We start from the raw sequence: 72,089 nt of genomic DNA on the forward strand, positions 1-72,089 counted from the left end.
GCTCTTTGCGGACAGAATCTTCTCAACCACCGTACCCATCAAGGTACGTTGTTCCCCCGAGATAGATTCTTTTCACAACATATCCCTCAAGATATCCGGCGCCGCCGGGTCTCCGGAAGCCACTGAAGGAGCACGACCATCCCTTGAAGGAACCCGTTCACCCGTCTCCAGAATCATCCTTGGCTGAAAACCAGATAGTCCGGGGCCTTCATTATCGGCCCCCGAATCCCGAACGATTGGAGGTCCACCTTCGGGTACTGCCTCCTTCATCCCCTGCACCGCTTGTTGATCAAGAATAACCCTCCGAGATGACACTTCGGAGTCGTCCGCCTTATTGGGCAAGGAGGTCGGAGGAGGCGTCTCGCTTTCCATCATCACTGGCAGGAGATCTCCCGAAGAAGAGGATTGCCCAGAAAAACTCTGTGCCGGACTGTAAAAACACACAGGCATGTTACGTATCTCTTCGGTAACAGGAAAGAAGTGGGATGCTATCAAAGCACCCCAGATTCACTTACGGTTTGGTTGAGGGCTTGTCCTCAAGACGGAGCTGTTCACTAGCGTCGCCTTCCAGTCCTGAGACGCTCGACGGTAGCATCTTGCCTCTCTTGGGAGACCGCCCCTCCCAATCTTCGGAGGCGGCCCTTTTCTTCCTGAAGGGAGAAGGGATACTGGCTTCTTGATAACCCACAAGTATAGGGGATCGCAACAGTTTTCGAGGGTAGAGTATTCAACCCAAATTTATTGATTCGACACAAGGGGAGTCAAAGAATATTCTCAAGTATTAGCAGTTGATATGTCAATTCAACCACACCTGGATAACTTAATATCTGCAGCAAAGTATTTAGTAGCAAAGTAGTATGGAAGTAGCGGTAACGGTAGCAAAAGTAATATTTTTGGGTTTTGTAGTGATTGTAACAGTAGCAACGGAGAAGTAAATAAGCGAAGAACAATATGTAAAAAGCTCGTAGGCATTGGATCGGTGATGGAGAATTATGCCGAATGCGGTTCATCATGTAACAGTCATAACATAGGGTGACACAGAACTAGCTCCAATTCATCAATATAATGTAGGCATATATTCCGAATATAGTCATGCGTGGTTATGGAAAAGAACTTGCATGACATATTTTGTCCTACCCTCCCGTTGCAGCGGGGTCCTAATGGAAACTAAGGGATATTAAGGCCTCCTTTTAATAGAGTACCGGACCAAAGCATTAACACATAGTGAATACATGAACTCCTCAAACTACGGTCATCCCCGGGAGTGGTCCCGATTATTGTCACTTCGGGGTTGCCGGATCATAACACATAGTAGGTGACTATAGACTTGCAAGATACGATCAAGAACTCACATATATTCATGAAAACATAATAGTTTCAGATCTGAAATCATGGCACTCGGGCCCTAGTGACAAGCATTAAGCATAGCAAAGTCATAGCAACATCAATCTCAGAACATAATGGATACTAGGGATCAAACCCTAACAAAATTAACTTGATTACATGATAAATCTCATCCAACCCATCACCGTCCAGCAAGCCTACGATGAATTACTCACGCATGGCGGTGAGCATCATGCAATTGGTGATGGAGGATGGTTGATGATGACGATGGCGACGGATTCCCCTCTCCGGAGCCCCGAACGGACTCCAGATCAGCCCTCCCGAGAGAGATTAGGGCTTGGTGGCGGCTCCGTATCGTCAAACGCGATGAATCCTTCTCCCTGATTTTTCTCCCCGAACACGAATATATAGAGTTGGAGTTGAGGTCGGTGGAGCTCCAGGGGGCCCACGAGGCAGGTGGCGCGCCCTGGGGGGGCAGGCGTGCCTCCCACCCTCGTGGACAGGGTGTGGGCCCCCTGGCCTTGATTCTTTCGCCAATATTTTTTATTATTTCCAAAAATAATCTCCGTGAAGTTTCAGGTCATTCCGATAACTTTTGTTTCTGCACAAAGATAACACCATGCCAATTCTGCTGAAAACAGCGTCAGTCTGGGTTAGTTCCATTCAAATCATGCAAGTTAGAGTCCAAAACAAGGGCAAAAGTGTTTGGAAAAGTAGATACGATGGAGACGTATCACTTCTCTTTCGCATTCGTCTTCGGGCGAGGAAATGTTGATTTCTCCAGACTCAATATCTAATTTACCTCCGGAACGAAGGTCACCCCGAGTCTTCTCACTCTCCACCTTGCCTTCCCCTACCGGCGCCTGATGCGATGCCGGTGCCAACATCCTTGTTAACAAGGGGTCCGCTGAGTCTTCGGGAAGTGGTGCCGGACACCTAATCCGTTCCGCTTTCTTTATCCAGCCCTGGAAGAAGATGGTTTGCTCAGTGTCTTACCACAGAATGTCTGATTCTGAGGTGTTCGGCGGACCAGTACTTACCGGGGTGTCCGGATGGTTACACTCTAGGCCAGTGTCTTCGGTGGTGTCCGGCCATTGTTTTCGTCTCCCGAAGAATAATTTCCACATTCCTTCATGCATAGTGCCGAAGAAGTGCTGAAGAGTCCGTGGCCCTTCTGGGTTAAACTCCCACAGGCGGAGAGGCCGTCGCTGGCACGGCAGGGTCCGGCGGACCAGCATTACCTGAGTAACGTTGACAATATTGATATCCTTCTCAATAAGGCTTCGGATGCGACTTTGCAGAGTCCGCCCCCCGTCAATTGATCCCCAGTCCAACCCCTTATTATTCGACGATGCATGCTGAATTGGGGAGCTGTATCGAAACGCAGGCGCAGCTGCCCACTTGGAACCGCGGGGCTCGGTGATATAAAACCACTCCTGCTGCCATAAGTCGGAAGATTCTTTGAAAGATCCTTTTAGCCAGACAGCGCTGGCAAGCTTGCTCACTAAGGCACCACCGCACTCGGCCTACTCCCCCTCTATCATTTGCGGTTTCACATTGAAGGTCTTGAGCCACAAGCCAAAGTGTGGGGGAGTTTGGAGGAAGGCTTCGCACGTGACGATAAACGCCGAGATGAGAAGAACAGAGTTCGGGGCGAGATCGTGAAAATCCAATCCGTAATAGAACATGAGCCCCCGGACGAAGGGATTGAGGGCGAACCCTAATCCTTGGAGGAAGTGGGAAACGAACACGACCCTCTCACCAGAACTAGGGGTAGGGATAACCTGCCCCTCCACGGGAAGCCGATGGAGGATTTCTGTGGTCAGGTATCTTGCCGCCCGAAGCTTTGCGATATCCTCCTCTGTGACAGAAGAAGCCACCCACCGGCCTTGACGGCTGGATCCGGACATGACTGAGGCTTACGGAGGGTGAAACCTGGGTGTTGGAACTCAAGGTAGTAAGAGTCGAGGAAGAAGCAAGCGTGGAGAGGAAGGGCGGGTCTATGCCCCTTTATAAAGGCCGAGAATATCGAACGCCTCCTCCCGGGCCTTAAAATTTGCCTATTCCCAAGGAGTTGTACCCTAAGGACGGTTGGGTTACCCACGTCCGTGTCGATAAAAGAATCCCTTAATAAGGGGACACGATCTCTGCTTGGATAAGACGTGTCAACGACAACCATGTTTCGGAACATGGGGCCGCGGGCGAAACAACGATTCGAAATTACGACCGGACAGATATGACGTCATCAGCAGATTGGACTCGCGGAGTATTATATTCTCTCTACGATGGTGTGTGGTGTGTGACAGGTCCGGATACAATCATCGCGTCTGAAGACTACCTTGGAGTTCAGAAAGAAGGGAACCCGCCTTGCAATGCCGAAGACAAATCTGAGCGCCAGACTCCTCGTCATTGAAGCCAGGTTCAGGGGCTACCGAGGGAGTCCTGGACTAAGGGGTCCTCGGGCGTCCGGCCTGTTAGCCATGGGACGGACTGATGGGTTGTGAAGATGCGAAGACCGAAGACTGAACCCGTGTTCGGATGGGACTCTCCTTGGCGTGGAAGGCAAGCTTGGCGACTGAATATGTAGATTCTTTTCCTTTGTAACCGACCCTGTGTAACCCTAGATCCTCCCGGTGTCTATATAAACCGGAGGACTTAGTCCGGAAAGGACAGATACTCATTACAATAGTCATACAGGCTAGACTTCTAGGGTTTAGCCATTACGATCTCGTGGTAGATCAACTCTTGTAATACTCATATTCATCAAGATCAATCAAGCAGGAAGTAGGGTATTACCTCCATAGAGAGGGCCCGAACCTGGGTAAACATCGTGTCCCCTGTCTCCTGTTACCATCGACCTTAGACGCACAGTTCGGGACCCCCTACCAGAGATCCGCCGGTTTTGATACCGACAGGGGGGAGGGGGAGTGCACCGTGGTCCCAGCGTCCCTGGTCTCCCCACCGCCGGCATGCATCGGCTCGTCCGGACGCTGGCGCGAGGGTCCCTTCGGGAACGGCTCATCTTTGTTCGCGAAGCTGACAAGGCTTCGGATGGTGGCTCTCCACTCGTCGAGCTTCTCCGCAGCAGGGGGGAAGTTGAGGAGCAGCTGCACGCGCACCAGTGCTTCTGCTGGCGTAGGCGGCGGCGAGACCTGCGTAGACCGTGACGCGCTCTGGCTTCTAACCGGGTTAGAAGGGGCTCTGCCGCGGTCTCGCGGTCACCCGCCGCCCGCACCGGCGTCTGAGCACGCACGCCGGCCTGGTTCGTCCTGCGAGTGGCGCACAGGGCTCTTTCCGCGGCGGTGCCTGAGGGCTCCGGCATCGTGGTGTTGCTCATCGTGCGCGGCGGAAGGGCGCAACGCGGGCACCAACTAGTGTGCGGTAGAGGCCGCTGCGCCACCCGTGGGTAGCACAGCTCCGCCTCCGGACCCAGCGGCGTGTGGCTCGTCGTCTCGGATCCAGACGACACCGCTCGCCTGGCTCTGATCGCCAGAATGTCGTGGATGCTCACGGGGCATGTCCCCAGCCCCATCCGTGGGCACCCGGTCGCCTGCTCACGCTGGCGCAGACGGGCCAGCCCCGGACGAGCCGATCGCTATGATCCCCTTTTTCTTGGGGGCCATGGTGATGATCAAGTTGGTGTGCTAACCTTCAAACTGGATTTTCACAGCCTGCGCCCCCTACCTGGCGCGCCAAAGATGTCGGGGAAAACGAAACCTACGGGGTCACTGGAATCCCTTCTACGGGCGGGAGCGAGGCTATGGAGAGAGCGGGATTGAGAGATCAACGCGGGGGGGGGGGGGGATTATCCAGGTTCGGGCCGCAAGTGATGCGTAATACCCTACTCCTGCTGGTTTCTGTTTATCTAGTGTTCTTGGACTAGCTACAAGGTGTGCAGGATCCAAAAAGTCCAAATCCCCCTCCAGTACGCCGCGGGCCTCCTTTTATAGACAAAGGGGCTGCCACAGTGGCACATAGGAGGTGGAAAGGTATACAGTGCACAAGCTTATCGCCTGTCATTACGGGACAGAACGCATTAAATGCGCTCCTTAGGTGTCCCCTTGCTTTATCGGGGGTGGTAACAAGGCCCGTCCCATCCGTCGCCACTCCGTCTTGCTTCGACACGTGTCCGGGCCAACGAGGCGTGTAGCGCCATGTAGGCTGGCAGGCTGCTGAGTTGGCATGGTGGTAGGGTCTTCACGAAGATCTGCATGCCACCACGCAGGTGCTTGCTGAGTTGGCCTAGAGGCCGCACGTCGCCATGCAGGTGTTCACCTAATTGGTGGGCTGGCAGCTGCATGGGAACGGCGGTGGAATCTTGGCAGATGTGGGCCTGGCTGCGGCCCTGCGGATGTCTTTGGCAAGGGTCTTGCCGGGGCCCCGGCAAGGGTATTGCCGCGGCATCTCGGTTGTCCCCGGCAAGGATCTTGTCGGGGGTCTCATGGGTTTCCTCGGCAAGGATCTTGCCGAGGATCATCGTCTTCTATTTCTTTGTCTAGCCTTGTATGCTTCTGGTCTTCACAAAGATCTGCATGCCACCATGAAGGCACCTCCCGAGCCTTGGTTCCAATGTGGTTGATGGTGTTGGAACTCTTGGGCTCAAGGGCGGCGGCTCCGCTGGTGTCGGGCAAGTTTCCCCGGCAAGTCTCTTGCTCGGGCTGTGGGGGCCGCCCCAGCCAGGGCATTGCCGGGGAAGTCCACCTCACCCCTCTGCTCTTTGTGTTTCTGTCTTGGCGTTGCTCTGGTTGTCTTGTGGTTTTGCTCCTTCTGCCCCGCCAAGGGTGGCCAGGGGCGTGGGGCTGCGACTGTTCGCGCACAGGTAAAGGGGTGTAAAAAGGGACCCCTATTTTTGTACACCGACATCTACCTGTTGTTCCAAGTAAATTTGTATGTGCCAAACTCTAAACCTTCAAATGAAATTCTGTTTTGTATGCTCGAATAGCTCATGTATCAACTAGGGGTGTCTGTATCTTCCATGCTAGGTGGGTTATTCTCAAGAGGAGTGGACTCCGCTCCTCACTCACGAGAAAATGGCTGGTCACCGGGATGCCCAGTCCCATGCTCAAACCGAATCAAAATAATTGCAAACAAAACTCCGCCAGGACTGTTGTTAGTTGGAGGCACCCGTTGTTTCGGGCAATCCATGGATTGATGCTTGTTGGTGGTGGGGGAGTATAAACTTTACCATTCTGTTTGGGAACCGCCTATAATGTGTGTAGCATGGAAGATATTGAGATCTCTCGGTTGTTATGTTGACAATGAAAGTATGCCAATCAAAATATTATTTATCTCTATTTCAAAAATCAAGCTCTGGCACCTCTACAAATCCCTTCTTCCCTATGCGAAGGGCCTATCAATTTACTTTTATGTTGAGTCATCACCCTCTTATTAAAAAGCACCAGTTGGAGAGCACTGATGTCATTTGCATCCATTACTATTAATTTATATTTAATATGAATGGATCTGTTTTACCATGAATTACAATGTCCAGTCAGTCCTTGATCTTCAGAGGTGCTCTGCATTTATGTTTTGTGGTCTCAGAAAGGGCTAGCGAGATACCATCTTGTTATATCATATTATGATTGTTTTGAGAAAGTGTTGTCATCCGAGATTTACTATTATTGCTCGCTAGTTGATTATGCCATTGATATGAGTAAATATGAGACCTAAGTGTTATTGTGAATATGGTTAGTTCATAATATTTGTTGAAAACTTGAATGCTGGCTTTACATATTTACAACAACAAGAGCAAACAGAGTTTGTAAAAGTTTTTCTTTATCACTTTCAGTTTATCAACTGAATTGCTTAAGGACAAGCAAAGGTTTAAGCTTGGGGGAGTTGATACGTCTCCATCGTATCTACTTTTCCAAACACTTTTGCCCTTGTTTTGGACTCTAACTTGCATGATTTGAATGGAACTAACCCGGACTGACGTTGTTTTCAGCAGAATTGCCATGGTGTTATTTTTGTGCAAAAATAAAAGTTCTCGGAATGACCTGAAACTTCACGGAGAATATTTTTGGAATTTATAAAAAATACTGGCAAAAGAATCAAGACCAGGGGGCCCACACCCTGTCCACGAGGGTGGGGGTCGCGCCCCCTGCCTCGTGGGCCCCCTGGTGCTCCACCGACCTCAACTCCAACTCTATATATTCATGTTCGGGGAGAAAAAAATCAGAGAGAAGGATTCATCGCGTTTTACGATACGGAGCCGCCGCCAAGCCCTAATCTCTCTCGGGAGGGCTGATCTGTAGTCCGTTCGAGGCTCCGGAGAGGGGAATCTGTCGCCATCGTCATCATCAACCTTCCTCCATCACCAATTTCATGATGCTCACCGCCGTGCGTGAGTAATTCCATCGTAGGCTTGCTGGACGGTGATGGGTTGGATGAGATTTATCATGTAATCGAGTTAGTTTTGTTAGGGTTTGATCCCTAGTATCCATTATGTTCTGAGATTGATGTTGCTATGACTTTGCTATGCTTAATGCTTGTCAATAGGGCCCGAGTGCCATGATTTCAGATCTGAACCTATTATGTTTTCATGAATATATGTGAGTTCTTGATCCTATCTTGCAAGTCCATAGTCACCTACTATGTGTTATGATCCGGTAACCCCGAAGTGACAATAATCGAGACCACTCCCGGTGATGACCGTAGTTTGAGGAGTTCATGTATTCATTAAGTGTTAATGCTTTGTTCCGGTACTCTATTAAAAGGAGGCCTTAATATCCCTTAGTTTCCAATAGGACCCCGCTGCCACGGGAGGGTAGGACAAAAGATGTCATGCAAGTTCTTTTCCATAAGCACGTATGACTATATTCGGAATACATGCCTACATTACATTGATGAACTGGAGCTAGTTCTGTGTCACCCTATGTTCTAATTGTTGCATGAAGAATCGCATCCGACATAATTATCCATCACTGATCCAGTGCCTACGAGCTTTTCACATATTGATCTTTGCTTAGTTACTTTTCCGTTGCCACTATTACAATTACTACAAAGTTGCTACTGTTACTTTTGCCACCGTTACCGTTACTTCCATACTACTTTGCTGCAGATATTAAGTTATCCAGGTGTGGTTGAATTGACAACTCAATTGCTAATACTTGAGAATATTCTTTGGCTCCCCTTGTGTCGAATCAATAAATTTGGGTTGAATACTCTACCCTCGAAAACTGTTGCGATCCCCTATACTTGTGGGTTATCACTGTCCTATTGTGCCCTCCGTGTCGCGCAAGCGTGAGGGATTCCCGCTGTAGGGTGTTGTAATACGTTCATGATTCGCTTATAGTGGGTTGCTTGAGTGACAGAAGCATAAAACCGAGTAAGGGGGTTGTTGCGTATGGGATAAAGGGGACTTGATATGTTAATGCTATGGTTGGGTTTTACCTTAATGATATTTAGTAGTTGCGGATGCTTGCTAGAGTTCCAATCATAAGTGCATATGATCCAAGAAGAGAAAGTATGCTAGCTTATGCCTCTCCCTCATATGAAATTGCAATGACGACTACCGGTCTTGTTAACAATTGCCTAGGATAATTCCGCACATCGACCCATCATTATTCCACACTCACTATTTATAATATTAAGTAATATATTCTAACTTTATGATAACAGCACCTACTTTTATATTTTAGCTCTCCGATGCCATGCAAAGTTATCCTCTTCATACCCACAACATAGTTTTCTTTCTTGTTTCTAGTTGGAAGCAAACGTTCGGTGTACGTAGAGTCGTATCAGTGGCAGATAGGACTTGAGAGAATATTGATCTTACCTTTAGCTCCTTGTGGGTTCGACGCTCCATACTTATCACTTCCACCTTTGGGAATTGCTACGATGATTCCCTGCACTTAGGGATTATCAGGGTCCACTACTGGTGCTTGAGTTGTCGAAGCAACCGTTGGGGGCGGTGTTGGTACTGCAGCTGGGACTGCGACCGTCGTAGTAATATCTGGTCCAGGCGGTTTGTGGCCAAAATCTAGGCCAAGAGAGCAAGATGGTGGGGTGAAATCCCAGTAGGCCCTCTCAGCAACAACATCTTCTACATCTGCATTACTGGTGAATTCTTGGGGGGCGGCTTGGTCATCCCCAGCTTGAGCTTCAACAAAGAATGCATCTTCAGTTTCAACTGGTTCTGCCACATTGGATTGGGCAGAGTCAACTTGAGCTTGAACAACACATCATATTTTGACAGGAGCTTGGGCATCTTCAGCTACGGCAGCGCTCATTGGAGGAGCAATTCCTTGAGCTTGGTCAGCAGAAGTTTCAACTACGGCAGCGCTCATTGGAGGAGCAATTCCTTGATCTTGATCAGCAGAAGTTTCAGCTACGGCAGCGCTCATTGGAGGAGCAATTCCTTGAGCTTGATCAGCAGAAGTTTCAGCTTTAGTGCCAATAACAACATTGGCAATCTCTTCTACCACTTGAGTAATAGTGGCTGCTGCCGCGAGCTCTTCCACAGCTCCAAAACTAGCATCTGGTGAATTCCTCACAAGGGCATTATCTTGCGCAACGGCCATTGGAGAAGTGACTGTCGGTGTCAAAACCGGCGGATCTCGGGTAGGGGGTCCCGAACTATGCGTCTAAGGCAGATGGTAACAGGAGGCGGGGGACACAATGTTTACCCAGGTTCGGGCCCTCTCGATGGAGGTAATACCCTACTTCCTGCTTGATTGATCTTGATGATATGAGTATTACAAGAGTTGATCTACCACGAGATCGTAGAGGCTAAACCCTAGAAGCTAGCCTATGATTATGATTGTTCTTGTCCTACGGACTAAATCCTCCGGTTTATATAGACACCGGAGGGGGCTAGGGTTACACAGAGTCGGTTACAAGGGAGGAGATCTACATATCCGAATTGCCAAGCTTGCCTTCCACGCCAAGGAGTGTCCCATCCGGACACGGGACGAAGTCTTCAATCTTATATCTTCATAGTCCAACAGTCCGGCCAAAGTATATAGTCCGGTAGTCCGAGGACCCCCTAATCCAGGACTCCCTCAGTAGCCCCTGAACCAGGCTTCAATGACGATGAGTCCGGCGTGCGGATTGTCTTCGGCATTGCAAGGCGGGTTCCTCCTCCGAATACTCCATAGAAGAATTTGAACACTAGGATCGTGTCCGGCTCTGCAAAACAAATTCCACATACCACCGTAGAGAGTATAATATTTCCACAAATCTAATATGCTGACAACTTTTCATCGCGTGACGTTTTGCCATGGTCCGGTCATGACGAACCATTTTTCCCAGCCTGCCACTACACGTGTTGCGAGGCGGTTTTATTGGCACGTCTTGTCGAAGCAAAGATCGTGTTCCTCTTATCACGGGATTCTCATCAATACGGGTGTGGGTAACCCAACTGCGCCATTAATCACGGCGCTTGGGGAATAAGCGAGTTTACCAGGCAGGTGAGGAGGCGCACAGTTTCCTCCGCCCTTATAAAGGGACAAGACTTCTCTTTTTCACCCACGCCTTCTTCTTCCCAGCCCATCCATTCTCGCGCACTCGAGCTCCAGCGCCCAAGTTCGCATTTTCTCCGCAAAACCACTCCAAACATGTCCGGAGCGGGAGGCAAGTGGATGGTCTCCTCCGTTACGGAGGGGGACATTACGAAGCTCCAGGAAGCCGGATACCTAGCCGCAGATATCGCGCACCGGCTCCCAGACGCGGGGCAGACCGTCCCTACTCCAGAACCTCACGAGAGGGTCGTATTCCTTACCCACTTCGTCCGCGGACTGGGATTTCCCCTCCACCCATTCGTCCGCGGGCTCATGTTTTACTATGGGCTAGATTTCCATGATCTGGCCCCCAATTTCATCCTCAACATCTCGGCGTTTATCGTCATGTGCGAGGCCTTCCTTCGCATTAAGCCCCACTTCGGCCTATGGCTGAAGACCTTCAATGTGAAACCAAAGGTGGTGGTCGGACAGCAGGCGGAGTGCGGAGGCGCCATGGTGGGCAGAATGCCCAACATCACCTGGCTCGAAGGCTCCTATGTGGAGACCGTGAAGGGGTGGCAATCGGGGTGGTTCTACATCACCGATCCGCGCGACACCAACTGGGTGGCGGCCCCCGAATTTCGATCCGGCATCCCCATGCGGCTCACCTCCTGGAAAGAGAAGGGCTGTCCTGGGGTTCGTCGGTGGAGCTGACTGGACTACAAAAATGTGTCAAGAATATGATAAGCAAGAAAATCAAGCTAGTCAACGTGGTCCAGGTCATGCTCTTCCGCCGAATCCTCCCGTGTCAAAGACGGGCATTCAATATGTGGGAGTTTGACCCGGCCGAGCACCAGATGCTGCGAGAGCTTTTTGGCACGACGCACAAGGACGTCTGGAAGGTGTTGTTCAAGGGCGCCGAGGTACCTCCTTCCCTTACCGAGGATCGCGGACTCAGCGCAAAGCGCCCTGCCAATCCGGTAAGTCTTTTATATCTCATAAGATGTTTCTTTTCCCCGTATAATCATGCGTGGGATCTAAGCCTCCACGCCAATTAACAGGACTGGGTAGTGACAGCGGAGCAGATCGATTGTCCAGCCCCCCTGCCCGAAGATCCAGCAGATGCTCTCCTAACGCAGATGCTGGTCAACGCCTTATGAGGCGCCGGAGAAGAAGGCCACGGGGACTAGGAAAGGTCTCCGGCGCAAGGTTATATCGGACTCATCGTCCGAAAACACCGAGGCCCACTCCTCCCACGAAGACGAGGAGGAGGAAGAGGAAAGTTCTCCCCCCCAGCCGGGGGGATAGGAAAAGGAAGGCCGCCACATCAGGGGAGGCCGAAGGGTCCAGGAAGGGAAGGACCCTCCTTCCGGACTGCTCCACGACGGCCGCTTCCAGCGACGAGGAGTGGTTACCCAGGGACAAGCCCCTGGCGAAGTCGTGAGTATCTGGATTCCATAATAGTTCTTGGTATGTTTTATTTTATTGCTTCTTATCGCGCCGAACATGATTATGCAGTCCATCCCGAGCCCATATCGACGTATCTTCTTCGGATGATTCTTTGGGCCCGTTGGATATGAACAACGATTCACTCCCGACCGCCTCCTCCCCCGCCCTACGGACGATGCCGAGGTGTTGTCTCAAAGGGCACTGAACCAAGGGGAGATAGTTTCGGAGGCGCCCCAAGGTGACATTCCAGGCGCTGGGCGCACGAGGGGCAAGACTCCCCTAGGCCCTAACGCCGGGGGCAGCAAGTCTAGCCCCCAGCCAAATACTGCGCCGGAACCTCCAGTGGTTCCGGATTCTGTCAGGCAACCCCTCGCTAAGGGGGGCAAGCCGTCTGTGCCGATGGCCTCTGTCCATCCAGAGGCATCGGACAACTTGCTGGAAGCGCTTCGTGGCGCTTCCATTGACGAAGAGCATCGTACTATTATGAGTGCAGTGGTCAAGAAGGTTCAGTCCGCCAAGAGCGAACTGACTGAAGCCTGTGCCAGCCTCCTAACAGGCTTTGAGGTAAGTAATCAAATTATAAGAAAATGTTACAGCATAGACAGTAGCCCCTGATGCTCTGTTTGGCGTTCGCGAAGAAAGGCCGAATAGAGGATCAACTAATAATCACAGGAGTCTAATCAGAATGTGTCTATGTGAATAAGCAGGCTTCACTGCTGGCCGCTGCCGCTCGTACTGCGGAGGTCGCCGCACTGAAGCGGGACCTTGAGCGGTCCAAGGGAGAGCTCGGCCTTACCAAGAGGCAGCTCGAAGAGAACAAAGGTAAGTGATACCCCGTCTGTTTATTGATAAAGAAAAATGTGGTTGTTGAATAATAGGATCGTCATGAATTTTGCTAGGGGCCACGACCGAAGTGGCGGCCCTAAAGAAGGCGCTGTCCCAGGCCGAAGACAAAGCGGCCAAGGAGCGCATCAAGCGAGAGAAGCAAGAGGCCCGAGTCGGCGAGGTGCAGCAAGAGCTCCAGGCTTTCGTCAAGAAATACGAGTCCTTGGAGCGTGACTCTAAGACGCAAGGGTCCGAGCTTGCGAAGGCCCTCGAAAACTCACAACATGCCAAGGCCGAAGCACAAAAGGCCCTCCAGGAGATTCAGGCGGTTAAGAATATAGCGGCGGGTAAGGCATTCATTATGCAAAGCAAGCATGTGAAGGAAACTTTCCTTTTACTTACCCGAGTTCGGAGCTCTCCAGGAGCGTTCGCAGATCTACCCCGCAGTGTGTCGGATGCCGCGGAGTTCTACCGGGCCGAGGAGGGAAGCTCGACGGAGAAGTTGTTCTGGTCTCAGTATACTGGGACCGAACATCCGATGCCCTTGAGTGACCAGTTGAAGCAACTGGTCGAGCTTCACAAGGCGGCCGAACAGGCCATGAAGGGTCTTATAGTCCGGATGTGGCCTGGCGAGCCCCTGCCTAGTAGCTACTTTGGTCTGGTAAGGCGGCTTGTGAATGCCTGTCCACGGTTTGAAGTCATAAAGTGGTCCGTCTGCATTGAGGGTGCACGCATGGCCTTTGCCCGGGCGAAAGTGTACTGGGCGAAGTTGGACTCCGAAAAGCTGGTGAAGGAAGGGCCGCCGGAGGGCAAGGAGCATCGCCACCCCGAAAAGTATTATGACAGTGTCCTGAAGGGTGCTCGCCTTGTGGCGGAGAAATGTGCTAAGGATGTAATATTTGAATGAATGTACTCATGTGATCCTGTAATATGAAACGAGTTCATCTGCGCTATGCAACGCTTGTTAATTTAAAATATTACCTTCTGTGCGGCCGTTTATAAAATCTGAGAGTTGGCCAGTCAACGGCTTCTGCCCCCATGTAACTAGTACTGAGGTGTTCGGGATAAACCTGATCACTCTTTATCCCAATTTTGGGTCCTTCGAAGGAGGTGTTCAGCACAATGAACCAGGCAATCGTACTATAAAGCTTTATCACTCTCACTTAGCCATAGAAGTCTATAATTTTAAATTTTGGCGAAGCCCCTAGTATTCGGAAGGCTAAATTTGGGGCGCTATATACGCCTAAATCGGACAAGGCCGACTCCTCGCCCGAAGCGGAAGAAGTCTTGAAGGACTTGAGACCTCTCGAACAGCGACCAGCTCTCGCCGCATCATGACAGTCAGTTTTCGGCTTTCTCTACTGAGGTGCTCGTCCGGAAGAACCGGGACACAATCGCAGTAGTTCTCCCAGTGCTACCTTAGCCGATATAGCGGAACGTAAGGTACCAAAACATTGGAGCCGGGCAAACCCAACTATTGACCCAAGACATGATTCGGAGCTGATGCATATAATGCTATAAGTTCGGGGTGCCGCACTGTCGAAAGTGTTCGGACTTTTCATGCCGTGTTATGGGGTACACTGAAGCCCCTGGCGCACTCGTCGTACCAAAATGTACGGGTGCAATTTGTCGTAAATAAGCAGACAATGGAAAAAAGGAAGTGCAATAATAGGCTAACGCTATGCATTGTTATTTAAATAATACGTCAAAGCATATGGATACAAGTAGTGCAATAAGCAAAAAATAGGACTATTTGACATGTCCTATCCAAGGGCAAGCTGCGTATGGGTATGTAAAACAGGTATATCGATCGTTATCAGAGACCACCTGGGGATTCCCTTGTACGTCAGAGCGTCTGGCTTCCTTGGTATTTCCTTCCCGTAATGGGTCCAATGATCAGGCTGTCAGAAAGAGCTTCCAGAGAGTGGGGTCCTAAAAGAGAGAAAATGATAAAGATGTACGGGCCCTGAGGCGGTTTATCCGCATTGTGGGCCGTGCCTCCGCTTGTGCCCATGGTATATTGAGTGCGTAATTATATGTACGCGCGGCAGAAATTTCGCCGCTTGACTGGGACTAGGACGGAGGCCGAATTGCTAGGAGAGCTCTGAAAGTGCCTGGCGATCCTATGCAGGGTACTCCGGATTCGCTTGAAGGTGTCCGGTGGCTTCTTCGCCGAATTGGCGGTTGTCCTCAGAAGGCTGCTTTGTACTTCCGCTGCGAGGGCCGCAGTGTGCTCCTCTGTGCGGAGCGAGCGTTCTGTGTTTCCATTAACTGTTATAACCCCGCGGGGTCCTGGCATTTTGAGCTTGAGGTATGCATAATGCGGTACTGCATTGAATCTAGCAAATGCGGTTCGTCCGAGTAGTGCGTAATAGCCACTACGGAAGGGGACGATATCGAAGATTAATTCCTCGCTTCGGAAGTTGTCCGGAGATCCGAAGACCACTTCTAGTGTGATTGAGCCCGTGCAACAGGCCTCTACACCTGGTATGACACCTTTGAAGGTGGTTTTTGTGGCTTTGATCCTTGAGGGGTCTATACCCATTTTGCGCACTGTATCCTAATAGAGCAGGTTCAGGCTGCTGCCATCGTCCATAAGGACTCGAGTGAGGTGAAATCCGTCAATGATGGGATCAAGGACCAATGCGGTAGAACCGCCATGACGGATACTAGTGGGATGGTCCCTGCGATCGAAAGTGATCGGACAAGAGGACCATGGGTTGAACTTTGGGGCGACTGGATCCATCGCATAGACGTCCCTTAGTGCACGTTTCCGTTCTCGCTTGGCAATATGGGTTGCGTATATCATGTTCACCGTTTTCACTTGTGGAGGAAACTTCTTCTGTCCTCCTGTGTTCGGCGGCCGGGGCTCCTCCTCGTCGTCTCTATGCAGCCCCTTTTCCTTGTTTTCGGCATTCAACTTGCCACCCTGCTTGAACACCCAGCATTCTCTGTTGGTGTGATTGGCTGGCTTATCGGGGGTGCCGTGAATTTGACACGAGTGATCGAGTATGCGGTCCAAACTGGACGGGCTCGGATTGCTTCTTTTGAACGGCTTTTTCCGTTGACCGGATTTAGAGCCACTGAATCCGGCATTGACTGCCGTGTCTGCGGCGTTGGCGCCGTTGTTGCGGCGCTTGTGTCTGTTGTGACGTGGTCTGCCGTTGCTATCTTTGGCATATGAATCGCCAGGATTTCATGACGTGTTGTTGCTGCGAGCCAGCCAGCTGTCCTCGCCCGCGCAAAAGCGGGCCATGAGTGTTGTGAGGGCTGCCATAGACTTCGGCTTCTCTTGGCCGAGGTGCCGGGCGAGCCACTCGTCACGGATGTTATGCTTGAATGCCGCTAAGGCCTCGGCATCCGGACAGTCGACAATTTGGTTCTTTTTAGTTAGGAACCGGGTCCAGAATTTCCTGGCCGACTCCCCTGGCTGCTGGGTTATGTGACTCAAGTCATCAGCATCCGGTGGTCGCACATAAGTGCCCTGGAAGTTGTCAAGGAATGCGTCTTCCAGATTCTCCCAACTGCCAATGGAGTTTCCTGGCAAGCTATTCAGCCAATGTCGAGCCAGTCCTTTGAGTTTTAGTGGGAGGTACTTGATGGCATGTAGATCGTCACCGCGGGCCATGTGGATGTGGAGGAGGAAATCTTCAATTCATACCGCGGGGTCTGTTGTACCGTCATATGATTCAATGTTCACGGGTTTAAATCCCTCTAGGAATTAGTGATCCATTACTTCATCAGTGAAGCATAGGGGGTGTGCGGCACCTCTGTGTCGGGCTATGTCACGACGCAGTTCATACGAGTCTTGTCTACTGTATTCAGCCCGGCCGGATTTGCTTTTAATATATCCGGCGTGACGATCATCGTCACACGTTAGGGCGCGCCCCATGATCCGTAGATCGATCTTGTATGCCCTGCTTTGTTTTCCAATAGGTCTCGCAGGTCCTGCGTGTTGCCCCGGGCCTTGGTGTTTTTGTTTGACTGGCGACTAGGTGCGGGCTGGACTTCGGGTTGATATGCCGTTCTGTCTCGGCCACGGGGTGGCCGATCAGCCGCATCATACGCTGGTAGTGTGGGGTTTAGTGCTTCCTCCTCGAGTTGGGGTAGCAACCTGCGCTTTGGGTAACTCTTGGTTGGGCGCTCGAGTTCTTATTCCTCGGCCGCCAGGACCTCATTCCATCTATCCACTAGCACATCTTGATCAGCTCGAAGCTGTTGTTGCTTTTTCTTCAGGCTTTTTGCTGTGGCTGTAAGCCGGCGCTTGAAGTGCTCCTGATCGACGGGGTCCTCAGGCACGATAAATTCTTCGTCGCCGAGGCTCACCGCGTCTTCGGAGAGAGGCATGTAATTGTCATCCTCTCATTCTCCACCAGCTGCCTGATCCTGAGGGCTAGCTTGCCCATCCTCCCGCTCGAGGCCTGGCTGGAGGGGATTGTCTTCATCTTCGGCACTATCTGGAGCATTATTGTCTCTTGTGCCGGTATCGCTGCTTTTGCTATGGCGGGGCTTAGAGCGGCGCCGATGACGCCGGTGCTTAGATTGCTTCTCAGGGGGATTATCCTCCGTTTCCTTATTACCATCGCTTTCCTTAGGGGTGTCCACCATGTATATATCATATGATGAGGTGGCAGTCCACCGCCCTGTGGGCGGTGGTTCCTGTTCGTCTCCTGCATCGTCGTCCATACCGTCGATGTCTTCGGAGCCGAAATCGAGCATGTCAGTTAAGTCGTCGACAGTGGCTACCAAGTGGGTGTTGGGTGGGGAACGAATTTCTTTGTCGTCCGCTTCCCACTCAAGCCGGACATAGTTCGGCCAAGGGTCTCCAGACAAGGAGAGAGACCTTAATGAATTTAGCACGTCGCCCAGTGGCGAGTGCTGAAAGATATCCGCGGAGGAAAACTCCATGATCGGTGCCCAATCAAATTCGATAGGCACGGACGCAGGCGGTTCGGAGCCCGTGGCCGGGGACGAATCCAAGTGTCCGGCAACACGGGTCTCATAGGGGGTGAAGTCAGTATTCAGCTCTATCGCCGCTGAGTGTGCGGCCTCCGTGGCGGGGTCCATCCAGCTGTCCTCGGACGGCGCAATCTTCTCCGGATTGAGAGCCGGGGTAGCTACAGGTGGGATCTCCCGAACACTGTCCGATGACAGAGCTAAGTCGTGCTCAACGTGACTGTGCGGCGCACCTAACATGGGTTCAAATCCGTCGAAGATCAAGTCTCCGCGGATGTCGGCAGTATAGTTCAAGCTTCCGAACCTGACCTGATGGCCAGGGGCGTAGCTCTCGATCTGCTCCAGATGGCCAAGCGAGTTGGCCCGCAGTACGAAGCCGCCGAATACGAAGAGCTGTCCGGGGAGGAAAACCTCACCCTGGGTCCCATCGTTGCCGATGATCGAAGGAGCCATCAAGCCTTTATCGTGACGGCACAGTGGAACTCTCAATGAAAGCACCAATGTCGGTGTCAAAACCGGCGGATCTCGGGTAGGGGGTCCCGAACTATGCGTCTAAGGCGGATGGTAACAGGAGGCGGGGGACACAATGTTTACCCAGGTTCGGGCCCTCTCGATGGAGGTAATACCCTACTTCCTACTTGATTGATCTTGATGATATGAATATTACAAGAGTTGATCTACCACGAGATCGTAGAGGCTAAACCCTAGAAGCTAGCCTATGATTATGATTGTTCCTGTCCTACAAACTAAATCCTCTGGTTTATATAGACACCGAAGGGGGCTAGGGTTACACAGAGTCAGTTACAAGGGAGGAGATCCACATATCCAAATTGCCAAGCTTGCCTTCCACGCCAAGGAGAGTCCCATCCGGACACGGGACGAAGTCTTCAATCTTGTATCTTCATAATCCAACAGTCCGGCCAAAGTATATAGTCCGGCAGTCCAAGGACCCCCTAATCCAGGACTCCTTCAGTGACCACGAGCGAGTCTTTAAAATCATCTTTCGCGTCCTTGGAAGCAACACGAGGAGAAGACCTAGTTGCAACTGCAACTTTAGAAGACTTCTTAACCTTTCTCACAGTAATCTTGGTCTTCTTACTGCACACAAGAAAAGAAACATTAGCAGCTTATAATAGCATTAGTTACCAGCTAATATAACATTAGTTACCAGCTTATATTGACATTAGTTACCAGATTATATTTGCATTATACAACAGCTAATATAACATTAGTTACCAGCTTATATTGACATTAGTTACCAGCTAATATAACATTAGTTACCAGCTTATATTGACATTAGTTACCATATTATATTTGCATTATAAAACTACTTGTATACACCTTATTTGTCAGCTTATGGCCAACTTGGTTATCCACATAATGCAAAAATCAACATCGTCATGAATCATTAATGGAGATGGTAACTATGAAGATAACAAAGTTACCAACAAATTTATCATGCTAAAAATAGCAGTAATCTTATAAGAGCTTTGACTATAAAAACTACAAGCCCTTTCCATAGCGTTTATGATGCCACGCATAAAAGAGTTAAATTACCAGTATATATTCACCTAATTTACCAAGAAAAATAAATAAATAGAGAAAATCATTTAGATTTCATATAGTGAGAAAAAATAACATTCATAATCACATGCGTGATGTGTCAGACGAGTCAACATCTACCGAAGAACGTGTAAGATTACTAGGTACCACCTCAGACGTGACACCCACCTGGTAGACCGCGTTTGCTGAAGGTCGGCAACACTAATAGATGGAGCATTCGAACCCCTGACAAGTTATTATTTGAAAAGGATATAGTGCACACGAGAAAAATGTTACCAGAGACAAATAACACATGCTTACCAGCATATAATTACTAAAATTATCATGCAAACAAAGTAAAACTTGTTCAAATAAAAAACTAAAGTTATTATCGTGAAAGTAACTACTAAAAAGGTATCAGCCTTACCAGGATATAATTACTATTCATTTTAGACAAGAACATAGGCTTATAAAAGAATAAAAACTTTCCAGACAGAGTTACTTCTAATTAGTAGAAGGTAGGTGCTACGAAAAGTTCTAGCACAAAAGAGTAACAACATCTAAATATGTACAAAAATGCAATATAAAAAATGAAATAAAAAGAACTCGACTAGCAGATGATAAGAAACTCACTTGCGAGGATGTTGCTTCTTCCGCGTGGGATTGGCAATTACTGAGTTAGTGCCCTTATCAGGGCCTACAATGCCAAGTTCATTGATGACCATTGTCTTGATACAACGATGTGTATCATCCAACGATGGCTGGTCAGAAACAGTTGTACCAGTGGCCATGGGCGGAGAAGGTAGGCGTAATTTCTTGCGACGCCTGGAATATTGCTTATCCAAGTTACGGACAAGAGAAGAACCACACCTCTTCACGGAAGCATCAACAACAACCTCATTTTGAGTATCCGTCATATCTGGCTGGTTATGCAATCCATCACTAGATACATTCCCGGAACGTGCAGTAAGCATAATCTGAGACTCGAGAGGCTGATCGGTTCCTGCAGTAGTAGTTCCATCAATTCCAGCTGACCTTACTGACACATTGGCAGTTGTGAACATGGTTGCACCCACATCTGCATTCGCTGCGCCACTACTTGAAGCATCATGGGCATTCGGTCCAGCACTAACCCACTACCTGAAGCCTCATGGGCGTTCGGTCCACCTGAAGAACCATGGTAATGAACATGAAAATCTAGATCTTTGTCAGAGTGACCATCACCGCCACCATCATCATGCTCATGATCAGAATCTAAACCTTCAACAGTTTGCTTGCCGGTATCTTTTACTTCACGTGAGCGGGTGTAGCGACCAGGCCTCAAATGGTCTGTGCTGCTGTGCACCAGTGTCATCCCTGGATCAGTAATGCTGACATGCACAGTACAAATGGAGGATTTATAACAGAGTAGCAATCACACACTTATTACATCGAATATCTCCGAAGAGATTAAGTATGATAAACATGGCTTAAGGCCATCTAACAACGATAACAGCGGAAGACTTGGAAGATAAGTGAGTCCATCAACTCCAGCGGCATCACTGAGTATAAGACCACGACCTAAGGCACCTTACTCGTCGTCTGAAAAGTCTGCAACATGAAACGTTGCAGCCCGGAAACGGGTCAGCACATAGAATATGCTGGCAATGTAACACATAGAGAGTAATGAACAATAATAATACTATACTACATGCATATATGGCTGGTGGAAAGCTCTATGGTTACAGTTTTGCGAAAAGCCAATTTTATCCTACTTCAAAGGAATAGATTTTATTTAACTATCATGGTGGTTGTGAAACATTGAGATGGTTGACAGCATCTCAATCCCAATTAAATGTCATCAATAACCCAACAAAATTAATTAGAAGTAACATAGTGATGAGATTCACATGATAATCCAGGTACTAGATACTCAAGTTGTCCATAACCGGGGACACGGCTAACCATGATTAGTTTGTACACTCTGCAGAGGTTTGCGCACTTTTCCCCACAAGACTTGATCTCCTCCGTTGGATTACTCGCACTACATGGTGTTTGAGTAACGGATGACCAAGACACAGTCTTTCAGAAGTGTTTGCACCTTACGTATGGGTAGACAGTTACACCTACTTTCCCCTACATCTGCTAGTCTACCACTGTAAGAGTTCACACAACTTAATCAACTATGCTAGAGCCCATAATAGCTTGCGGCTGCACACGGAAGTTTCTAGCATGAAAAATCTTATGATCCCTTTGAACCTGGGTGGCGGTCCAAAAGAAAAACAGGCAATCCTGGAATACCCAGGTACCTCAATCCACCCAGATGTGGGTTTTAGTTGCCACCTTAAGTAAACCATTAATAACAATCTCACATCTGTCATGAATTTCACTCAAACCCAATCCACGTCTACGAGCATAGCATGGCAATATAATAGCAACATAGAAGTAACTCCCAAGGTTTGATAAATAAAACAGGTAATAGGTTCTACCTCAACTACTTCCCAATACCCACAATTTAATTAGATCCTAATCATGCAAGTGTTTGAGGATTGATCTAATGCAATAAAACTGGGTATGAAAAGTATGATCAAAGTGTTACTTGCCTTGCTGATGATCCGCAAAACCTAGCGATTCGAAGTAACAAGCGGCACACTCCAGGTACTCTATCGCAAACAAACAAGCATACAATCAGTACTCATCTAATGCACAGGTAAAACTCGAATGAAAGATCCAACCAGAAAGTTCAACTTAAGAACTCCGGTTTGCAAAAAGAATCAACTCGAAAGAAACAACGAAAGTCAAATTGCGAAAGAGAGAAGCTTCGTTAACTAATCTGGATCTAGGTCAAATTTTACTGTAGCAACAACTTGTTTGAGTAGGTTAAACGGAAAGAGAATTTTGAGACGAAACTCTAGGCGCTTGAATCGCCTGATTCCGATAAACGAGCGAGAAGTTAAACAGAATCGAAAATTCGATCAGAAATCGAATCTGAGATAATCGCAGAAAAATCCGTCGAAAAAGAAAACGGACGAACGGTTAAAGAACGGACGTTCGTTAACAGAGAAAAACCGACGAACGCGTTCGTTAAAACGAACGGTTCGGTGAACGCTCGCAAAATAATAAAACCGGAAAAAAACCGATCTAGGGTTTTTTTTAAAGCGAAGGGTTTTTTTAACAAAAACCGGCAACGACGAACGGCAGCGAGGCAGTACCTCGTCGGGGCGGCTCCGGCGAGGACTCCGGCGGGGCGCGGGGGTGCGGGGTGCGGGGGTGCGGGCGAGGGGGAGGGGCGGCGACTCCCGGCGGCGGCGGCAGCTCCCGTGCGGCGGCGGCGGCGGGCAAGTGCGGCGGCGGGGCTCGGCGAGTGCGGTGGCGGCGGCGGGCTGAGAGGAGAGAGAGGGGGGGTATATAAAGGGGGGGATCGGAGGCTTGGGGGAGGGGGCAAGCCGAGCGGCGGGGCTCCCGTGTCCATGGCGGACACGGCGACGGCGGCGGCCGTGCGCGCTGAGGAGAGGGGCGCGGGGTGGGCCGGCGGCCTGGGCTCGGCCCAGCGGGCGCGCGCGTGTTTTTTTTTTGAAACGTTCCGCGGAAAAAAATTCACAGAAAAATAAATAAAAATCAGAAAAATATAAAATAAGTTTTCCCCGTCTAGTTAGAAAATCTAGAATAGGGTGAACATTTTTTAACACAAAATAAATATTTTGGAAACATGCAATAATTTTTAATGCAATAAAAATTGCAAATAAAATCCGAATAAATTCCAATAAAAGATTTTAACATTTTTCCTCCAGTATTTCAATTGTTTTGGAGAAGTCATATTTTCTCCTCTCGTTTATTTTTAGAATGAAATATTTTTCCGGAGAGAAAATAATTAAAACCAAAATCCTCGTTTTATAATTTGACGAAAATCAAATATGAAAATTCGAGAAAATCCCCAACTCTCTCCGAGGGTCCTTGAGTTGCTTAGGATTTATCGAGGATTTGTCAAAATGCAGTAAAACATGATATGCAATGATGATCTATGTATAACATACCAAATTGAAAATTTGGGATGTTACAAACCTACCCCCCTTAAGATGAATCTCGCCCTCGAGATTCGGGTTGGCTAGAAAACAGGTGGGAGTGGTCCTTCCGTAGATCTTCCTCTCGCTCCCAGGTGGCTTCATCCTCCGTGTGGTGACTCCACTGAACTTTGCAAAACTTGATAACCTTGCTGCGGGTAACTCGGCTAGCATACTCGAGAATCTTAACTGGTTTCTCCTCATAGGTCAAATCACTTTCCAGCTGAATCGCTTCCAGTGGCACAGTATCTCTCAGCGGTATCTCAGCCATCTCTGCGTGGCACTTCTTCAACTGAGAAACATGAAATACATCATGTACTCCAGACAATCCTTCGGGCAATTCCAGCTTGTAAGCAACCTCTCCCATACTCGAGAATATTAACTGGTTTCTCCTCATAGGTCAAATCACTTTCCAGTTGAATCGCTTCCAGTGGCACAGTATCTCTCAGCGGTATCTCAGCCATCTCTGCGTGGCACTTCTTCAACTGAGAAACATGAAATACATCATGTACTCCAGACAATCCTTCGGGCAATTCCAGCTTGTAAGCAACTTCTCCCATACGTTCCAACACTCTGTATGGTCCGATGAAACGGGGCGCTAACTTTCCCTTAACTCCAAAGCGCTTCACTCCTCGAAGGGGTGATACTCGAAGATACACTCGGTCTCCGACTTTGTGAACTGTCTCCTTTCGTTTAGAATCAGCATAACTCTTCTGCCTGGACTGGGCTACCTTGAGCCTATCGCGAATCAACCTTACTTTCTGTTCAGACTCCTTAATCAAATCTGGTCCAAACAACTGACGATCTCCAACTTCGTCCCATAACAACGGTGTTCTACACCTCCTTCCATACAAGGCTTCGAAAGGGGCCATCTTCAAACTGGTTTGATAACTATTGTTATAAGAAAACTCCGCATATGGCAAATTGTCGTCCTAACTGGATCCGTAATCTAGTGCACATGCTCTCAACATGTCCTCCAAAATCTGGTTGACTCTCTCGGTCTGTCCATCTGTCTGTGGGTGGAAAGCTGTACTAAATTCCAGCCTGGTTCCCAATGTTTCATGTAACTGCTTCCAAAACTTCGAGGTAAATTGGGTTCCTCTGTCTGATACAATGGTCCTCGGAACTCCATGCAAACATACGATCCTGGTCATGTATATCTTTGCCAACTTTGCACTGGTGTAAGTGGTCTTCACTGGAATGGAATGAGCCACTTTCGTCAAACTGTCGACTACAACCCATATTGAGTCATAGCCTGAACGAGTCCTGGGTAATCCGGTGATAAAATACATGCCTATTTTATCCCACTTCCATTCGGGTATCGGCAATGGTTGTAGCAATCCTGCTGGCTTCTGATGCTCTGCCTTCACTCTTTGACACACATCACAAACTGCTACATACTCTGCAATATCCTTCTTCATTCCGGTCCACCAGAAAGTATTCTTCAAATCCAAATACATCTTGGTATTCCCTGGGTGAATCGAGTACGGTGAATCATGGGCTTCTTGCAAAATCAACTTCCTGATCTCCGGATCATTTGGTACATATACACGGTCCTCAAACCACAAGGTATCGTGCTCATCCTCACGAAATCCCTTGGCTTTTCCTTTGCTCATCTTCTCCTTTATCTCTTCAATTTCCTTGTCTGTCCTCTGAGCTTCTCTGATCCTTTCCATCAAGGTAGATTGAATCTCCAATGTCGCTAAATAGCCTCTTGGGACTATCTCCAAACATAGCTCGCGAAGGTCCTCGGCTAACTCCTGAGGTATCTCTCCTGTCATGAGGGTGTTGACATGACTCTTGCGGCTCAACGCGTCTGCTACTACGTTAGCCTTTCCAGGGTGATAATGCAATCTCATATCATAATCTTTAATGAGCTCCAGCCATCTCCTCTGTCTGAGATTTAACTCCTTCTGCGTGAAAATATACTTCAAACTCTTGTGATCCGTATACACCTCACAATGGTTTCCTATGAGAAAATGTCTCCATGTCTTCAATGCATGCACCACGGCTGCTAATTCCAAATCATGCGTAGCATAATTCTTCTCATGGGGTTTAAGTTGTCGTGAAGCATATGACACAACTCTTCCTTCCTGCATAAGCACTGCTCCAAGTCCTCGACGAGAAGCATCACAATAAACTTCATAATCCTTGCGTTGATCTGGCAGAATCAACACTGGTGAGGTAACCAATCGTTTCTTCAACTCCTGGAAACTAGCTTCACATTCCTCAGTCCAATTGAATTTGGTGTCCTTCTTTAATAGCTCCGTCATGGGCTTAGCAATCCTTGAGAAATTCTCGATGAATCTCCGGTAGTATCCTGCAAGTCCAAGAAAACTTCGGATTTCTCCAACTGTCGTGGGTGATTCCCAACTTGTCACTGTGTCAACCTTGGCAGGGTCTACTGCTATTCCTTCTCCAGAAATAACATGTCCAAGGAATCCAACTTCCTTCAGCCAAAATTCACACTTGCTGAACTTGGCATATAACTGGTGTTCTCTGAGCTTCTCAAGTACCAATCGTAAATGCTCCTCATGCTCTTCCTCATTCTTGGAAAAGATTAAAATATCATCAATGAACACCACGATGAACTTATCCAAAAATTCCATAAACACTTTGTTCATCAGGTTCATGAAATAGGCAGGTGCGTTAGTCAGACCAAATGACATAACGGTATACTCATACAATCCATATCGGGTGGTAAATGCCGTCTTGGGTATATCCTGCTCTCGAATCTTTAACTGATGGTATCCTGATCGTAGATCGATCTTGGAAAACACTTTAGCTCCTTGTAGGCGGTCAAACAAATCATTGATCATCGGCAGTGGGTACTTGTTTTTGATGGTTACTTCATTCAATCCACGGTAATCAACAACCATCCTCAGCGATCCATCTTTCTTCTCCACTAGAAGTACTGGTGATCCCCAAGGTGACGAACTTGGGCGAATATAGCCTTTATCCAGTAACTCCTTGATCTGCTTCTTAATTTCCTCCAAATCCTTTGCGGGCATCCCGTACGGTCTCTTAGATATTGGCCCTGTGCCTGGCAAAAGTTCAATCAAGAACTCAATGTCTCTATCTGGTGGCATGCCTGGCAACTCTTCTGGAAATACATCCGGATAATCCTTCACCACTGGTACTTCCTCCTGTACAATTCCTGATAAGGAATTTACTTGAGTCCTCTTCGGCATATGCCGGGATACATACTTGATCCTTTTCCCTTCCGGGGTGGTAAGCAAAATCGTCTTGCTGGCACAATCGATGTTTCCTCCATACAACGATAGCCAATCCATTCCCAAAATCACATCCAAACCTTGCGACTCCAAAACTATGAGGTCTGAGGGGAAAACATGCCTACCAATGGCCAATGGTATCTGAAAACATCCTTGGGTGGCCATATACTCTGCTCCTGGCGAGGTTACTAACATAGGGTTTCTGAGAACTTTGGTGGACATCTTAAACTTATTCAAATCCCCTTGATATGTATGAATGCGATGCACCAGTATCGAAAAGAACGGTTGCAGTAAATGACTTAACCAAGAACTTACCTATTACTGCATCAGGATGAGCTTCAACCTCCTCCATGCTCACGTGGTTCACGTGTCCTTTGTTGAACGGGTTCGGCTTCTTCCCAGAGCTTCCATTGCCATTTCCATTTTGGGCTTCAGGACATTCATTGGCATAATGTCCATTCTTCTGGCACTTGAAACAAGTGACTTGGCTCAGGTCCCTCTTGGCTGGGGTAGATGGGTTGGTGCGGTTCTGTCCGTTGCCTCCTCCATTCCCATTACCATTCTTGGTGCCATTATGGTTGTGCGAACTACCTCCTCCATGGGTATGCTGAAACTGTCCTCCCGGCTTCGGGGTAAATCGGGGCTTCTGCTGAGCTCCTGAGTTATACTTCCCTTGTCCATACTTCCTCTTACGGTTTTCAATCTGCTGTTGCTTCCCTTCAATCATGAGGGCTCTATCTACCAGCTTCTGGTAGTTGTTGAAGGTTTCTACCATCAACTGCATACTCAGTTCATCATTCAGCCCTTCCAAAAATTTCTCCTGCTTGGCTGCGTCTGTAGCAACGTCATCTGGTGCATAACGTGCTAGCTTACTGAAATCCTCCACACACTGGCCTACGGTGCGTCCTCCTTGGCGTAGGTTGCGAAACTCACGCTTCTTCATAGCCATAGCTCCTGCTGAAACATGAGCTGTACGGAAAGCTTGCTGAAACTGGTCCCATGTGACAGTGTCAATAGGGTGCGTGGCTGTATAATTCTCCCACCATGATGCTGCGGGTCCATCAAGCTGATGTGCGGCAAAACGCACTCTTTCCGCATCAGTGCATCCTGCAGTGGTCAACTCCCTTCCAACTTTGCGGAGCCAATCATCTGCAACAATCGGCTCGGTGCTACTGGAAAACACCGGCGGGTTTAGCCTTAAGAAACGGGCTAAGTGATCAACAGGTGGTGGTGGCGGTGGGTTGTTGTTGTTGTTGTTGCCTTGGTTCTGCACTAACACTTGCATCAGGGCATTCTGTTGCTGAATCAACTGGGTGATCTCTGGCGGGAAAACAAATCCGGTGTCGCGTCTCGGAGGCATCTGATAGGTTTAGAAAAGATGAGAGTTAAGAATAGAATGAGGTCTAGAGAGAAAACACTACCCAATGCTCATGAGACAAATACAATCAATATCACTCAATCAATTCAAACAAGGCAAAACAATCGATCTAACTAGCGTTACAAAGTGCTTGAACTATACTATTAAATGGGGGAAAAACTACTACGGATATGGTGGTCTACTAGAAATTCTGATCCGTTGAAGACTCCATGATGTCTGCTCCAGCTTCATCAACCCAGTCGTCTTCACTTGGTTCTGAGTCGGTGTCGTCGATGATGATGTAGTTATCCGGACAAGTGCATTCGTCGACTTCTGCTTTTGGCACTGGATTTCCCATGAATACTCCAATCTTCTTCTCCAGGTCGTCATTCTTCCCTACTAGTGCGTTGATTTCCTCCAAATAATCTTCGCGTGTAGCCTTGAGTTCTTCCTCCAGCTCCTTGATCTTCGTCAATGCCTTCTTCAGTTCTTCCTTGTCCGTGCACATCTGGTTCTCCTGGCGACGAATATGTTGGTTCTGCTCCTGGATGAAAGCTGCAATTGATCCATCCTTCTTGGTTCTGATCATCTCCCATTGTGCGTCTTGGCGTCCACAAATTTGGTAAATTGTATCCTTAAGCTCCTGGTGGTAGACTTCTCCAATGCGTCCCATGGCGATGTGTGCGGCCATGCTCTTCCCTAAACTCCAAGTTGGTGCTTCGAAAACCAATCTTATGGGTTCAGTAACTGGCACAAACGTCCTTCCTGGAATGATAACTTGAATCTTCCAGCTCTCCTCTTCGGGTAATGTGGCGTTGTAGGTTCCGGTGATGCTTGGTATTCCTATGTTCAGGTACTTGGTGACTTCCTTCAAGTGTCGACCAAACGGCGTGTCTTCATCTGGTTGCATGAACTTGCTCCTTGCATTCGCCATTCCTAAAAGAGTAGAAAGTGGAGAGGGGTCAGAAATGAGAAGAGAGAAGCTTTCTAGGGCTTAAGCTTAGTGGTCGTGTCCTACAGTCAGCGTGTGCTCTGAAACCAACTTTGTAGCGACCAGACCTCAAATGGTCTGTGCTGCTGTGCACTAGTGTCATCCCTGGATCAGTAATGCTGACATGCACAGTACAAATGGAGGATTTATAACAGAGTAGCAATCACACACTTATTACATCGAATATCTCCGAAGAGATTAAGTATGATAAACATGGCTTAAGGCCATCTAACAACGATAACAGCGGAAGACTTGGAAGATAAGTGAGTCCATCAACTCCAGCGGCATCACTGAGTATAAGACCACGACCTAAGGCACCTTACTCGTCGTCTGAAAAGTCTGCAACATGAAACGTTGCAGCCCGGAAACGGGTCAGCACATAGAATATGCTGGCAATGTAACACATAGAGAGTAATGAACAATAATAATACTATACTACATGCATATATGGCTGGTGGAAAGCTCTATGGTTACAGTTTTGCGAAAAGCCAATTTTATCCTACTTTAAAGGAATAAATTTTATTTAACTATCATGGTGGTTGTGAAACATTGAGATGGTTGACAGCATCTCAATCCCAATTAAATGTCATCAATAACCCAACAAAATTAATTAGAAGTAACATAGTGATGAGATTCACATGATAATCCAGGTACTAGATACTCAAGTTGTCCATGACCGGGGACACGGCTAACCATGATTAGTTTGTACACTCCGCAGAGGTTTGCGCACTTTTCCCCACAAGACTTGATCTCCTCCGTTGGATTACTCGCACTACATGGTGTTTGAGTAACGGATGACCAAGACACAGTCTTTCAGAAGTGTTTGCACCTTACGTATGGGTAGACAGTTACACCTACTTTCCCCTACATCTGCTAGTCTACCATTGTAAGAGTTCACACAACTTAATCAACTATGCTAGAGCCCATAATAGCTTGCGGCTGCACACGGAAGTTTCTAGCATGAAAAATCTTATGATCCCTTTGAACCTGGGTGGCGGTCCAAAAAAAAAACAGGCAATCCTGGAATACCCAGGTACCTCAATCCACCCAGATGTGAGTTTTAGTTGCCACCTTAAGTAAACCATTAATAACAATCTCACATCTGTCATGAATTTCACTCAAACCCAATCCACGTCTACGAGCATAGCATGGCAATATAATAGCAACGTAGAAGTAACTCCCAAGGTTTGATAAATAAAACAGGTAATAGGTTCTACCTCAACTACTTCCCAATACCCACAATTTAATTAGATCCTAATCATGCAAGTGTTTGAGGATTGATCTAATGCAATAAAACTGGGTATGAAAAGTATGATCAAAGTGTTACTTGCCTTGCTAATGATCCGCAAAACCTAGCGATTCGAAGTAACAAGCGGCACACTCCGGGTACTCTATCGCAAACAAACAAGCATACAATCAGTACTCATCTAATGCACAGGTAAAACTCGAATGAAAGATCCAACCAGAAAGTTCAACTTAAGAACTCCGGTTTGCAAAAAGAATCAACTCGAAAGAAACAACGAAAGTCAAATTGCGAAAGAGAGAAGCTTCGTTAACTAATCTGGATCTAGGTCAAATTTTACTGTAGCAAAAACTTGTTTGAGTAGGTTAAACGGAAAGAGAATTTCGAGACGAAACTCTAGGCGCTTGAATCGCCTGATTCCGATAAACGAGCGAGAAGTTAAACAGAATCAAAAATTCGATCAGAAACCGAATATGAGATAATCGCAGAAAAATCCGTCGAAAAAGAAAACGGACGAACGGTTAAAGAACGGACGTTCGTTAACAGAGAAAAACCGACGAACGCGTTCGTTAAAACGAATGGTTCGGTGAACGCTCGCAAAATAATAAAACCGAAAAAAAACCGATCTAGGGTTTTTTTTAAAGCGAAGGGTTTTTTTTAACAAAAACCAGCAACGACGAACGGCAGCGAGGCAGTACCTCGTCGGGGCGGCTCCGGCGAGGGCTCCGGCGGGGCGCGGGGGTGCGGGGTGCGGGGGTGCGAGCGAGGGCGAGGGGCGGCGGGCAAGTGCGGCGGCGGCGGCGGGCAAGTGCGGCGGCGGGGCTCGGCGAGTGCGGCGGCAGCGGCAGGATGAGAGGAGAGAGAGGGGGGTATATAAAGGGGGGGATCGGAGGCTTGGGGGAGGGGGCAAGCCGAGCGGCGGGGCTCCCGTGTCCATGGCGGACACGGCGACGGCGGCGGCCGTGCGTGGTGAGGAGAGGGGCGCGGGGTGGGCCGGCGGCCTAGGCTCGGCCCAGCGGGCGCGCGCGTGTTTTTTTAAACGTTCCGCGGAAAAAAATTCACAGAAAAATAAATAAAAATCAGAAAAATATAAAATAAATTTTCCCCGTCTAGTTAGAAAATCTAGAATAGGGTGAACATTTTTTTAACTAAAAATAAATATTTTGAAAACATGCAATAATTTTTAATGCAATAAAAATTGCAAATAAAATCCGAATAAATTCCAATAAAAGATTTTAACATTTTTCCTCCAGTATTTCAATTGTTTTGGAGAAGTCATATTTTCTCCTCTTGTTTATTTTTAGAATGAAATATTTTTCCGGAGAGAAAATAATTAAAACCAAAATCCTCGTTTTATAATTTGACGAAAATCAAATATGAAAATTCGAGAAAATCCCCAACTCTCTCCGAGGGTCCTTGAGTTGCTTAGGATTTATCGAGGATTTGTCAAAATGCAATAAAACATGATATGCAATGATGATCTATGTATAACATACCAAATTGAAAATTTGGAATGTTACAGCGGGATGCAGGAGGGTGCTTGCAGTCTTCCCGGCAGCAGAAGATAAACCCTTGAGTTGGCTCTCTAACACACGGGACATCCATGAGCTATCTTCGTCATCCAAGGACATGAACTCATTAACAAGACCACCCAGGAGGCCAACCATGCCAGACGAAAAGCGACCCACAATAGCAGAATTACCAAAAACATGAATGAAAAAACAAATAATCAGGTTGTGAGAGACATGAATTACCATGCAAAAACTACTAAAAATACCACACAAAGATAAGCTCATAAGAAGTTATTCCAAGTGAGAATCCAAACTATAAAAAAAGTTACCATCCTAGAAACAGTAAAAGTTAACAGGTCTTTATAATAATGTTTACCAGGAAAGAGAAAAGAAAAATATTCAAACGCACAAATAAGAGTAAAATACATGTTCAAAACAGTTTTGCGGTGCATGAACGCGCATGAATTTATCTAGACCTTGTAAGCCACCAAACAAGCAATAGTCTTGGCCATATTGGGGCTTAAGCTGGAAAAATATGATAAAAAACTAATAAAAATCGTGATAAAACAGATGGAAATACATAGAAGGTAAGAAAAATGACAATATCAAATTACCGGTAATTTCCCATAAGAAAGCTTGTTCATCTGGGCATCCATCCGGAGAACTTTAGATGCCAACTCATTCGTCCACACATTAATTGAAAAAGGACCATTAGGCAAGATGATACCAAGGCCAGTTAAGTCAATAGCATCTATATACAGAAGCTGGAAAAACAGAAAAGGTCATTACCATCTAGCTGTTTGGTGGAATAAGATATACAACCCAAAAAACATGGGAACAAAAAAGAATAGGGGGACTAACATTGTAGAATAGGAGGCAGCCCGTCGTAAGCTTTCCTTTTGAAAGGGCTTTGTGAAGCTGATCCGCAATAAATTTGCACCAGTTGAGGTTTTTTACATTGCCAATGTTTTGCTGTGAAAAAAAAACACATGAAACAATAGAGCAATGTATGCACACAAGTTAGCAGGGGACATAAGTAAACACTTACAACACTGTTAAAGCATTGTATCACTAAGTACATAAGTACAAAATTACCACATTATTGAGAAGAAAGTCAAAAATACCATATTGCAAGGCATAAATAAGTTATCAGGTGCATTACTATATAATTACCACACTTTCAGAAAAATTATCAGGTGCATTACTACATAATTACCACACTTTCAGAAAAAATTATCAGGTGCATTACTACATAATTACCACATTTCAGATCATAAAAAATCAAGGGACAGAAATTACCACACTCCAAATCAGGGAAAGTTATCAAGTGCATATGTGCATAATCATCAGACTAAGAAGCAAAAAAGTTACCAGGTAAAAAACAAAAAAGAAAAGAGATAAAAAGTGTGAACTAGAAAGATAGCCAGATGTGCTTACCAACACAGGATACCATCTGGTGCTGATCTTGTTGGAAGTCGTCAGCGCCATCACAGTGCTGGCAGCAAGCACAAGCTACAAGCGCTTGAAATTGTCATCATGTCGGTTAGTGCTCAAGATAAGATTTAATACATCCACAGTTTTAGGAGCCTGTCCAAAATCACCAAAAAGATGTCCCGCAAGCTCAAGATGTGCATCTGTACGTAGGAACCTTGAAATCCACCGCAATATCACCTCGGGGCACACCCATTATACGATGCACAGACTCTTTATTGACCGGTAACCTTCCGCGACCAGGTACAACGACCTCACGGGAATCAGGGTCATATAGACCAGCAAGCCATTGGGAAAGCCGATTGAACAGATTATCACACTTGATATTCCGCAGACTAGTGAAATCCATATCATCAATCGCGCGGACATTTTCTCATCTGACATGTCCTTACAAGTAGTCACAAGAGCACTAGGAGAAGCCCTGTTCCGATCTGCGGGAGGCTTATGCTTCTTTAAGGGGTTCACCTCCTCAAAGTCACCATCTAACTTGCGCTTCCTTGGCATTGTGACCTGACACACAAGAATAACAAAGAGAAAAAAGTGAGCATAAAGGATGCATAGTTGCTGAATTAATAGTCACACACATATTCTTATGATACATTGGTAGCTTGTGAACATACAACAAGATAACTCATCCACAACAGAGAAGGACGAAAACAAAATAAGGACATGTGTGCTTCTACTAGATATTGAATACCTGATTTTTTTTGCTTATGATACACTGATAAAATGTATGTATCGGGTAAGATAACTTATGCAAATTAGGGATGGCAACAACTTACACACAAACACATATATTGGACATCATAACACTAAGTATTAAAAAATCAGTGACATGATAAATTTTACGGTGGACTCCTGATAAATTATTCACACCACTGATGGTAATATTCACAATTAAAGCTCAGGTAAGTTAAATGATGGCACATCCATCAGTTAGAAACACAAAATACATCATGAAACGAGACACCACTGATAGTGCTACAAGAAACAATCCATCATGACAGCCTACACACAAAACGAGATGAACTGCATATAAAAACACAAACAATATGGGATTCTCACTAGCAACCTAATTATACAGGTGGTAATTCAATGCGTTCACTGCAACCATAAGAGCATGAACAGAGCATGATAAAACGGAGCCCAACACAGATACAGAGTGAGGAGACTGGTTGTAAAATCCCCGCACCAAACCCTACCGGCGACCAAAATAACGACAGAAATCATCATAGAATAACGGCGGCGAATCATGAACGGAGACATAATGGTTTTGCATCTAGAGAAAACCCTAGAAATCAGAATCGAACCGTGTAGCAGAGGGGATCAATTCAAAAATGATGGCAACTACCCACAAAATCGAAAACGGCAAATTAAGCAGTAAAACGATATGCATGCCAAACAGGGGCTAACAAATAGCAACTGCACCACGAATTGAACGTATTGGACGCATTCCTCGTCTGTTCTAACATGTGACCAACCCGACGAACATCCCGCCACTAACGGCATCGAGAAACAGAGCACGAACTACTGGGGGCGGATGTGAGGGGGATTGAGTCGAGACTCACCGGTGGAACAGAACACTAGCGCCGAGAATCGGTCGAAGAAGGCGTCGCTGCTCGCCGTCGACGGAGAGAGAGCGGGGGCGGAGCGACAGAGAACCAGAGAGCGGAGCGGGCGCGCGGTTACCAAACGAAATGGGGCGAGTGGTGGGGGAGGGGGGAGTTAAGTCGCGCATCACGGGGGAGACGGTTCGAGCGAAGCGGGCGTGGAGCGATGGCCCACACACCAGCGACAGAGAAAACAAAATGGCTCGCTGGAACGTGTCGCGTGCGTCGGGTTTAAATGGACGGCATCCAGGTGGTGTGGCGCTTTTGCAAAAACGATGAGGGTTGCCAAATACATTTTTCGATTTCCATATTTTTTGGATTTGAATATTCCTTGTTTGATTTCTTCCGGTTATATCAGATGGACCAAGGAAGGGAAATTCACACTGAACTACGCAAACACTAATCCTCCAGAAGTTTGCCACTAGATAGTTATTCCCTAGAGTAGCAAAAGTAGCTTCAGGACACGAAACGGCAAAAAGAACAGAGAAGTAAAAACATAAACGAGCTGCTCATTTGGCAACTTTGCATCTCAGTTATCTGATAACATCCTCCTCCTCACCTCATTTATCTCTATCAGTGCTCAGTAGCAATTAAGCCCAATAATACTGCTAAGAAGAAGATTCTGCAATCTCAGGACCCCAGCTCTGCTTGAACACCTGAACTATACACATGGAGACGATCTCACTATGTTATGTCCTAAACTCTCTTCCTTAGCTCAGCAATAATAGCTGGGAATTTCAAAAGCAACAACCCATAACCATCAGTGAACATGACCTTCCTGAAATTTTCCTCCACCACAAAGAAGTCAATGCACTTATTCTTCAACTGCTGACAGTTGTAGGTTTCAGCCCAAGCCAAGATAGTTGCAACTGTCTCAACAGACACTTTCTCCCACAGCTTCTGAGCACAAATAATCTTCAGTCGGTCCAGTGCATACCGATCGGCCGCAGCGAGTAGATCTTGAAACATCTGGGCAGAAGAGTCCTGAAGCTCGTCTTCCTCGGGCAATTCATCCGTGTAAATAAACTGAAGCATAACTTTGAATGTTGCGGGTTTGATGCTGTGCAGCGTGATGGATGGCATTGTAGCCTCAGACATGGAACCGAAGAGCTTTGCTCTAAACACCGGCGAGCGGGCAGCAAGCACCGCTCGGTGTGCACGGAATGTCTCATCGTCGACGACGAATGACACGTCCGTCCCGTCAGCATGGTCTAGCAGACGGCCAAGATGGGTCCCGATGTCTGAAGATGGGACGAGAATAGGACTGAGAATAGTACTGTCATCGACGACCATGATCGCGCACACAAACGTGACGTGTCTCCCTGCCAAGTAATCTTTCTCCACAACAGTCCCCTTCACGAACTGATGCCATCCAAAGGTGTCGCCGTCTTCCGTGATCTCAAAGGTTTCAAATGCCCTACGTAGACAGGCATGGTTTGCCGTCCCTGCCCATCATCAAGACCTCGAAGAATGCCCCAACACTTTTGGATTTGCTCATGTGCTCGAGGAAGATAGAAACACACTCCCTGTCGGCCTCGTTCACCCCACGCGGGAAGCACTCAATCCTCCACAGGTGCCCACCGGCGGATACGGCATCGGAGAAGACGGACTTGCCGGTGGGAAGCTGCTTAACTTGCTCGTAGTCTACTTTGAACTGGAAGGCAGAAGAGCCCACAATGGTGGTCTGCGACTCCGGCTCTGCCGTCTTAGCCCGCTTGCTCACTGAAGAATGTTCAAACAAACGTAAAAAATAAAGTACTCCACAGAATTGACTTGCTTGAACAGAAGGATTCAAGCAAACCGTAACGGAGTCGAGTACAAGCTAGAGAATCCTTCTGTTCAACGAACGGACCAAGGGCACTCACTGGCTGGCTTGCTAGCTGCAGGAGGCGGCGGTGATTGGCCTGCTGGCGGTGGCAACCGGTGCTGAGGCGCCAGAGGCCGCACCTCGGACCTCCGCCGTACGTCGTGTGTCGTCGTCGCCGCCGCCGCTACTCGTCGCCTGCGCTCGTGGCCGCCGCCCCTCGCAGCAAAACCCTTAAGCACAGAACCGTTCTTTGAGGGCTTCGCCAACACCGCAGGGGTGTATATAGGCCGCGCTGTGAATTTATCGACTGCCCATCCCGGTAAAAATACAGTGGCTAAATTTTTATTCGACGCACATGGCGAACAGTAATGGGCTTGCCCAACTATCTCGGGTTTTTTTTCCGTACCGCAGTACGCGTTTTCTCTTCCAGTTTTCCATATCGTTTTTTCTTCAGTTTTCAGCCGTTTAATTTTACTAGCAAAAGAGTCTGTGCGTTGCAACTGGAGATGAAATAACACACGCTCTTAACCCAATGATCTTGACTCAAGACCTAATAGGTCCACGTCCTTTATTTTCACATGGCATCATATTTGTGTTGCCGGCGGTGGCCTCAGTGCCTACACAATGAAAATGCGTTTGAATGGGGTTAGTCCTAACGCGTCTCTTTCTCGCGCGCGCACGCACACTCGCTCGGAATAAGATGGGAAAATATGTTGTTCAGAGGTGTGCATGTGTGATTATTGATGTTTTCTTTCTTCTGAATCTGGTTTTAATGAGTGTTTATTTGTAATTCGGATTGCCGCCGATACGAAAAAATGGACCGTGCACCATAGATTAAGTGTGCACCAAAACAATATTTTGGAAATATTTAATGGCTGAAAATAACATCATACTTAGATTCTACACATTTTTCTAATCAAATTTTATATATAACATGTTAAAATCAGAATTATGATTTAAAAGATATGAATAATTTTGTTTTAGATAAACTGTAGATTGATTAACTGAAAAGTCAGAGAAGTTTCTGTTAAAACAAAAAAAATAGTTCGACTGACTTAAATATGGATGACGGGTTGATTACCTAAAACGTCAGGGGATTTTCTAAGAAAATGTAAAAAACGATTCGGTTGTGACTTAAACATGTACTGTGGGTTAATTTACAAAAAATAAAGGGGGTTCAAAAGTGCACGACAGACGACCAGAAGCACTCCGTGCTTTATTATTAGGTAAAAGATTTTTTATTATCTTCTATTTTCTCTGTATGTTACGTTTGTTCTAGTTTTAAAGGGTTTTTATTTTGTTTTATCTTTTTATTTTTCTATTTTTCTGATTTTCTAAAAAATAATGAATGTTTTGCTAAATCATGATAATTTTTTGAAAATCATAAGCATTCTTTAATCCGTTGATATTTATTAAAATATATAAAAACACTTCAAACATAACAAGCAACAACTAATTCCGGATGAAGGGAAGACGTCTTTAACTCGTGAACAATTTCATAAATTCCTAAACATATTTTATATTTTGTGCACTTTTATTATTTTAAAAGGATGAATAAAAATATACGCTGCAAGGCGGTCCGGACGCACTTTCTCCCGCAAACCGAAGATAAACATGGTGGCTTGATATAAAGGAAGTTTCCCCTCCCCCTCCGGCAATGCTCTAACGAGCGCCAGTGGGTGGGGGACCCTAGCGCCGCCTCGAAAGCCCCCTTCCTCTCACCCCTCCCTTCCCTGCCGCCTCGACGTGTTGTCGGGCAAAGCCCGGCCAGTGCTGGCTGCGGTGGGGTGCTCCCCTCTCCACTCGACACCGGAGGACGCCGACTTTCTGGGTCGGGCGGCGGCACGGCATTGGCTCAGGACACGGCGGCAGCACCTCGCGGCGGAGGCACGGGTTGTGAGCGGCGGCGTGGAGGGGCTGCAGCGCTGGGGGTGCGTGGTGCGCTCTGACGATAGTGGACCTGGTGATGAGTGATATTTTTACACTCATTCACCCTTTGTTTAAACCAAGATATTTTCATTAAAACTGAGATATTTGTTTTGATATTGCTACTAAGGCTGTGTTTGGTTGAGCTTTTGCAGCCAACTTCTGGCTTTTGGAAGCTATAAGCTAACAAAGGGGGAGAAAAGAGAAGCAGAAGTAGCAAAAGCTAGTGCTTCCCCGTAGTGTATTTTCGCAGCAGCGAGACCCCCAACTTTAGTCGTGCACTTTTAGCTGTCCCCTGGAAGTTTAGTAGTATTTACCCACGTTTGCCACTCGCAAGTGAAAAACGATTGGGCCTATTCCTCCCGAGCGAGACATCCAGCAGCACACACCACCCCTCGTTCTCCCCATCCACCCGAGCGACAGCTAGGGTTCCTAGCCGCCGCCAGCACCGCCGCCGGCCCTCCACCGCCGCGCGCCCAGCCGCCGGCGCCGCCTCCCCGCTGTGACCTCCTCCCTCGTCCACTGCCCGCCGGACCTCCTCCCTTCGCCTCCCCGCGGCCCCTCCCCGTCGCGACATCATCCCTCCTTCATCGCCGGCCCTCCACCGCTGCGCGCCCAGCCGCCGGCGACGCCTCCCGCAACTCCAGCGCGACCTACTCCCTCCATTCTGCAAGGTACTGCGCCCCTTTCCTTCCAATCCCCAACCCCTCCCAACTCCTGTACAAGTAGAAATAGGATGATTTTTTTGCTCGTTCATATTGTTGTGTATTTATGATGTAAAGTGGATGAATTTTTGATGGGATGATGCATATTGCTTGTCATATTGTTGTATATTGATGTGAAATCGATGAAATTTTGATAGTATCGCTGCACATTGTCGTGTGTTCATGTACAGTGATGAATACTTGCTGCATTTTGCTCTACATTCCATGATTGCTTGCTGCAGATTGCTATGCAATTGCTTGCTGGACCATATATATTGATTTAGTGCTATGTCACTTTTTTCTTGACTGAAGTATGACTGAAAAGGCTGTGTGGGATGATGCCCATTTGAAGAAACTCATTGATATATTGAGAGAAGAGGTTTCAAATGGAAATAGACCATTAGGTCATCTAAGCAAGAAGGGCTGGAAAAATGTTTTGGAGAAATGGGAAGCAAGAACGGGAAAGAAGTATCCCAAGGATAAATTCAAGAACAAATGGGATGCAATAAAAAATGAGTATGTTTGGTTCATGGAGCTGAAAAATGAAGCTACTGGACTTGGATGGAATGATGCAAAGGGGACCGTTGATTGCTCAAAAGAATGGTGGGACGAACATCTTGTGGTAAGAGTTTGCATTTTTTTTAATTGACATTCTTTATATGATTGCAGTACCTAACCTGCACTCTTATTATTATTTCAGAGATGCCAGGAGAGGACAAAAAAGAAATGCAACCATTTGAAGTTCAAAAAGCACGGACCAAAGCACCTTGAAGATTTACATGTCATATTTCAGAATGTACATGTCACTAGGGCTAGTGCTTCTTGTGCTGGAGATATTTCCTCCGATGAATCAAGTGATGACAATGCAGTTCTTTTGGAGAAACCATAAGATAATGCTGAAATCAAATTGTCCTCTTTGAAGAAACCAAGTGCAAGCAAGAAGCGCAAGCAACCCTCTAATGTAAATGAGGATAAGGATGAAAAGAGTCCCTTCTTACGGTTTTACAAGTAGACACGTCAGAAGATAGAAAGTGGAGTCGACAAGATAACCTCAAGTGTGGAGGCATCATCGGCGCCAACCAACCATGTCCCTACCATTTCAGAGGTCATGAAGATGGTGAAAGAATGTGGTGTCAAAGAAGAAACTACTCTCATGCACACAACACTCACTCTTATGGTGAAGCCTGACTTTAGGGAAATCTTCAATGCTCTTGAAACAAAAGAAGGGAGGCTTGATTATCTGAAGAGGGAGCATGAGAGGGAGATGTTGAAGCACGTGTAGGCTTATGTTCTAGAACTATATTTGGTTATGTCGTGGTCTTGTGGATCAAATGTGATTTGTTGTAGACCATATTTGCTTATGTTGTGAACCATATTTGCTTATGTTCTGGAACCATGCTTGCTTATGTTATGAACCATATTTATTTCACTTGTCGCGACATGATTGTGTTGTGAACAATATTTGTTTATGTTTCCAGCAGTATACATATTGTTAAAATTATTTCTTAAGTTGTTGACCATGATGGAACCATGATTGTATTTTAACATATTCATGTTCCTGTGTAGATGGATTCAAGGATGGAAGAAGTGGCCAAAAAGGGCCAGGAGGGATTGAAAGTTCTAGCTGAACTTGGGAAGCAGGTTGCTATCATGGGAAACCTAGGTAACCTCTATGTTGAGCGGTACTTGAACAAAATATACAGATTGCCTCAGCAAACAGGACTTCAACGGGTCATGGAGTGTTATGGTCGTCCCCAATACTTTTATAAAATGTTTCGGATGAGCACTGATGTTTTCATGGCACTTCATGATTTGCTTGTCTCTACATATGGTTTGACATCAACCACTAATGTTTCCTCAATTGAGTCACTGGCCATGTTTTTATGGATCGTTGGAGGCCCTCAATCATTCGCTCAAGTTGAGAACCGTTTTGTACGGTCACTTTGGACAGTTCATACAAAGTTGCAGGAAGTTCTGTTATGTTTGCGGAAGTTAGCGAAAGATATCATCAAACCGACAGATCCTACTTTTAGCTATGAGCATGAAAGGATTAAAGATGAACGTTTCTGGCTTCATTTCAAAGGTGCTATTGGTGCAATAGATGGATCACATGTGCCAGTTTCAGTACCAGCGGATGATTCGGTTAACCATAGATGTCGGCATGGTTTTACATCTCAGAATGTGCTTGCAATATGTGTGCTTGCAATATGTGACGTTGACATGAGGTTTACTTTTGTGGTTGCGGGTTGGCCGGGTTGTGCACATGACACCAGGATCTTGAATCATGCATTATCACATTTCTCTTCATTTCCTGTACCTCCCAAAGGTATAACATACTAACAAAAAATCCCATCGGTAATTCTATTCTTATGTGCGACGCTAATTTGTTGTACATTTTCAGGGAAATATTATCTTGTGGACTCCGGATATCCAAATCGAACGGGATACCTTGCTCCTTTCAAGGGGAGTACATACCATCTATCGGAATTCCGTCTTTGTCGTGACCGTCCACCTCAAGGGAAGTATGAGGTGTTCAACTTTCTACATTCATCCCTTCGAGATGTTGTTGAACGTACTTTTGGGGTGCTCAAGCAGAAGTGGCACATATTGAAAGGAGTCCCAAGTTTCTCACCTCTTACACAGAAGCATATCATCATTGCTTGCATGGCATTGCATAATTTCATTCGTGATAGCAAGTTGCGTGACAAAATTTTTGATAAATGTGATGCCGATGATGAGTATGTACCTCCAATGCTACGGCGAGAGGTGGCACCAACACAAGCTGATCCGGTTGAAGAGGAGGAGAACGAAGATAGCATGAAAAATATTCGTAGTAGGATAGCCGATGCTTGTCTAGCGATGGCAACATAAGTTTAGCTATGTTGACAGAGGTCATCATCATGTGAACGATATGTGTTTTGTATGGTGCATGTGTTTTGTAATAATATTATGGGATCACTATCTATTTTATGCAACATCAAAGTATAGTCGTTTGCGTATATGTTAGCAATGAATGGCCTGAATTGTAATTTTTCTCCTTTGAAAAATGATAGTTCAGTTACCTACAAATGTATATATATCACTGCTTTACAGTCAATCAGCATATAAACAAACTCACTCGGGTCTCAGGGGCATTACAGACAATTCACAGCCACATCTACAATTTCACAGTCGTTTTAACCAAACAGCCTCCAGCTATTCCACAGCAGCTTTTTCAGAATATGCAGCTCAACCAAACACAACCTAATGCCTGATGAATGCAAATGATTCCACAAATCCTGTCTTTGATGTGTTTTCACAGAAAATGGGCTAAATATGAAAAAAAATCACGCGTGAACATGGAAAGGAGTGGAAATGAAGATAGAAGAAATCATTAGGAAGCGCACCAATGAAGACAACACAAAAGACGACGTTTCATATGCCCGCAAGTGCTCGTATGAGCGGTCGTATGACGTGAATTCTGTGGCGTCTCGTCCACCTGAACAACTTTTATAGAGGGGGCTACGCCAAAATGTCAACTGAACATCGTCGAGCAAAGTCAGAACAGAACCATCTTCATCCCCTCTCATCAACCCTAGCCGCCGCTATTTCCATCATAACCGCATCACCACCATAGTCCAACTCCCTCTAGTTCCTACTTGTAATCATGCGTCGCACAAGGCAACCATTGTAAGACATATTTGCAATCAAACAATCTTCAAGATGTGGTCTTCAATGTTTTCTTCATGCGATCTGATCTCCATGTGTGAGTAGTTCGGTAAGGTATGGCTTGAGGCATAGGCCTTGCAACCCTTTGTATTTGAAGGATCAATGAAAGGGCATTGAATTAACATTCCGTATGTGTGAAATAAAATTGTTTGGTAGATGTCCCTTGTCTTGTCCGCGATCTTCATCCCTGCAGGTACCCAGGATCATGAAGATCGAGTAACGGTGAGGCTAAGTGCAGGGAAAATGTGAAATGTTATTCTGAGCACCAGTGACAGATGGGTTTAGTACGGTAACACGGATCAAATTCTTGGGGATTCATGAGGTGTAGTCATTAAACGCCCAAAGCTCTTGTCTGACTATTATTATCTTAACTATCGAGACAACCCTGCACGATTGATAGGGCCTATGGTAGGACAACTGATTCTTGATGCAGGACTCGTGTCGGTCAAGATGTTATTATCCCCACTTTGGTTCGTAACAAGCATATCTCGATGGGTGACTTCCAGCGCACAAACTAAGATCATATTTGTAAATTGATCTGGTCTTAGTATAATATTCAAAGTTTGTGAGAAAATGATTTTCCTCGGGAAAAAAATTCAATTAGCCTCTAACAATGCTATGTTTTTTTTACCGGGTGATAAATTATTTATGCACATTCCTTGGCTGATTAGTCTAAGCAAATGATTTTGATCACCTTTGCAGCTTTTGAGCTATGGTAGATGAATTGTTTATGCATATTTCTTGGCTGACTAGCCATTCTCAGAAAACGTTGTTGTAGGCTTGCATGTCAAGCAGGTGACACTCGCTCTAATTAGTCTCCCATAGGAATTCTAATATCCAAGCCGAATTCCACTGACACTTGCTTATCACCATCACATTTCCTAGAATACACAACTTTTGTGAAACAGTAGAAAACAGAAAGAAAATTCGCCCTACGATCGCCTAGGAACAATATGAAGATGCATAACGGGTCTGGATGAATGATTGTTACCGACTGCGGGAGTGCAGCGAAAGTAGGGGAGTCGGTGTATATCATGCTTGGAGTCCCTCGAACGTCGATGACGGTCCCACGAATTGCCCTCAAACGGAAGACCGAAAGCACAACCTCTCTATTTGGTTGCAAGCATACGGTCTTCACGATCTGACAGCGCTTCACCGTCCAGAGCTAATCATCACCGAAGAATTGGAGGGAGGAGATTAGAACCACACGGGGCTTCTAATTATGAGGATTAGAGGTGGCTAGGGCTATTTCTAGTTAGCCAACTAGGACCAATAAGAACTAGAACTAGATCAACTATAGGAGGCTCCAAAACTTGTATCACCAATAGAGCAAAATCCCGTAGTATATATAGGTTGGAGGGGAGGGAGAGGGCAGTCACCAAGGGGGGAACGTCCCCCTTGGGGCGCCGGCCACAAGAGGAGGAGTCCTCCCCAAGTCCAGTTCGCCCCTATACAAGGAATCAGGGGGCACCTTCCTACTTGGGCCCTTGTGGCCCAATTGCCTTCTACCTCTTGACCTTTTTAGGCCCATTGAAATTTAAATTAATTATAAAATGTTATAAATATTTTTAGACCATTATATTATAATTTAACATCTCTGTAAATATTTTCCATATATATATATACATATATATATATATACATAAACACTATTCTGATCACAACCTGAACTGCCTAAGTAACGCGCCTGAACTTCCCTCTGTACGAACCCGACCTTCGGGCTATCTTCGCAACCGTGCCTTCTACCGCGAGTTTTTCTGATCATTCGTGTTGTTTGTGATGTAAGTGTAATGTGGACACGTTTTTAAGAATCTAAATGCTTGTTTTGATTCGGAATCTAGCATGTTGGCGGATTTGCTCTTGGGCGGCGATGAACATGGGTCTTTTACATGTTTTTTGCATGCACTAGATGTTCTAGAATCTCTAACAGGATGAGAATTGGGTTTAGGTACGAGTTTACTGCATGTTATGTTGTTATTTTCGAACGAATTCGATTTGGTGTTCCGCCGGCTCTGTTCTTCGTCCGCGGGAGTGGTTCCGGCCGCTGTTGTAGATTTGTAGTTTTGCTGTTCAAATTGGCGGCGGATTCACGTGCATTAGTGAGACAGAATGCTTCCCATGTTGTTAATTTGATCATGCGGGCTCATTCAAATCGAAATCTGGCGATTGGATCTTCTGCCTCCCGCCGTGGTTTTCTGTTCGAGGGAAAATCTGATGAGAATCATTTTCTTGTTTTTCTGGAGCATGATGATGTTCGAAATGGCGGTTGAATCCTTCCCACGTTGTTAATTTGATTTGGCTGGCTCATTCATTCCGAAAATGTGGATTGGACCTTCTGCCTCCCCGCGGTGGTTCATTGTTCGAGCGGACAGCTTGATGGCGGATCATTTTTTGATGTTTTATCTGGAGTATGACAACGTTCGAAATGGCTGTTGACGTGTTGGAATTTACCCAAACGATTAAATCTGGGAACCAAATATGATCGGGGTTGTTTTTTCAATCATTTTATGTTCTGTTGTACAAGCTGGCCTGCTATAACATCCGTAGTTGAACTTCTGTGCTCTTTACCCATGCTTTTAGGAGATGTGGCAATAAAATGTAGTCTGTTGCTGTTGTTGTATAAAAAATCAAATATGTTTTATGTTGTTGTATAAAAAATCAAGTGTGTAAGTGTGGAGCTAGACCACAGGCACATGCATCCTCTTTTCCCTTAGTCTATGTTTTGGGATAGTTTTTTGATCATCCACTATCTTCAGTAGGAGCTGGACTTCTTTTCTATTAATGGTTGAACTTCTGGTTTTCCACATTGCATTCCACATTTGCAAGGCGAAGGTGCATGGTGCTCTATATTTGCTTCATTTGGTTTTTTTTGTAATTTTAATTCTTAAGATGTTCTTTTTAGACTTTTGTCTCATGAGCAATGATGGGATTAGCCCAAGTATGCATGTAGTTTTTCTAGATCATCTAAGGGTCGTTGTAGAAGCTGGACTTCTATGTTGTTCATTCGTGAACTTCTGCTTCTCCTTGTTTGCAAGGTAATGCTGCAAGTCCTTTGTATTTCTTTCTTTTTTATGTTAATTTTCATTCTTTGCATTGGTTTGGATTTTTTTGACTTAGTCCCGTGAGCAACCATGGAATTGGCTGACGGATATGTGTATATTTTTTTTATTTTTTCTAGTATGTTTTTGTTCTTATAATAGTTGTTGGTCTTCACTGAATAACTATCCTGAACTTCTGTATGATAATCATTTTTAACATGTTAATTTGAGGTTTTACAAAACCCCGAACTTCTATATCTTCACTATTTGAACTTCTTATTTATAATTTTGTTTGTTATTTTTGGATTTAAATATTTGTAGACATTGAAATCGGCATTGCGCCTATAGACAAATGCGGTAGCGCGAGGACGAGCAGGGGGGAGGGGGGTCGGGACTGTTGGTGTCAAAACCGGCGGATCTCGGGTAGGTGGTCCCGAACTGTGCGTCTAAGGCGGATGGTAACAGGAGGCAGGGGACACGATGTTTACCCAGGTTCGGGCCCTCTCGATGGAGGTAATACCCTACTTCCTGCTTGATTGATCTTGATGATATGAGTATTACAAGAGTTGATCTACCACGAGATTGTAGAGGCTAAACCCTAGAAGCTAGCCTATGGTATGATTGTTGTTGTCCTACGGACTAAACCCTCCGGTTTATATATACACCAGAGGGGGCTAGGGTTACACAGAGTCGGTTACAAGGGAGAAGATCTACATATCCGTATTGCCAAGCTTGCCTTCCACGCCAAGGAGAGTCCCATCCGGACACGGGACGAAGTCTTCAATCTTGTATCTTCATAGTCCAACAGTCCGGCCAAAGGATATAGTCCGGCTATCCGAGGACCCCCTAATCCAGGACTCCCTCAGTAGCCCCTGAACCAGGCTTCAATGACGATGAGTCCGGCGCGCAGATTGTCTTCGGCATTGCAAGGCGGGTTCCTCCTCCGAATACTCCATAGAAGATTTTGAACACGAGGATAGTGTCCGGCTCTACAAAACAAATTCCACATACCATCGTAGAGAGAATAATATTTCCACAAATCCAATCTGCTGACAGCTTTTCATAACGCGACGTTCTGCCGTGGTCTGGTCATGACGAACCGTTTTTCCCGTGCCTGCCACTCCATGTGTCGCGAGGCGGTTTTATTGGCACGTCCTGTCGAAGCATAGACCGTGTCCCTCTTTTCACGGGATTCTCATCAATACGGGTGTGGGTAACCCAATCGTGCCTGTTGGTATGACTCCTCGATTTTAGGCAAGTTCCAAATGGCCACGCGGAGGACGCTTGATATTCACCCTCTTTATAAAGGGGCCAAGGCCTGTCCTTTTCTTCTCGTGCTCAATCGAATCCTTCCTCCACCTCGAGTTCCAACACCCAAGGCTCAGGCTAGGCGCTTCGGACCTTCAGTCATGTCCGGATCCAACCTTCAAGGTCGGTGGATGCCCTCCTCTGTCACAGAGGAGGATATCAAGAAGCTAAGAGAAGCCAGCTATCTGACCGCCGAAATCTCGCACCGGCTGCCTGCTCAAGGGCAGGTCATCCCCACTCCCGAACCCAACGAGAGTGTCGTATTTATTTCCCACTTCCTCTGAGGGCTAGGCTTTAGTCTTGATCCCTTCGTTAGAGGGCTTATGTTCTACTACGGGCTCGATTTCCATGATCCGGCTCCGGAGTCCATCCTTCACATCTCGTCGTTCATCGTCGTGTGTGAAGCCTTCCTCTGCATTGCCCCACACTTCGGCTTATGGCTCAAGACCTTCAATGTGGAGCCGAAGATGATTGAGGGGCGACACGCAGAGTGCGGAGGTGCCATAATAAGCAAAGGCGCGGATGCTCCATGGCCAAAGGGTTCCTTCCCGAAGACGTCCAATTTATGGCAGCGGGAGTGGTTTTACATCACAGCTCCCCGAGGTACTAAGTGGGAGGCCGCCCCCACCTTCCATTCGCCCCCCCGCCACAACTGGCGTCGTGGGTCAACAAGGGGCTGGACTGGGGGCCAGCAAATGACATGCCGACATTGCAGAGTCGCATCCGAGATCTCCTCCAGAGAGATATCAACCTTGTCAAGGTAATGCAAGTCATGCTAGTTCGTCGAGCCCTGCCTTGCAAACGTCGACCTCTCCGTATGTGGGAGTTCAACCCAGAAGGGCCGCGAACTATTCAACAATTCTTCGGCGTGACGCTCGAAGAGATGTATGAATTGTTCTTCGGATCACGAATAAAGTGTCCGGACACCACCGAGGATGCGGGTCTGAACTTCGTCCAGACACCCAAGGAAGTAATTCCACGGCCGAACACGTTGTCTTTTAATTTACCACAACATCATTCTGAAGAGTCGCCTTTTGACCAGGTCTGGATAAAAAAGGCGAAGATGATTAGGTGTTCGGCCCCCCTTCCCGAAGGCTCACCGGATCCCGTACTAGCCAGGAGGACAACCAGGGAGAAGAATCTAAAATTCCCTCTCCCCAGGGAAGGAAGAGGACCGCCTCTGAAGACTTGGAAGCAATGGTCTCCAAGCAAGGGAAGAAACCTTTGTCAAAGGGCCCTACCCCGGAGGGCATCCTTACCGCACAGTACCCGCGAGGGGGCCAGCCCTCCACCGAGCTGTAAGTAAACAAAAGTACTTTATAGTAAATATACCCTGCTTCATTTCTGAGAATAATAACCGAGACATATGTCTTGTAGTTCGGATCGTAGCCCTTCTCGACAGAGTTCGTCTTCGGGGCATCTTCTTCCGGAGATGATGGAAAGCGAAACGCCTCCCCGCGCCTCCCCACCTCGTGAAGCGGGCGACCCTGAGGTGTCGTCACGGAGGATTTCTCCTGATCCGCCAAGGCCAGAAGGTAACCCTTCGGCCACCCGAAGTCCGGAGTATTTGGCGCCTAAGGAGAGCCACAAAAAGAGTCCGGGACTGTCCGGTGCGCGACCAGACGCACTGATGAATCTTCTGGAGCAAGCGGCTATCTCAGAAGTGCATCGTACGCTAATGGGTACGGTGGTTGAGAAGATTTCATCCACCGAAAGCGGGTTGCATGAAGCTTTCATGAGCCTGCTGAGAGGCTTTGAGGTACGCGAAGTAATATGCGTATTTTTGACGGTACCGCACACGCCAGGTGTGCCCTATGTAGATAGTTGCCCCTGAGACTCTGGTTGCTGTCGAAAAAGACGACAAATAGAGGATCATAGTCCCAGGTAATAACCGTGCTGCTTTCACGTGTAGGCGGCTGAGGGTCCGATGGCTAGCCGGACTGGTGAGTTTGCCGAACTGAAGTGGCAACTTGATGCGGCAGACGCCGACATCGTGCTTGTAAACAAGCGGCTTGACGAGGCATAGGGTATGTATTCTCCTATGTTTGGCACATATTAAGAGGAGCATGATTCTAGTATCTGTAATATGCTGTGACTGCAGGTGGAGCTGTCGCCGTGGAGACCCTTCGGGCGGAATTTGCCCGAGCCAAGGAACAAGCCAGGAAGAGTGATGCGGCCGCCCTAAAGGCGGTCGAAGAGCTAAGAGCCGAACAGGCTGCGCATTGCCAGAGCAAAGAGAAAATAGCCAAGATGGCTGTTGAGCTGAAAGATGCCGCCGACCGTTATGAGCTTCTCGAAAAGGAAAGCCAAACGAAGGCGGCGGACCTGGAGAAAGCCACGGTAGCAGCCAAGGAAGCCCGCTCGAAAATCAGAGCGGCGAAGGAGGAGCTACGTCAAGCCGGAAATATCACGGCTGGGAAGCCCTTTTTGTTGCGGACGAAGTTCAGAGATCCTAAGTATGCCCTTCTGGATCAATTATGGAGTTCTGCGGACGCGTACCTGGATTTGGCAGCAAGTGCTGCTGATGCGACGAAGTTTTTCGAAGATCAAAATGATCGCGAAGTGGAAAAGTTGTTCCGGTCGCATTCGATGCTCCGGCGCGTCCGCTGCTGTTAAATGAGCAAATGGCCGAGTGGGCCGAGCTCCATAGGTTGTCCGGGCTCGCCATGAGGTCTGTTGTGGATCATCTTTGGTCGGAAGGGCCAAGGCCGAATGGTTATTTTGGCTTAGTGCAATGATTCCTTGGTGCTGTGCCGCATATCGACACTGTGAAGAGGTCGGCGTGCATAGAGGGCGCGCGGATGGCTCTCGCCCGTGTCAAGACATACTGGGCAGAGATGGCGGCCACCGCTATTGCAACCCAGAGTTCGGCCGTAGGCCGTGTATCGGCCGAGCACTATTTTGAAGAAGTCTTAGAAGGCGCTCGCTTAATAGAGGCTCAGTGCTCGAAGAGTATCTTGTTCTGGTGACATGTATCCCAATTGTAAGAACAATTTTATTTGAATTATAAAGGCTTTGTTTATACTTTTCCCTGAAAGTATTATTATGCCTCCTGTGCGGTCGTTTATGTATATATATATATATATATATATATATATATATATATATCCTGAAAGTTTGCAGTCGTCGGCTTCAGCCCCCACGCATATAATGCGGGGTTGTTCGCAAAAGCGCGTCTTCACACTTGATCCAACGTCTTGGTCCATTAAGGAGGTGGTAGCGCAGCGAACGAGGCAATCGAACTATATTGCTTTAACACTTTCACTTAACCATAGGAGTTTGACAGTGAGGCTACTATATAGCCCCTGGTATTTCCGCGGCTATCCGAATGCGGTGCGCGTATGTACATGACCGGGAAAAACGGTCCTTTGTTAATGCGAAGGAATCCCGAAGATTCCGATGAGTCATCGAGTGGTTGACCAGTCTCACGCTTTATCATGACAGTCAGTTTTCGGCTTTCTCTACTGAGGTGCTCATCCGGATGAACCAGGGCACAATCGCAGTAGTTCTCCTGGTGCCACCTTAGCCGATAGAGCGGAACGTAAGGTAGCAGCCGGGCAAACCCAACATTTGACCAAAGACATCATTCGGAGCTGATGCATATAAGGCCAAACTCGCGACGCCGAACACTCCCTAAGGTATTCGGTCTTTACAACATATACTGGGCTGAGTAACGCCCTTGATAATGAATCCTGAGTGTCCAGGTACGTGCATTATTCTGACGTGGCGAAATGCCAATAACGTCAGCATCCCTCTCAGTTATTCTGAGTATCCGGAGGATGTGAAGCAACAAGAGACAGTAAAAAAGGTTTACACAGGGTCTTAATCTAAAAAGAAACCTTTGAGCGGGGCCCTGCTGCACGTATGCGCCTGTATCTCCGTTGTGCCGTATCCTGGAAGGGTGTAGCACGATTATCATCTGTAAAAGAGAAGAACTTAGGTGAAAGTTGTCGTGTGAAAAATTGGTTATTCTCAATAAACCATTAAAATTCAAGATAAGTAAGGTCGAGCCGAACTGTAGTCCTTTGTACATGCGGGAAGCCCCTGGTACCACCTATGGGGGTATATCCATCAAACTAATCTCAGGTTTATCTAAGCTATTACAGCTAGTGATGCGCCAGACTCGTCTAGCCGTGTCCGCGGTCTTGACGACCGATCATTTATTCTGGTTGGAGAGGTCGTTTAGTGTTCGGCTGCTAAAGCCATCACACGTTCTTCCGCGCGTAGGGAACGCTCGACATTTCCGCTAACTGTGATGATGCCACGTGGACCGGGCATCTTAATCTTAATATAAGCATAATGCGGTACTGCATTAAAATGAGCAAAGGTCGTTCTTCCGAGTAGTGCTTGATAGCCGCTTCGGAATGGAGCAATGTCGAAGGTTAACTTTTCACTTCGAAAGTTGTCGGGGGAACCGAATACAACCTCTAGTACGAGAGAGCCCGAGCAGCTGGCCTCTCGGCCTGGTATTACTCCTTTAAAGGTAGTATTGCTTTGGCTAATTCTCATTGGGTCTATCCCCATTTTGCGGACTGTGTCCTGATATATCAGATTAAGACTACTGCCGCCGTCCATGAGGACTCGGGTGAGATGGTATCCGTTGATTATTGGGTCTAGCACCAAGGCAGCCAGTCCTCCGTGCCGGATACTTGTCACGTGATCCCTGCGATCAAAAGTAATCCGGCAGGCCGACCAAGGGTTGAACTTAGGGGTGTCGTGTATGTCTCGGAGTGCATGTTTGCTCCTCCTCTTCGTCACGTGAATCGTGTTCACTGTTTTGACCTCTGGTGGGAACTTTTTCTGTCCCCCAGTGTTTTGCTGACGAGGCTCATCCTCGTCTTCACTTGGTGTCTCCCTCCCCTTGTGTTCGGCGTTTAACTTGCCGGCCTGCTTGAAGACCCAGCATTTTCTGTGGGTGTGATTTGCAGGTTTATCGGAGGTGCCATGAATCTAACATAATTTGTCTAGAATCTTGTTTAGGCTGGACGGTCCATCTCTGTTGCCTTTGAAAGGCTTTTTCCGCTGACCGGGTCGAGAGCCCCTAAATCCGGCGTTTACCGCCGTGTTGTCTGGGCTGTCTTTGTTATTTTGACGCTTGCTTTTATTGCGTCGTGGTTTTTCCATTACCATCCCTGACTTCAGATGTGCCTGGATCGCTGGTGCTACTACGGGCCAGCCAGCTATCTTCGCCCGTGCAAAAGCGGGTCATAAGGCTTGTTAGGGCTGCCATTGTCCTTGGTTTTTCTTGGCCGAGGTGTCTGGCGAGCCATTCGTCTCGGACGCTGTGTTTGAAAGCTGCTAAGGCTTCGGCGTCCGGGCAGTCGATGATTTGGTTCTTCTTAGTGAGAAATCTGTTCCAAAGCTTTCGGGCTGACTCTCCGGGCTGTTGAATTATATGACTTAAATCGTCTGCATCCGGAGGTCGGACATAGGTCCCTTGAAAGTTAGCCCTAAAAGCATCCTCAAGCTCCTCCCAACTTCCAATTGAATTTTTGGGGAGGCTCTTCAGCAAGTGCCGAGCTGGTCCTTTCAGCTTGAGGGGCAAGTATTTGATGGCGTGGAGATCGTCTCCGCGAGCCATATGGATATGGAGGATGAAGTCCACGATCCAGACCCCATGGTCTGTCGTTCCGTCGTACGCCTCTATGTTCACGTGTTTGAATCCCTCTGGAAATTCATGATCCAGCACCTCATCGGTGAAACATAGGGGGTGTCCGGCACCCCTGTATTTGGATGTGTCATGGCGTTCTGACGGTTGTAGTGTTCGGTTTTGATTATGCGCTGGGGCGCGCTTCCTAGATCCGTAGATGGATCTGGTTATGGTGGCCTTTTGATGCGAGTCCTCGCGTGGATCGTGTGCTGACTTACGTGCGGCCTCGTTAGCCGCTCTATCGCGGCCACGAGTAGGTCGATCCGACCGGTCGGCCGTTTTATTTTTCGGCTGTGTAGGCTCTAAGGCCTCATCATCGAATTCAGGCAACAGCTTGCGCTTTGGATAGCTCTTTGTGTGGCGACTACCACCATACTTCTCTTCAGTGTCGAGCACTTTGTTCCATCTACTGTTGAGCGTATTCTATGTGGCCCTAAGCCTTTGCTTCTGCTTCTTCTGACTCCTCACAGTGGCAAATAAGCCTTCTACGGAGGTTCTCTTGTTCCAATTGCCTTTCCGGGATGGTGTGTGCATCGTTGTCCGGACTGTTTTCCTCTCCGGAGAGAGGTTGATGAGCTTTATCCTCGGCGTCGCCGTGATCGGACAGCGGCTCCGTACTATGTTTGCCGTCCGCTGGTTCATCCTGCTCTGTCGCTGGGTCGTCGTTTCCTCTGGAGTCGACCGGGGTATTATTTTTTATCGCTGTTCTTGCCGAGGCGGGATTTGGAGCGGCGCCTATGCCGTCGCTTTGGTTGCTTCTCGAGGGAGCTATCCTTCGCTGCATCCTTCCGTTCCTCGTCATTGTTTTATTTGGGTGTATCCACCATATATATATCATGTGATGAAGTGGCTGTCCAGCGCCCTGTGGGCGGTGGTTCCTGTTCCTCTCCTGCATCGTCGTCCATACCGTCGATGTCTTCGGAGTCAAAATCGAGCATGTCGGTTAAATCGTCGACAGTGGCTATTAAGTGGGTGGTGGGTGGGGAGCGAATTTCTTCGTCGTCCGCATCCCATTCTAGCCGGACATAGTTCGGCCAAGGGTCTCCTGACAGGGAGAGAGACTTCAACGAGTTTAGCACGTCACCAAAGGGCGAGTGCTGAAAGATATCCGCGGAGGTAAACTCCATGATCGGTGCCCAATCGGAGTCGATAGGCACGGACACAGGCGGTTCGGAGCCCGTGGCCGGGGACGAATCCAAATGTCCGGCAACACGGGTCTCATCAGAGGTGAAGTCAGTATTCGGCTCTATCGCCGCTGAGTGTGCGGCCTGTGGCGGGGTTCATCCACCCGTCCTCGGACGGCGTAATCTGCTCCGGATCGAGGGCCGGAGTAGCTGCAGGTGGGATCTCCCGAACACTGTCCGTCGGCAGAGCTAAGTCATGCCTGTCGTGACTGTGCGGCACACCTGACATGGGCTTGAATCCGTCGAAGATCAAGTCTCTGCGAATGTCAGCAGTATAGTTCAAGTTTCCAAACCTGACCTGATGGCCAGGGGCATAGCTCTCGATCTGCTCCAGATGGCCAAGCGAGTTGGCCCGCAGTATGAAGCTGGCAAATACAAAGATCTGTCCGGGGAGGAAAACCTCACCCTGGATCGCATCGTTGTCGATGATCGAAGGAGCCATCTAGCCTTACGGTGATGGCACAGTGGAACTCTCAATGAAAACACCAATGCCGGTGTCAAAACCGGTGGATCTCGGGTAGGGGGTCCCGAACTGTGCGTCTAAGGCGGATGGTAACAAGAGGCAGGGGACACGATGTTTACCCAGGTTCGGGCCCTCTCGATGGAGGTAATACCCTACTTCCTGCTTGATTGATCTTGATGATATGAGTATTACAAGAGTTGATCTACCACGAGATCGTAGAGGCTAAACCCTAGAAGCTAGCCTATGGTATGATTGTTGTTGTCCTATGGACTAAACCCTCCGGTTTATATAGACACCGGAGGGGGCTAGGATTACACAGAGTTGGTTACAAGGGAGAAGATCTACATATCCGTATTGTCAAGCTTGCCTTCCACGCCAAGGAGAGTCCCATCCGGACACGGGACGAAGTCTTCAATCTTGTATCTTCATAGTCCAACAGTCCGGCCAAAGGATAAAGTCCGGCTGTCCAAGGACCCCCTAATCCAGGACTCCCTCAGGGACCCCCTCCGCTCCCCCTGCGAGGCCGAGACAGGAACGAGCCGGAGCAGGCAACGACGCGGCGTGCCGCGTCGTCGCATGCGGAGGCAAGTCGGTCACATCCGTGACCCCACTATCTATCTTAGGGTTTAGGGTTTAGGGTGCGTGCGGTGGGGGTGGAAATAGAATAACCGCATTGCGTCCTGTCAAAACCTAGCGCGCAGCAATGCGGTAGCGCGAGGCCGAGCAGGGGGAGGGGGGTCGGGACCCCCCTCCCCTCCCCCTGCGAGGCCGAGACAGGAACGAGCCGGAGGAGGCGACGACACGGCGTGCCGCGTCGTCGCCTGCGGAGGTGAGTCCATCACATTCGTGACCCCACTATCTATCTTAGGGTTTAGGGTTTAGGGTGCGTGCGGTGGGGGTGGAAACAAAATAACCGCATTGCGTCATGTCAAAACCTAGCGCGCAGCAATGCGGTAGCCCGAGGCCGAGCAGGGGGGAGGGGGGTCGGGACCCCCTCCCCTCCCCCTGCGAGGCCGAGACTGGAACGAGCCGTAGCAGGCGACGCGTCGTCGCATGCGGAGGCGAGTCCGTCACATCCGTGACCCCACTATCTATCTTAGGGTTTAGCGTTTAGGGTGTGTGCGGTGGGGGTGGAAATAGAATAACCGCATTGCGTCCTGTCAAAACCTAGCGCGCAACAATGCGGTAGCGCGAGGCCGAGCAGGGGGAAGGGGGGTCGGGACCCCTCTCCCCTCCCCCTGCGAGGCCGTGACAGGAACGAGCCAGAGTAGGCGACGACGCAGCGTGCCGCGTCGTCGCATGCGGAGGCGAGTCCGTCACATCCTTGACCCCACTATCTATCTTGTTTTTATGTTGTGTATTTTAGTTAGATATGAAATTCATCTGGTTTTGTACTTGAACTTCTTCTTTTTGTTTCTTAGTGTTTATTTATTCATATGCCTTTACTTCTTTTATTAGAGTACTTGAACTTCTGTTCTTTATTTTTTGAACTTCTTTCTCTTGTTTTTAGGTGCATATTTGTGTATGTATTTTTCTTCCCTTGGTAGTGTATTTGCCATCTATTTTTGGTTTTAAAGATATCAGCAGTGCTGTTGTGTGATCTTATCTCATTATAATAGATGAATTTAAATGGTGCATTCATTTATCTATAGATGTATTTACTTTTTTAGCTGTTGGGGGGTAAAACTGTAATTTCACCGACGCTGCAAGTCCCACGACAGAGAGGCGTTAAGTGACCATCTCCCTCGCCACCACCTGTCAGAAAACCCCTCTCCCCCTGTCGCTCGCTCTCTCCCCCCTCTCCGTCGCTCCGCTGCCTTCGTCGCCTTCAACTCCCCCCGATTTCTCCGCCCCTGTTCCCTGCCCTCGTGAGTGGAGTAACCGGCGCACGCCCCCGCTCCTATTTCTCCCCCACGCCTCGCTCTCCCTCGCCCAGCCTGCTCTCTTCTGCTCTGAAGCGAGGGTGGCAACTACCTGCGCGGTTGCAAGGTGCGCGTGGCGTCGTGGGGAGTGGAAGAACCGCCGCGGATTCGTGCGTGCGGGGGTCATTTGGAGAGGTACAAATGCTGCCCCCCCTAATGGTTGCTTTTATTTTCACCAGATCTGTCGAGGCCTGGCTATTTCTTCTGTGTGTTCTCACGTCCGGCTCCTACCCCCTTCTTCTGATGGTTTGGTGGGAGATTAGGTAGGGTTCTTGTGCGTGTGGTGGTTGGATTTCATTCCCCCGTGGTCAGTTTTGTTTGTGAGATGCTTGTGTGTGCTATTTGTCCATTTAGACTTGTGTGGATTTCATTTCCCCTTTGTTGGATTTAGCAGTCAGATGCATGTAAGAGAGGGTGTGGTGTGATGGATGGTTGATGCTGGATCTGATGTATCTAATTGCATTAGTGTTGTGGATTTCGAAGTCTAGATTATGTCTATGACATTCTAGTTAGTTTATGGATACATTTTTTGTTGTGCTTGCCTAGATGTGCTACTGTTCATCTTTTCATACTTGTTGGTATGTTCTAGTTGTTTCATCCTAGGGTTTGATTCAGTTTTTCTTTTTGTATTTTGTTGTATGATTTTCTACTCACTAAGTATATGCAATCAATCCGCTGTTTTTAGTAGGTTGTTCTAGTGTTTGGAGTTGCATTCATCAAGGTGGTTGTGCTGTCATGGCTTCAAAACCTTCTCCAGGTATCTTAATGTATTTGGATCTTGTATTTTAAATAGCAGTATTCTTATATATGTCTGCCCATATCTTCACTTAGTTTTCTTGTTGGACTGCCATTCTTATAGTGTGAACTTCTAACAAAGGTTATTTGTATGCATTTTACCCTTAGTTTGAGTTAGTAGAGTGTTGCTTACTTTTTAGTTGATGATTTGCAGGTGAAACTATGTCACCAAGTGTTGTTGGACTTCCCAAATGTTTCATATTTATAGTGTATATCTTTGTTTTTTTGTTATCATTCATGGTATTGATATTTAGTTTGCTTGTGAAATACTATTTGTGGTCATGCTACATCTTTTTTATGTGCTACTTGCTTGGGTCACATAGTTGAACTTCTGGTTTTAATTATTGTTTGTTTATAATGAAATTTGGTTGAACTTGTGTTATGCACATTTTGTTTTACTGCTTTGTTATATATTGTTGAACTTCTGGACATTCATCTTATATGTAGTAGCCCCTCTGGTGTAGATTGTTCTTATATTTAGTATGTAAATTTAGATTGTTTGTTGTGTTTACTGCTTTGTTAGGTATTGTTGAACTTTTGGGTATTGTTTACTGCTTTGTTAGGTATTGTTGAACTTCTGGGTATTGGACATTGTTGTAGGATTGCGGATTAGAAATCAGCTGCCTTTTTACTTGCAATTTTTTAGTTGGTGATGAGTTGAATAGTTCTAAAAAAAATGCTTGCAATCAAGATGGAGCTTCAGAAGTTAATACTGATGCTCCAATATCTGATGCGGCTAAATCACCCATAATCCCTTTGACTGTGATTGCTGAGGTTGCTTCGAGCCTTGAGAATTTTTCAAGCCTCGAGGATCTTGCTTCTGCAGCTCTTGCTTCACCTAGTATGTGAAACCCCTTTTCTTTTCATTTTAAATTCTCGAGCCATGTTTTTTTAACTTGTTCCCGTCGGTTGTTTTTGTTTTTGTTCCTGACCTTTTTTTTGCTTTGATTTTTTGTGTTCTTTGCAGATGTGTCCATAGAGGAGGAAGCTGTGAACACCATCAACGATGTTCTATCTGAGTTGGATTTATCAGAAAACCCTGCTGCTGCTGAGCAGGGGGCTCTGTCAGTCAAAGGTTGTGATTCCATTCCGGATCCTTTGTGCTCTCTTCAGATGTCAGAGACGCAGTTGCAGTCTGTTGATGGCACTGAACCTGTCACGCAACCTGAGGATGTGCCTCTTCAGCTTCTTCTGGAGGACCAACGTAAGAGGAAGAATCAAGAAGATTTTGACAAGAAGAGGGCAGCCCGCCTTTAGAAAGGTTCTGATGTTCCTGGATCTGTTCATGCGGCTGAGCTCACGGTTAAGGAAGACGTGCCGTGTGGCAGTGATGGCACGGTTGTCCCTGTTAAGAAGAAAATCAAGAAGACCGCTGCGAGGAAGCATGTAGTTGGTGAAGTTACTCCTCGGAGGAGCCCACGTGTTTCAAGGCCTGCAGAAGTTGCTGAAGATGAAGGGCTAGGCCTCGGTGGTACGCCACGCCATAGTCCTCGTGTGCTTGCCACTACCGTGCCTACACCTTCTCCGCTTGGTGCTGGTGCATCTGGTAAGGGGAAGAAATGCGGCGTCAAGCGCAAGGTTCCACCTGCAAAGGTCAACAAGGGTGAGAAGAAGCGTTCTCGTGTTTTCCAGAAGACAAGGATGATGCTGATTTCAACGCTGACGACGAGGACAACGATTATGCTGCTGCCGCTACTCAGGTATGAATGTCTCATGTTTACCGCTTTTTAGAGCATTTGTCGTTATTGTTGTAGTTTTTGTGTTTTTAGCATTGCCTTGGCGTACATAGCTGACCTTCTGCTTCATATTCTGCTTTGCTTTTTATGGTATTACTGCCTTTGTGTACATAGTTGGACTTCTGGATATATACATGAATAAATTAGCTTAACTTGTTGGTATACATGTTTGATTACTGCCTTGGTGTACATGGTTGAACTTCTGCTTTGTAAATTTCCAACATTTTGAAAGCATCTTTACTTCTGGTCATACATGGTTGTACTGCCTATGTAGACATAGTTGGACTTCTGAAATACATGTTTGATTACTGCCTTGGTGTACATGGTTGAACTTCTGCTTTGTAAATTTCCAACATTTTGAAAGCATCTTTACTTCTGGTCATACATGGTTGTACTGCCTATGTAGACATAGTTGGACTTCTTAAATGTATTGCGTATGTAGGCATTAGTGGAATTTTGGTGAAGCTTGTGTATCTCATTGTTCTGCCTTTTTTCCTTGTCATTGCATTTTTTTTAGTATTAGCTTGTGGAGCGGCCTGAGAGGAGGAAGAGAGGAGGCAAAGCGCCCGAAGAAGGTGGCCAAGGAGGAGGTGAGGCGAAACGTTTTAACAAGACGGTTCGCTGCTCACTAGGAGAGGTCAAGACGTGTGCAAAAATGCTACAACCTAGGCACAAGACGATGGTTATCAAGGCTGGTTTTGGTTGTGTGTTTGACTTGAAGGTTGATTCCAACATTTCTCGTCCTTTGATGGGCAACATCTACACGAGGATTGACCGTACAACCATGATTCTGGACATGGGTGAGGCGAACAAGGTTCTGCGTATTACAAGTGATGCTATTCACCATCTGTTTGGATTCCCTCAAGGTAATCGTACCCCTCCTAGGCCCTCGAATGATGGTTTCGATGATGCTTTTATGAGGTTGAAGGGCAAGCTTGGGTATGCTAGGAGTGACGACATCAAGCCAAAGGATTTGCGGAATATCCTCGCGGAACTTGTGAAGGATGAGACGAAGGATGATCTTGCTCTACAGGTGTTTTACCTTATTGTTTTCATGAAGATGGTTATCCCTGGAACGTCTACACGAGTGTCCAGGGAGACAGCAATGGCTGAGAATCAGATATGGCAGACATGGACTACTGCCAGTTGGTTGTTGATGATATTCGGAGTGCTGTTGTTAGGTATCAGCAAGGTACTAGCAGAGGAAAAGCTGTCACAGGCTGTGCCATCGCGCCGCTTCTTATGTATTTGGACTGCCTTATCATTGGCAAGACGCCTAATACTGACTTGAGGACCCCTCGCATCAATTTCATGGACCAGGTCAAGCTTCTTGAGCTTGCTGCGGGTGACTTGGTCAAGAAGGGTGATGATGACCCAGCCAACTGGGTGTTTGGGAAAGTGCCTGTGAGTGTTTATACGCATCATTCTTTCCTGTGTAGTTTAACTTGAACTTCTGGTACTGTCTTCTATATTTTTGTTCCCATGTTCCTTCGTTTGTTTTCTGACGCATTGAATTTTGTTTTTGTATGCAGTGGAAGACACAGGCTGAGGTTGTGTTCTTTAGGGTTATCGAACGTATTGTTCTGACTATGCCTCGTGCCGCCGGCCTAGGGAGCGGAACTTCCCCAAGATTTGAATTCTCCCGGGATGTTAATACTGGTGCCCCCTGTAGATTCAGGAGGTTCTTCTGCCCGTGTGAGTGCTGCAGGTGGCGTGTCTTCTGAGAATTTGTTTGAAGCTGCCAATATTTCCCTGGTTAGGATTGACGGTCTTCTGAAACCGTTTGTGGGGAGTTGGCCCATGTTCCGTCAACTGATGAGCGTCTTAGTCGCGTTGATGGGATTCTTCCTCCCGGACACGGTTTTGATGCTGATTCTTCGAATGAGGTTTTGTCAATTGAAGCTAGATTTCTTGAAGAGCTTCGTCAGAGCACTTCCCACCTTCGTTGCAAGCCTTTTGAAGATGAGACAAGTTTTGTTGTGAGTCAGATTCAGAGGCAGGATTCTGTTCGTTTGGGTCGTGAAGGAGGCCACGTGGCGCATACCAAAGAGGTAAACTGATTCTGTTATTTGTTAGCTACCAGTTATTACTGTTTTTAGTCATAGGTGACCCTTACTGGTTTCATGTGTCATAAAATTTTAGTTTTTAGTACTTGTGTTTCCTAGTTGACCTTCTCTGTTTATAGCACCTGAACTTCATGGTCTACAACACCTGAACTTCTGTAATTTCCATAACTGGCCCTTTTTTGTTCCCATTTGTATTAGAGTAGTTTGATATCTGACCTGTTATGTTTAGTGCATTTGGACTTCCATTATGTGTCAGTGGTCATAGCTGACCTTCTATGATTATGTAATGTGAACTTCTGCTGATTAGGTATTTTTGTTCTACATGAATTTTTTGTAGGCTGTTGATGATGGTCTAGGGTTGAGGAGGATGTTTTACCTGTGCATGAATCTGCTTCTGTGCATGAACCTGCCCAACCTGCTCCCTCGAGTGATGTATTGGTTGATGAGGTTCATGGCAGTGAAGATAAAGTACCATTTTTCTTGTCCATTTGTCTCATTTTTTATTTTACTTGTTTGTGCATTTTATCACTATGTACCCCTTTTGTAATGACTTTCTGTTCTTGCTGTAGGTTGATGATGGTAGTGTTCCTCCAGAGAAGGTTGCAGACAAGTCCTTGTCAGGCACCGGCTGCTCCGACGGGGTGGTCCCAACTGAACCTGTGTCGTCCAATGGCGCTGAAGTTTTTGAAGCTGAGCTGGGCAAGACAACTGAGGTTTCTGAAGCTGAGGAGGTCAAGACAGCTGAGGGTTCTGATGCCGAGCAGGGCAAGACAGCTGGAGATATCATTTTGGAGAAAGATCCCGTTGAGGCTGCTGTTGAGACTGGTGGTAGTGCTGCTGCAAGCCCGGAGAAGTCTCCTGCAGCAGAGCCATCAGTTGATGTTGATGCTGTTCAAACACAACCAATAGTTTTTATTGTTTCATATTCTCCAGCTGCTCCAGCTGCTGCTGGTGTCCTTCCCGACGACGCTGTAGTGTCTACTGGAGATGATGATGAAGAGACTGAAAGCGATAGCTATGGAGAGGAGGTTGATCATTCCAGTGCTGCCACTGGTCTAGGCAAGAATTATTGATTCGACACAAGGGGAGCCAAAGAATATTCGCAAGTATTAGCAGTTGAGTTGTTAATTCAACCACACCTGAAAGACTTATATCTGCAGCAGAGTGATCAATAGCACAGTAGTATGATAGTAATGGTAACAGTAGCAATAGTTGAAGGAAATATGCCCTAGAGGCAATAATAAAGTTGTTATTTATATTTCCTTATATCATGATAAATGTTTATTATTCATGCTAGAATTGTTTTAGCTGGAAACTTAGCACATGTCTGAATACATAGATAAACAGATTGTCCCTAGTATGCCTCTACTTGACTAGCTCGTTAACCAAAGATGGTTAAGTTTCCTAACCATAGACATGTGTTGTCATTTGATGAACGGGATCACATCATTAGAGAACGATGTGATGGACAAGACCCATCTGTTAGCTTAGCATTATGATCGTTTAGTTTTGTTGCTATTGCTTTCTTATGACTTATACATATTCCTCTGACTATGAGATTATGCAACTCCCGAATACCGGAGGAACACTTTGTGTGCTATCAAACGTAATAACGTAATTGGGTGATTATAAAGATGCTCTACAGGTGTCTCCGATGGTGTTTGTTGAGTTGGCATAGATCGAGATTAGGATTTGTCACTTCGTGTATCGGAGAGGTATCTCTGGGCCCTCTCGGTAATGCACATCACTATAAGCCTTGCAAGCAATGTGACTAATGACACTACAAAAAAATACACTTCCGTGATGATACGTGTTTGTCACAATAGGTCACGTTTTCTGTCATGCATGTACATCCATGACGATTTTATGACAGAATCAAGATAGTCATACCCGTGCTGTCGTAGAAGTGTTCCATGACATTACCAAAATTATCATCACGGAAGTGTCCACTTCCATGACGATAAATCGCGCGTCATAGAAGTGCTTTCGTCAAGGGTGACCGACACGTGGCATCCACCGTAACGGGTCGCCGTTAAGCTATCGGGTTCCGGTTTGGATCCGATAACCCGTTAACAGCCCGGACCAATGGGGATTTTCCACATGTAAAATTCTCATTGGCCGGAGGAACCACGTGTCGGCTCACCGTTGGAACAGATGTCATCCACTCATTGGACATGAGGCGCCTGTGATAGATCGACACGTGGCACGGCCCAACAGTGGTCTGGTGAAAAAGGCCGGCCCGGTAAGAATTAGCAGGCCGGCCCATATAAGGCCTACTTGTGTCAGGTCCATTTAAGCCCACAACCCATACGAGATGTGTCAATTCGGCCCGTCAACAGCCCGTTAACGATTTGACACCATTGCAGCCCATCGTCAGTTCGAGCCCGTTAACAGCCCGCTATATATTTGGGCTCAATATTGGCCTGATGTGGTTTTGGCCTGTTAACGGCCCATTCAAGGGATGGGCCAATTTTCAAGATGTACATCTTTCGGCCTTTTAGCGAGCCATTTAAGTGTTGGGCCAATTTCCGGCCCGGTGTGTCTTTCAGCCTGTTGACGACCCATAAGTGAGTTGGGCCATTTGCCGTCGGACCTGAGTTTTGGCCTTTTAACGGCCCATGCTCTTCATGGTCCAATACCAGCCCAGTTTCTCTTTCGGCCTGCTAAAGGCCCACAACACAGTTGGGCCATTTACAGTACGACCTGACTTTCGGCCTCTTAGCGGCCCATGCTCTTCATGGTCCAGTACGAGCCCGCTGTGTCTTTCGGCCTGCTAAAGGCCCACAGTATAGTTGGGCCATATGTAGCCCGACCTTAGTATCGGCCTGTTAACGACCCGTGAAATCAAATGGGCCCACCTGTTGCCCGCTTCGATGTCGGCCTGTTAACGACCCGGGAGGTAAGAGGGCCGACCATTAACTTTCAGCGTGGTAATGGCCCATTAACTTAATGGGCCCACTAAAGTTCGTACATGTCTTTAGGCCCAATTGGATAATTTGAGCCCATTACGACGAGCAATTATGCACAGGACCAAAACCGATCAAGCAAAGGTACGGCATACAGGGAAAAACGTTGCACATCCAACATATATTACAGGAAATTACATCCACTGGGCAATCAAAGATTGATGCCAGTGCAAATAAATGAACAGAATCTAACGATCTACAACGTCACAATCTGCAACCTCAGCGCGGATGACACCCATAAGAATGTGGGCAAGTTCTTTCTGCTTTGCTACACTGTGTCTGAAAACATTGATCAGTTGTTGTTGCGCATGAATGTGCACCTCTGATTCCTCCACCATTTCCATCATTGCTTCAACCATTAATTGGTTCACAAACATACATTTTTTCCGTTGCATTCGAGACAAAGGAAACTAAACAGATTCAGATGGCAATTTTGGCAGGCTTGTATTATTGATAGTGGAGAGTGTCTCGACCACTGCATCATAACATAAATTAGGAGGGGAACCGAACAAATTAATCAAGAGTTATTGCCATATTACCTGGCCTAGATTTATTGGAAAGAAACAATGGGGTTGCCTTGCTGTTTTTAGAGTTTGTCTTCTTATCTTCAGCCGCCTGCACCAAATTAACACACTAGCATTGCTATCATTGGCCAGGTCAGATAATAGGACAACAACATTGACACAACGAATGTTTGGGCAACCAGACCACACCAGCCTACACCAAATTAACACAATATGGCACATCTATCATCAGCCAGGTAAGGTAATACGAAAGCAACATTGACACAATGAATGAATGGGCAACCAGAGCAGCACTACAATTCAGTAATGTGTATGATATGAGATAGTACACTCATGTAGCTCAGTATGCAAAACTACCAGGCAGTTTTCCTTACAAAAATCAACATTGTCGCCTTTAACATTTTGCTACAACTGAATTTAGATCAGATAAAGGTTGGATTCACACTGATTAACAAAATACATGCCGATGTAAAAATATAGTGATATACAACAGGTACTTACATCAGCATTGGAGCACAGAGAATTCCCGCAAGATACTTTCCTCGAATACGATCCCAGTACAGAAAGTCTTCTATCCTTTAAGCTTATTTTCTAAAAGAGAGATGGGTAAGAAACATGTAGAAAATATTATCAGAATGCTATAAAATTTCATGATGTGAGGATACGCACACGCTTCTTAGAATGGAGTTGACATATTTTTGCTGGACTGGAGCGGACTAGTTCTTTGGCCATTGGAATCTGCTTATTATCAGTGGGAGTTGGGTTTATCTGTGCCGGAGCAGTATCTATGAAAACTGGAGTTGGTTTATTATCTCCTGGCGTTTGGATCTTTTGCAATGACCTAGTTTGTAACCCTTCAGATTCTAACATAGCCGTCTTCCCCTTGCATGCCTTATATATAAGAATGGTGCTTCAATTAGAAAACATGCTACAACAGAGATGGAATAGGTACTGAAGAATAGAAAGGCATGACATATTGACATGTATTCCCTCCATCCGAAAATAAATGGATGGGTCTAGGCGTATTTCAGTTCTAGATACATCCAGTTTTATCCATTTCTGCGACATGTAATCCGGACGGAGGGAGTATGATGTAAGAGCTAGGGATACGACAGGACAACAGTGTAAAAAAACACTACTTGAACGTAAAACTATATGCTAGCGGAAACACTAAGGCAACATATGCGTGTATGATTGGGAAACTAAGATGGCATTGCAAGAGACCACTAGAACAACACTTCAATGTAAAAAAAGAACATGGTATGGTAGACAGATGAAGTACATACTGATGAATAACAATGCATAAGATATTCAGAAGCATGACGTCCAAACAAAGCAGATGGCATTACGATAGAGTAGATTGACAGTACCTGAATTTGAAAACATGTTATCATGAATGGAATAGGTACTGAAAAGCAGGAAGGCATGCCATATTTACATGCATGATCAGCCAGCTAAGCACAAGGCATTGCAACAGAGTAGATGCACTCCGGGACGTTATATGCATGCTGTACCCATATCAAGGGCCAAGTTAGAGCAAGGACCTTGTGGGGTGAATAGGATTCATCATCTTTCTGCAAGCCTTGTGAAGAACTGCCTTTACATGTTCCATCATATTGGGTATCATTGACGTCAAGTTTGTTGGCTGTTACATTGCTCTGTGAGGTTCTTGTGGATAAATCAGTGCGTGCAATTATATCTGACATGCATGGAAGACAACTAGTAGTTAGATTTATGTAATGAGTGCCTATAGGAGACGACATAAATAGTAGGACTGGGGTTAACTAGCAGCAACAGGTCTCAAAAACTAAAGGGGAGAACGCAGATGAAAGCTACAGAATATGTATCGTTTGTACTCGAGATTAACTAGATGGCACACAAAAGTATTAAAGAACAACATAGGTAATACTAGAAGTGGTATAATACTATAATCACCAGCCTGTGGGATAGCATTGGCTGATGGATGATAACTATGGAACATCGTTACCTAAAGAACAAGTCTCTTAGCTGAACTATGGAACAGTGTTAACTCCTGAACAAGACCCGTAAGAGATCAACATGAATATACAGTGAAATGTGATAATCTATTTTCCATGCTTAGATGAATAACAAAGCCATAAATGTTGCACACAAGTAAGATGAGGGTACAACCTATCTGGCCGCCATCCATAGGAGTGAGCATCATGTGCTGACTTGTCGATGGCCCTGCAGTTGTTGTGGTTGTCCATGTTGGGCACGCACATTCGATGCAGGGATATGTTGAGTGGGGACTATAGCTCCCTTCTGGTCTATGCTTCCCTTGTTGGAGCAGCTGCGATGAGTCAGAAGACGGTGTGGCCGAAGATGCAGAAAACACATAATGTTAAGAATGACACATCTCTCTGATCTGAAGAAATACCCTAAGAGATCAACAACAAGGTACGAGAGTGGTCACACGTCTGTTGACTGAAGACTAAATTGGGGTCACACGATTTTATTTTATTTTATTTTGGTACTGTCCGATCTACGCCGGATGGCTTGATGGCCGTCTTGTGCCTCCCGGCTGACACTGTTCGGAATCTTCCCCGAAGAGCTAGCGACCACCAGCAGAGCAGCCTGCCTCCGCCGTCCGTCGCCCCGACCAAAACCCCGCTCCCCACCCCACCGCACTGCCGTGGTTTGATAACCCACAAGTATAGGGGATCGTTTGTAGTCTTCTTCGATAAATAAGAGTGTCGAACCCAACGAGGAGCTAAAGGCAGAACAAATATTCCCTCAAGTTCTATCGACCACCGATACAACTCTACGCACACTTGATGTTCGCTTTACCGGAAACAAGTATGAAACTATTTTGTAGAAGTGATGCTAGAACTACTTTGCAAGAATAAAACTAGAAGTACTTTGCAAGATAATAAAATTTAGGTATTTAGTAAAAGGGTTTGTGTCAACAAGAAAGTTATTTGTCCCTAGGCAATCGATAACAAGTACTGGTAATCATTCTTGTGATTTTATATGAGGGAGAGGCATGAGCCAACATACTTTCTCTACTTGGATCATATGCACTTATGATTGGAACTCTAGCAAGCATCCGCAACTACTAAAGATCATTAAGGTCGTGAAACCCAACCATAGCATTAAGTATCAAGTCCTCTTTACTCCCTACGTCATACCCCAGTTACTCGGGTTTAAGTTTCTGTCACTCTCGCAACCCACCATAAGCGAACCATCAACATATTGCAACACCCTACAGCGGGGCCCCTCACGTTTGTGTGAGAACGGAGGGCACCGTAGGACAACACCATAAATAAAATATACAATCATACCAACCAAGATCATGATTAACCCACAGGACAAAACGGATCTACTCAAACATCATAGGATAACCATAGATCATTGGGAAATAATATATGGACTTGAGCACCATGTTTAAGTAGAGATTACAGCGGGGAGAAGGGGTGTTACACCGCTGCATAGAGAGGGAGAGAGTTGGTGTTGACGGTAGCAAGATTCTTGATATAGATCGCCGTCACGATCCTAGCCCCGACGGCACTCCGGCGCCACCGGGAGAGAGGGGGAGAGAGCCCCTCCTTCTTCTTCTTCCTTGGCCTCCCCCGTAGATGGGAGGAGAGTTCCCCCTTTGGTCCTTGGTCTCCATGGCGGCGGAGGGGCGGGAGCCCCTCCGAGATTGGATCTCCCTCTCTGTTCTCTTTTGTTTCGCGTTCTCTAGATCTGGCCGAAAACCGTTTCTTATATTCCCGGAGATCCGTAACTCCGATTGCGCTGAGATTTTAACACGATTTTTTTCCGGATATAAGCTTCCTTGCGCCCGAAGTAGAGCTCCAACCAACGTACGTGGTGGGCACAACCCACCACCACGCGCCTGGCTCAGGGGTCGGATCCTGGTGGGTTGTGCCCACCACGAGACTCCGTTTGCGGTGATTCCAACTCCCAAAAATCACATATATTCCAAAATAATTCTCCCTGAAATTTTATTGCATTTGGACTTTGTTTGATATGGATTTTCTACAATACAAAACAGGAACTGGCACTGGGCACTGGATCAATAGGTTAGTCCATAAATCATATAAAAAGTTGCCAAAAGTATGTAAAAGGTGTGTAATATTGGCATGAAACAATAAAAAATTATAGATATGACGGAGACGTATCAGCATCCCCAAGCTTAATTCATGCTCGTCCTCGAGTAGGTAAATGATAAAAAAAGATAATTTTTGATGTGGAATGCTACCTGACATAAACTTGATCATATGTCTAGTCATGGCATGAATATTGAGACATAAGTGATTCAAAGCAATAGTCTATAATTTGACATAAAGACATCAATACTCAGGCATCCCAACAAACAATCATGTCTTTCAAAATATCAACGCTAAAGAAAGCTATCCCTACAAAATCATATAGTCTTGTCATGCTTTGTCTTCTTAACACAAAGTATTTATCATGCACAACCCCGATGACAAGCCGAGCAATTGGTTCATACTTTTTAACGCGCTTCAGCTTTTTCAACCCTCACGCAATACATGAGCGCAAGCCATGGGTATATGATACGTGTCCAACGTATCTATAATTTATGAAGTATTCATGCTATTATATTATCCATCTTGGATGTTTATGGGCTTTATTAAACACTTTTATATTACTTTTGGGACTAACCTATTGACCCAGAGCCTAGTGCCAGTTTTTGTTTTTTCCCTTGTTTCAGTGTTTCGCAGAAAAGGAATATCAAACGGAGTCCAAACGGAATGAAACCTTCGGGAGAGTTATTTTTGGAACGGAAGCAATCCAGGGGACTTGGAGTGCACGTCAGGGAATCAACGAGGAAGACACGAGGTAGGGGGCGCGCCCACCCCCTGGGCGCGCCCTCCACCCTCGTGGGCCCCTCGTGGCTCCCCTGACCGACTTCTTTCGCCTATATATATCAATATACCCTTAAACCATCGGGGAACAGAATAGATCGGGAGTTCCGCCGCCGCAAGCCTCTGTAGCCAACCAAAACCAATCGGGACCCTGTTTCGGCACCCTGCCGGAGGGGGGATCCCTCACCGGTGGCCATCTTCATCATCCCGACGCTCTCCATGACGAAGAGGGAGTAGTTCACCCTCGGGGCTGAGGGTATGTACCAGTAGCTATGTGTTTGATCTCCCTCTCTCTCTCGTGTTCTTGAGGTGGTACGATCTTGATGTATCGCGAGCTTTGCTATTATAGTTGGATCTTATCATGTTTCTCCCCCTCTACTCTCTTGTAATGGATTGAGTTTTCCCTTTGAAGTTATCTTATCGGATTGAGTCTTTAAGGATTTGAGAACACTTGATGTATGTCTTACATGTGCTTATCTGTGGTGACAATGGGATATCACGTGATCTACTTGATGTATGTTTTGGTGATGAACTTGCGGGTTCAATGACCTTGTGAACTTATGCATAGGGGTTGGCACACGTTTTCGTCTTGACTCTCCGGTAGAAACTTTGGGGCACTCTTTGAAGTTCTTTGTGTTGGTTTGAATAGATGAATCTGAGATTGTGTGATGCATATCGTATAATCATACCCGCGGATACTTGAGGTGACAATGGAGTATCTAGGTGACATTAGGGTTTTGGTTGATTTGTGTCTTAAGGTGTTATTCTAGTACGAACTCTTGAATAGATCGATCGGAAAGAATAACTTTGAGGTGGTTTCGTACCCTACAATAATCTCTTCGTTTGTTCGCTGCTATTAGTGACTTTGGAGTGACTCTTTGTTGCATGTTGAGGGACAGTTATATGATCCAATTATGTTATTATTGTTGAGAGAACTTGCACTAGTGAAAGTATGAACCCTAGGCCTTGTTTCAACGCATTGCAATACCGTTTGTGCTCATTTTTATCATTAGTTACCTTGCTGTTTTTATATTTTCAGATTACAAAACCCCTATCTATCATCCATATTGCACTTGTATCACCATCTCTTCGCCGAACTAGTGCACCTATACAATTTACCATTGTATTGGGTGTGTTGGGGACACAAGAGACTCTTTGTTATTTGGTTGCAGGGTTGCTTGAGAGAGACCATCTTCATCCTACGCCTCCCACGGATTGATAACCTTAGGTCATCCACTTGAGGGAAATTTGCTATTGTCCTACAAACCTCTGCACTTGGAGGCCCAACAACGTCTACAAGAAGAAGGTTGTGTAGTAGACATCAAGCTCTTTTCTGGCGCCGTTGCCGGGGAGGTGAGTGCTTGAAGGTATATCTTTAGATCTTGCAATTGAATCTTTTTGTTTCTTGTTTTATCACTAGTTTAGTTTATAAAAGAAAACTACAAAAAAATGGAATCGAGTTTGTCTCATACGCTTCATCTTTTTAATATCTTTTGTAAGTATGATGAAAAGGAAAATTTTGCTCAAGTGCTAGAAGAAGAAGTCTATAAAATGTTTGGCACTAAATCTTTGAATGATGAGCATGATTTCAATGTTGTTAGTATGAACTCTTTGAATATCCATAGTACTAATGATGATTGCGCTAGTTATGATGAAAATGTCTCCTATAAACATGTCAATTTTTGTGGAGTGCATTGGGTTTGCAAGTCCACACCAAATAGGGAAGATAGATATTGCAAGAGGCATAAGCATTTAGAAACTAAATGGTTGCAAGAAAGGCTAAATGTTAGTGCTGAAAATTTTAAATTTCTTAGCCATACTTGTGAACTTTGCAATGAACATGGTCATTTAAATATCAAATGCAAATTGTTTCATGATCGAATCGTGTCCAAAAATTGTGATGACTTGATTTCTCTTGCACATTATAGTGAACTTAGTTTGCTTTTGGGTTATGAAGAAATGAAACATCAAACTAAGATTATTCCAGAATATAATCTCGAGAAATTCCTCGATATTGATCTAGAAGAAATTTATATGTATTGTGCGGTGAATTGCATTGAAAATCCTTATATTTCCAATTACATAAAGAAAACAATACAAATAGAAGATGAAGAGAATACTAATGAAAGGGAAGAGACTTCCCAATATCCTCCTATTATTTCTTATGATGAATCAGGTAACGAGGAGGAGCCTTCTATTCAACCAATTTCATTAATAAGGAGCTCAAAAAAGAGGGATAAACCCGCACATGATGTGAAGAAGAAAAAGAAAAAACGGAGAAGCAAAGGTAAAAAGGTATCCCTCCCAAATGATGTTACTCCTACTACTCATTGTGATGATGATAATTGCTATACTATTGGTGCTATCCATACTATTAATGATGAGAGTGATTATGCTTATGATATGA

General features: G+C 46.5%; 1 protein-coding gene and 1 pseudogene across 1 annotated transcript; one reads left to right on the forward strand and one right to left on the reverse strand.

Annotated features, from left to right (window-relative positions):
• Positions 1 to 35,728: 35,728 nt before the first annotated feature.
• On the reverse strand, positions 35,729 to 37,154 carry LOC109765813 (BTB/POZ and MATH domain-containing protein 1-like; annotated as a pseudogene).
• A 1,921-nt stretch (positions 37,155 to 39,075) lies between these two features.
• Positions 39,076 to 40,908, forward strand: LOC120970296 (L10-interacting MYB domain-containing protein). Its single transcript, XM_040397493.2, has 3 exons — positions 39,076 to 39,439; positions 39,782 to 40,091; positions 40,170 to 40,908. The coding sequence occupies exons 2-3, from the start codon at positions 39,783 to 39,785 to the stop codon at positions 40,356 to 40,358; spliced, it is 498 nt and encodes a 165-aa protein (XP_040253427.1). The 5' UTR covers positions 39,076 to 39,439; position 39,782; the 3' UTR covers positions 40,359 to 40,908.
• The last annotated feature ends 31,181 nt before the right edge of the window (positions 40,909 to 72,089 follow it).

This window comes from Aegilops tauschii, chromosome 1 (assembly GCF_002575655.3).
Source record: "Aegilops tauschii subsp. strangulata cultivar AL8/78 chromosome 1, Aet v6.0, whole genome shotgun sequence".
In the NCBI taxonomy this organism is placed as follows: Eukaryota; Viridiplantae; Streptophyta; class Magnoliopsida; order Poales; family Poaceae; genus Aegilops; species Aegilops tauschii.

What these genes read in the sequence shown, in the direction of transcription:
- LOC120970296 (XM_040397493.2), top strand. Translation starts at nt 39,783, where the DNA reads ATGACTGAAAAGGCTGTGTGGGATGATGCCCATTTGAAGAAACTCATT. An exon ending in GGTGGGACGAACATCTTGTG is followed by an intron (nt 40,092 to 40,169) that starts GTAAGAGTTTGC and finishes TTATTATTTCAG; the next exon opens with AGATGCCAGGAGAGGACAAA.